The sequence below is a fragment of the Alosa pseudoharengus genome, unplaced genomic scaffold (assembly GCF_046254945.1).
Source record: "Alosa pseudoharengus isolate Yale_2024_CS ecotype anadromous, Long Island Sound unplaced genomic scaffold, YU_APseudo_1.1 YU_APseudo_1.1_scf_24, whole genome shotgun sequence".
NCBI classification, from domain to species: domain Eukaryota; kingdom Metazoa; phylum Chordata; class Actinopteri; order Clupeiformes; family Clupeidae; genus Alosa; species Alosa pseudoharengus.
This window is the reverse complement of record NW_027468689.1, coordinates 4,703,241-4,775,329: the sequence shown is the minus strand read 5'-3', so window position 1 is coordinate 4,775,329 and position 72,089 is coordinate 4,703,241. Positions and strand designations below refer to the sequence as shown.

The following is a 72,089-nucleotide window of genomic DNA, read 5'->3' as shown; positions in this document are numbered from 1 at the left end:
AAGCAGGGGATTCGGTCGATGAAATGTACGATTTGGTGGATGAAATGGAAGAGGAGCCATTGAAAGATGCTGGGGGTGCTACTGTTGATATAATTATCAACAGTATTGAGACAGGGGATTGGCTGGCAGTGGTGTATGATGATCACTGGTGGTTAGGAAAGTCCATTGATGTAGATATAGAACACCAAGATGTGAAAGTTGAGTTTTTGCATCGTCGTGGTCCTACTGCCAATTTTCACCCTAAATATGGGAGGAGGGTAACCTAGAAATCTAGATGTACCCTAGCAGCAGCAAATGAAATTTGCAGCCAGGATAGTCTAGCAACTCTCTGTTGGCTTGTGAGCTGGAAAAATCAAACTTTGATCAGGCCAATCATATTGTGTGTAGAGTCGGTGGGTGGGCTTAACATAATGATGACAGAGTTGCGACGGTTCCACGTGAATTCCCTGCTACTTGAAAACAAAAAAGATGGATGCTGTTGCTGGAAAACAGCGGTCTTTGAATCACGACTGGAGTAAAGCTTTTTTTTTTTAAGTTGGCAAAAGTTTGATCAACTAGCCAACTAGCTCCACTGGTGGGAAAGCGCATGGGACTCATGAGATGTAGGCAGTGTTGGGAAGGATACTTTCAAAAAGTATTCTGTTACAGAATACAGAATACATGCCCAAAAATGTATTTTGTAACGTATTCAATCTGAGTAACGTATTCTGAATACTTGGATTACTTCTGCATTGATTTGCAATGCAGCCATCAAATCCTGCTTACTAAACAGGCCTATTCTGGTGTGTTCTTCTGTTCCAAATGGCTAAACCCTGCTGAAAAAAACAGCTAGAAACCAGCTTATGCTGGTAGCTGGTTTTAGCTGGTCTTTGCTGGTTTTCTTCCAGCTCTTGCTGGTCTTTGCTGGTGTAGCTGGTTGGGCCACCAGCTGGATATGCTGGCATGACCATCTGAGGAAGCTGGTCATGCTGGTGTGACCAGCCTGTCTTGTGGGATACAGCTGGTGCAAGATGGTCATGCTGGTGACCAGCCCGTCAAGCTAGTCATGCTGGTTTGCTAGAATGACCAACATAAGCTGGCATGGCCAGTTAAACCAGCACTATAGACCAGCAACACCAGCTAAAATGACCAGCTTGAGGTGGTACGACAAGCAAAACCAGCTGAATTACCATCATAAGCTGGGAAAACCAGCTGAAGGTATGTTTTCGTAATAGTTTTGCTGGTCTAGTAGGTCAACCATCATAGGGTGGTCAAACAAGCTGGTCAACCAGCAAACCCCCTTTAGCTGGTCAGGCTGTTTTTTTCAGCAGGGAAGTGCCCATATAGGAGAATGTAAAGTCAACAAAGCTACCAGATACAACTATAAAATAGCAAGGTGACCAGTAAAACTACAGCAGGCAACTAGGCTAGGAGGAGGGATGTCTGTTTCTGTCCAGTGAAAGATTTTGAAACTGACAGGGACAGCTTGTTCCCTGTTCAACACCTCTTGTCCAATGTCCAAGTCCCGCAGGTTAGACAAACTATTATATATAAATATCTAATACTTGGCTCTACACCGAAGGCAGTAATGACAGATAAAACACTATATGTACTTACTTGCTGAGAGAAATTGGAGCAAATCATAGAACTTACTTGCCTGAGGTCCTGTAGAAACTCTTTGTTTGAAGTTTGATACTCTTTCCCTTGATACTGCCATGTCAAAACTAGTGAAATATCTTTAATCAGTTTGATTCTCGATTAGTTTGTCAACACCGTCAATTGTGTGTCAACACCGTCAGTTGTGTGTCAACACCATAAGATGGAGGTTTTTCATTTTTATAAAAAAATGTATATTTATTTTGTTCAATTGAGTGTGTTCATACATTAAAACACCAACTTATCTACATGCATCAGTGTCTTGTGTGCACAAAACCACTAATTGTATATATTAAAAATTAAAAAATAGTAAACTAAAATATAGCCGCAAGCGGCAATGGCGGGCCCGAGCACCTGCGGGCCGCAACCCGTGACATGTTGGAATCCAACAAAGCACCGACGTGGTGCGTTTGTGAAATGTATATATTTGATGCGTGTGCTATTTGTTTTTGTATTTTATTTTCTGCCACATTTACTCGCTTGGCCAGGTGGGGGCGTAATGCAAGGCAGGCCCATTGGGTGTCATCATAATCATAATATATATTAACCTGAGAAATTTCAGACCATTCATTTTAAGTAAAGAACATTTCTGATACACTTTTTGGTTGGCCAAATGGTGGCGCTATAATAGGCATGAAAATTACACATGTGAATATCATCACAATAATGATATCCAAAATGTTTGTAAACTTTCAGATCAATCACTTAAGGCATTGTCCATTTCTGGCAAATTTCCTGCTTGACCAGCTGGTGGCGCTATGCCAGGCAAGCCCATTGGGTGTCTGGATATCATCATAATCATAATATCTATTAACCTGAGAAGTTTCAGACCATTTATTCAAAGCATAGAGCATTTCTGGCACATTTCCTGCTTGGCCAGAAGGTGGCGCTATGTTAGGCCTGTGAATTACGCATGTGAATATCATCACAATAATGATATCCAATATTTTATAAAGTTTCAGATCAATCACTTAAGGCATTGTCCATTTCTGGCACATTTCCTGCTTGGCCAGGTGGTGGCGCAATGCCAGGCAGGCCCATTGGGTGTCTGGATATCATCATGATATCTATTAACCTGAGAAGTTTCAGACCATTCATTCAATGCACTGTGATTTATGACACATTTCTTTTTTATGTGGTGAGATATTAAAATCATATCAAATATATTACAACATTCCAAAATCCATTCACAATTTAACATCAGCGACATCTTGGCATAATGTTTGCCAAATTTCAAATGAATCTGGCAAACCGTCTAGGAGGAGTATGTTCAAATTGATCATGTGACATCAGTATAATTGTCATTCTTTCTGTTGCCAGTTGGTGGCGCTATGCCAAACATGCATTATGGGCATGTGAATATGATCATTAACATGGTCTTCAATGACCTGTGAAATTTAAAACATTTCAATCCATGCATGGTGAATTATGACACATTTATTGTTTATGTGGAAGGGTATTAAAATTAATAATTTCGCCATTTCGTCAAATTACAGCATATCAAAAAAAAACTTCACAATTTATAATCAGGAACATCTCGGCATCATGTATACCAACTTTGACATGAATCAGATCAACCGTCTAGGAGGAGTACGTTAAAAGTGATCATGCCCACAACGCACAAAATCTCAATTACCTCACTTCCTGTGGGCGTGGCTAATGGCATGTTAATACAAAAGTTGATTGTTTTTGGGAGTTACACACACCCACCAAATTTGGTGCGTGTATCTAAAACTATATGCCAACCACAAGTCACTGTGACGTAAGGGGGCGCTATGGAGTTCCTGGGCAACGCCCGGTACCAAGCTTTTATCCCTGTCTATTCACTGTACCACTTGATGTGTGTGCTAAATTTCATGCATTTTCGACTATGTTAACCACCTCAAAATATTTGCCAACCACGGGATCAGTCACCTAAGGGGGCGCTAGCGAGTCCCTGGGCCACGCCCGGGGTCAAGCTCTTGTACCTAACTGCGATGCATGACACCTGACATGTGTGCCAAATTTCAAGAGGTTTCGACCATGTTAACCACCTCAAAAACAGGAAAGCAAAAAAGTGGAATAACAATAATAATAATAATAATAATAATAATCCTTACAAAAACAATAGGGCCTTGCGCCCTTCGGTGCTCGGGCCCTAATTAAGGTAATTTAAAATGGCTTATTTCAAAACAATGTAAAATGATATTAAAAGTGTATATAATGCAATTTATCACTAAACCTTGCTAAGGCACACCATTTCTACACACTTAAAGACTTTAGAGTGTTGTTGAATTGATCAAACACACAAAAAAACATATTTTCATGTGTCTGACGGAGTTGAAAAAAAAATGACAAGTTACTAAGTCAGTAAATGTTAATTTTTATAAAAAGTGGTTAATAAAAAACCTGTTCCTTTTCAGGCATGATAGATGAGATCTATGTTTATGATGATATCCAATTAAAATTAATGTAGTATTGATTTTTTGTTTGTCACTTTTCAAAAGTACTTTTGTCCCTTATCTCAAGAATCAGTGATATATTTGCAGCTGTGCTGAGTGTCATGTAGCTATCCGTTTTGTACAGATTACTCAGGTATGCACATGTGTATATTACACAGGTATGCGCATGCATATGTCGTAAAAGATTACAAGACAGAAACAATTGAACATATTTTAATATGTATTTATAAAAAAAATACTGTGGATTAGATGGAAGTGCTAAAATTATAGTCTAATAATGGCATTATTAAATGAAGAGTACCTGATGACTTGTTCAGGACTTGAAAAGATTGGGACTTGGACTTGACTTGGCTTTGATGTGACTTGGACTTGGACTCGACTTGCCCTTTTCTGTATTTGCTTGGGACTTGACTTGGACTTGACTGCTAAGACTTGGGACTTACTTGTGACTTGCCAAACAGTGACTTGGTCCTACCTCTGGTAACATCACTTCTGTTGACATTCAAACAAAACAGAGAGCTAGCTCGCTACTCCCTCCCCCTCCCTCCTGTGCAATTGAAACTCTCCTAAATGCAACATCTCGTCGGTGATTGGCTGGAACAGTTTGTTATGTTTTTATGGTCCAGGAGGCTATTCCAAGTACGTGGTTTAGTGACAAACCTGGGTAAGTTAACTCATAGTAAGGGATAAACCTCCTAATAGAAGAGCTGTGGTTTCATTATCCTAACAAAACAATGCCATAGGGCTCTTCTATTAGGAGGTTTTACCACTTACTCTGAGTTAACTTACCCAGGTTTGTCACTAAACGTACTTGGAATACCCCCAAGCTGGAACAAGTTGTTTTTGTTGCCGCTTTTGGAGCCTGGGCTGTCCACAGAGACCATGTATTTGGAGCCTGGGCTGTCCACAGAGATCCACAGAGACCATGTATTTGGAGCCTGGGCTGTCCACAGAGACCATGTATTTGGAGCCTGGGCTGTCCACAGAGACCATGTCTTTTTTTTACAGTGTATTCGGGGCACAGGCAGCTAGCGGATGGTGATGTTTGCTGTGTGTGAAAAAAAATATTTTAGCTTAGAAACCGCATAACATCACTTAGAGCACCTTTAATAAATAAGTTGTGTATTGAATAAAGGGTCATTCCAAGTGAAAACAGCCAAAATCGGGGTATCATGTACATGGTACCTCTCAGATTTTGCTGAAAAGTGGTGAAAATATGCCTTATGTTACCAAACGAGGGAATCTGAAGTTTCAGGTCAATATGGCGTCCATTTGAATTTCGGGTGCCACGGCCGTAATTGACACATAAGAATTTTACATTTCATCTTTTGCCATTTTTGGAAGCCCATAACGTCTGTTCTAATAGTGGTAGAAGGCTGGAAACTGGTGTGGTTGTTCATTTTAGTCTGTACTACACGCAGAATCAACATTCCTTACTGTTTGGGTGAGAGGTGGGTCACCAAAGTCCTAAAAAATTTTGACGGCATGTGTGATTTTTCACTTTTTGGGTGGCCTTAGCACCACAATTAATGATTATATTTATTCTAAACAGGATTATTTGTTATATGTGGGAACCTTGCTCTTGCCAAAATGAATTTGAAGGGTATGGTACCACTGGCAGGGGTTTTATGGGGGTCCAAAAACCCTCTCCGGCAGAGGTGACTTTTGGAACCCCATATTTGGACCCCCAAATGACCATGTGGGCACTTGATGATCCTAATGGGATTTATACCAGATAAAGATACACATTTGTTCTTTCTTTTAATGAAATAACATTTTTGACTATGAAGCTCCATAATATGAATTTTATTCTTCATAATGAACCATTTTGGACATTGTTTCCAGAAGTCTGGAATGTAGATCAGGGAGAATTTAGTGATGATAAAGCATGAAAATAGTGGAAAAAACTTAGTATTATGCTCAGTGATGGCAAACAATTAAATACTGACTGTCACAGATTAACCCAAACAAACTCAACACCCTACCATCTATTGATGTCATTGTGGTTGAGATATCTGACATTTTTCTGTTAAAGATTGGCATGGAGACAATGGGACATGGTTGCCTTTGTCAGTGTCCTTATGTGAACTTGCACAGGTCAACTTGCTCATCTTTACTTGCGTACCACTTCACATCAGTGCTTCAGACCAGGGCTGATGCTTCAGCAATAGCCGTCACTGAAAAGCTGTAAGTGTTGTTGAACACAGCTGTTCACACATTAGCTGATTGCGATAAACATAAACCATTGTTGCCTAATTACCAATTATTCATTACACCTGTGTGTAGTATCTACTTTTTTTGTGTTTTTCACATTTAGTATTTTGCAGTATTTGTAAAATACAAAAATACACACCAATAAAGTATTTTGATACAAAATACAGAGCCATTTCCTTCAACCCAATAAAATACAAATGACAAAATACTATTTTGCATTTGAAACACATATTACATGTTTCAGAAATACTACCTTCGTTACTAACCTACCAGTTGATACTTTTTACATGCATCGACTCGCGATTGATTGTGCATCTAATGTAACACACGGTGGAGAGACTTCCACTTTCCAAGTTCCACTTTCACTGTCGTTGTGAGCTAAAAGGCTACTACAGCGGAGAAAATAAGTATTGAACACGTCAACATTTTTTTCAGTAAGTATACTTCCAGAGAGGCTATTTCTACAGACATTATTATTAACTTAGGTTATCCACACATATTAAAAAATCCAAACATTAATGTCCCTAAGTAGAGTTATGAGTAAAAAAGTGGAATGCCACAGGAAAAAAGTATTGAACACGCCTACTGAAATTTCTTAAATACTTTGTGGAAAACCCTTTATTTGTAATGAGAGCTTCAAGGCATTTCCTCTATGACTAAACTAATCAGTCGCAGTATTCAGATGTGATTTTGGCCCATTCTTTTAAACAGATAGTCTTTTAATATTGAAGATTCCAGGGGTCCCTCTTGTAAATCCTGATCTTTAGGTAACTTCCAAAACCGTTCAATTGGATTTAAGTCAGGGCCTGAATTTCCTTTCTCTGAAACCAATTGAGAGTTTCCTTTGCTGAATGCTTTGGATCATTGTCCTGCTAGAAGGTCTAGCCATGTCTCATCCTCATTGTTCTGGTGGATGGCAAGATTCTCCCAGAAAAAATGGCTCCATTCATCATTTCTTCAACTGTATGAAGTCTACCAGTACCATGAGATGAAAAACAGCCCCACACCGTGATGCCTCCACCTCCAAACTTCAATGTTGATATGGTATTTTTAGGGTGATGCACAGTGCCATTTCTCCTCCAAATATGTTGTGTAGTATGACATCCACAGAGTTAAATTTTGCTCTCACCTGACCAGAATACATTCTCTTAGTATTTCATAGGCTTGTCCAAATGTTGTGTAGCAAACTTTCAATGAGCTTCGACATGTTTTTCTTCAGTAATAGAGTCATGTAAGGGTGAGCGTGCATAGAGGTCATGGCGGTGGAGTGCATTACCTATGATTTTCTCTGTAACAATTGAACCTGCTGCCTCCAAGTCTTTCTGGAGTGGTCCTTGGCTCTTAGGCTACACTTCTGACTATCCTTCTGACTTCCTGGTCAGAAATCTTGTGAGGAGATCCTGTGCATGGCCGATTGATGATGCAGTGATGTTCCTTCCACTTGCAGATAATGGCTCCAATACTGCTTACTGGATGATTCTGAAGTTTTGAAATGCATCTGTAACCAGTTCCATTGATATGTGTTGCAACCAGTGTTGGGCAAGTTACTTCAAAAGCGCAATGCATTATTTATTACTTGTTACTGTCATCTCAAAGTAATTTGTTACATTACAATATTACTGTCTTTGAATTGTAAGGCTTTACACTACGTTTACATTACTTTCACCAAAATAACAGGAAATATGGATTTGGTGTTCAATAGATCTTCATGTGTTCAATGCAGCTCATTACACGGCAGGAGGTGATGTGGTATGGCATAATGACTGAGCTAGGCTTAAGGCTAACAAAAGAACAATATAATGGTTGCAGTTGGCTCATGGGACAATGTAGGCCCCAAAGGTCACTCACAACTCAATATAGTAAAATATAGCCATAGTGAAATTGTATGTTGACTAAATGGTTCTCATCATTGCTGGTTGCCTTTCCTTCCACTTACAGTGGTGTAGACTTAATGCAAATAGTTTGAGAATAATGGCTACGATCTTTGTCTGTAAAAGCAACATTGTAGTTATTCTCACTGCTTGAAATGAGAAGTATAGCCTAACCATGTTAGATCTGTTGCATGAATGGCAGAGATAACTCAAATTCCCTTTCTAGTCATCTAAACAAGGCAATCAAATTCCAGGACCAGCATAGATGACTTTTTTTAATTCTTGGATAATCTTCTCTGGTGCCAATTGAGCATTTCTCAATTTTGGATTAAAAAGCAAAGTAACTTCAGTTACTGAGAATTGTACCGAGTAAAATATTACTGAAATTGTATTGGTAATGCCTTACATTACTGCATTACAGCAAAAAGCAATGCATTACTGTAATTACATTACTTTTTTAATGCATTACTCCCAACAAGGTCTTGGAAGAGCTCTTTGCTTTTACCCATCATGACATGTTTCTTGTGTGACAACTTGGTAACGAAAAACCTTTTTATAGCTCATCAATATACTAACCCAGCTTACATTAATTTGCACAGATAGGAGGGATAATTAGTCTCTAACTATGTATAGATTCCAGCTCGTTCCTTGCCATTCCTTGCCTTTGTGTACTGTTTTTTCTTAGTGTGTTCAATACTTTTTCCCTGTGCCATTCCACTTTTTTACTCATAACTCTACTTATGAACATTAATGTTTGGATTTTATTTATATGTGTGGATTACCTAAGTTAATACTAATGTCTGGTGAAAATTTCATGCAAATAGCCTCACTGGAAGTATACTTACTGAAAAAAATGTTGACGTGTTCAATATTTATTTTCCCCGCTGTATATGGGAAATACTTTGAAGTTCCTTTTGAGTCCAAACATGAATAGGTTTTCTTTAACCTGTGCTACACTTTCCCACCAAGTTGTGCGAAAATTGTAGGTACCCGGAGTTTTTTTTTTTTATGTTGACAGACAAACCGCACTACAGTAAATGGAAGCTCTTCGTAGCGCGTGCAACTTACGTCTATAAAAACAATATATTTATGGAATAAAATTAGACAGCTCTGATTGCTGTTTACGGTTAAACTGCGATGATCTGAACACCAGCCAGCGGAGGGCACTTATATAGCCTAGGCCAGGGGTCCCCAACCTTTTATGTACCATGGACCGGTTTGTTTCCTATTTTTTTTTCACGGACCGGCGGGGGGGGGGGGGGTGTGGGGGTCGGGGGTTATATGTTCCATGTTCCATATTGTTGTGCATGCATTACTTGAAAAGAACTAGCTCCAGTTATGTATGAACAGTGAAGGTAACGATCTCTTAAACATGTGAAAAACGTGAACTTGAAGAAGTGAAAATTTAACAATATGAACTATGAATATTGAACAACTTGAAGCTACATCTATAAGTGTGAACATGCTTAACAAAATATGGGAACAAAACATGGGAACTAAACGTGCATTACGAATATAATCAGTGGGAGCCCTGTGCTTGTTTCCCTGCAAAAAGAAAGGTTCCATCTGGGGGTGATGGAAGACAGTGACACCCTCAGTGTGTTTGAAATGTCCAGTCGATTGCGCAATTTGGTCTTAGTTGCAGTCATTGCCGAAAACTCGGCCTCGCATAGATACGTGGTGGGAAATGGTAGCAACGTATTCAGTGCTTTTACGGCTATCTTGGGATATTCTGCTTTGGTTTTGATCCAAAAACCCGCCAGAGAGGTTTCCTTATACACACTCTTAAGACCATGGTCATTTGCAATTTCGATCAACTGCTCTTCCTCCTGCACTGACAAGTTAGGACTATTCGGGATATTGACAAATGGGTTGCGGACCCACTCATTGGTTTGCCGTGGATCTTTGGAGGATGGGAAGTAACGCTCAAACTCATTTGAAAGCGCAACAAGGTGATCGCGCACCAGCTGCGAGAGAAAGGGCCCTGCCTCAGTCTCTCCCAAAACCCCCACTACTGTTTGGAACATATCAAATACACTCCGGTCCACTCGTCCTCCCCACAAATCAAGCTTGGCTTTAAATGCAGCGACTTTATCTGCCAGTTTAAAGACAGTCGTCATTCTCCCCTGGAGTGAGAGGTTGAGGTCATTAAGCAACCCGAATATGTCACACAGGTAAGCGAGTTTTGACACCCAGTCCTCATCACTAAAATGTGTAAGAAATTGTGGTGGATTTCTATGACTTAACGGATGCATGAATGGTTTTTATAAACTTTGATATTACTGCAATTATTATGAGACTTCAAGGCCTGTACACATCTTAAACAGACCAGACCAGCAGTCAAGGAGAGGGGTGAAGGAGTTCACAGTGAACTAGATGGCCGAGAGCGAGAGGATGATGTAATTGGATGATGTAATGGTGGTAAGGGACCGTTCGTTATTTATAAACGGGGTCACCGGAGGGATTTTGAGTGCTTCAATCAAAAGTTGCATGACCCTCCCCAGCCTGCAAGAAAAATTTCAACGACCCTCCTGCAGTCTTTTTAAAAAAGACATGACCCTCCCCAGCCAATTGTCGATATCTTCCGCCCACGCTGTAAAGCGCAATGAAAAGACATCGACTTAAGCATCTTTCTATACTCACCCTCTGCTTTCTGATCTTACACATCACACTTCACCAAGATGGTGGCCATTTCAGTAGATTTACTCACTAACATTGTTGTGGAAACACAATAAGCATGGAAACTAAATGCACACTTCCTGCAACTGCATTAGCCTTGAAATAAGTTACTCCTCTAGTAAGTATTCACATGAAATAAAACAATAAAACATTGAGACCATTCAACAAAGCACACTGGGTAATAACAAATTCAACACATGAACTTGTTGCTATGGACTCGTCTCTAGGCTTCCTCAGTCATTGTAAAGCTGCCGAAGCTGAACATTGTCCAAAACTCAATTTCTCAGACGAGCGTCAATTTGGGAGCTTGCTACACTCCTTCCTTCTCAAATGACGTTTGCACAATTTCACAAATAATCACAGGGACCGAAAAATACCTAACATGCCAACTTTTTCCGGGTTTAGGCCTATCATTTTAACTTTTCCCCGCTGTCTTGCCGTTTTAATATTTTCCCGTAGAATATCCCATATTACTGTAATACTCTCATAACATTAGTCCTGCATTCTGGCCTGTGTGTTGTCCTGTTGTTACCCCTTGCCCTTCCAGAGAAACAGATGTATTCAAATCATCGTTTGCTTGCTTGAATGCGAACTCAGAGTTATGTTAACCTACAGTAGGCCTATTTAAGTTAACGATGTGGTTGTCGTAAGAGCACGATTCATTGGCGCTTGCAGTGTTCGGCCGTAGGCTATGTCTACGTGCGCACTTGCCAGGCTAAGAGCCAAAGAAATCCCCCTGTATATTCACTCCAAGTTGGCCTACCATAACTTACCAAATCTACACTGTAGACCATAAACTGGCTATTTATATTACCAATGTAGGCTATTTGTTCAACTGTATGAAGCAGAATTACGCACTGCTACTTGGAACGTAACACATTTTTGTTGGCAGGAGAGAGAATGACAGCGATTAACAAATTGCACTTGTTGCTGGTTACCAATAAATAGGGCCTACTATATATTTTTTTGCAAACAACAAAAACAGAAAGGATGGAGACAACAAAGCTAGAGATGGGCAGGAACAAGGTCAATAGGTAGAAATGCTTGTCAAAACGTTAGGAGCTGGATGTGTGGATGAATGAAGCAAGTATGCTTTATAAGCATGCACACTGTTTAAAGTTAGGCTAGGCTACACGGTAAACTACAAGTAAACCAAAGTTAAATTTAGCTTTTTTAGGGCTGGATAAAGTTGACCAAATGGATATAGGCTGTTAGGCGTGAATAAAGTAGGCTACTTTGTTGCTCCAACCCTTCCAACGTTAATGGGGACGGATGTTGACATTTCCCGTATTTTGCGTGAGAAACCCGGGAAATCTCCCTTATTTTCATTGTTCAATGTTGACAGAGCTATAGAGAACGTTAGGCCTATATGGCGACAGAAATCAACAATCAAACAAGTCACTTTGATTTTTTGTTGTTTTCATTAATACAAAAGATGGGTGACCCCCCCTCCTAGACAAAAAAAAGTTAGGTGACCCTCCCCTCAAAAAAGAATAAAAAGACATGACCCTCCCCTATTTTCCTCCGGTGGCCCCGTTTATAAATAACGAACGGTCCCTAACAGCAAGGCCAAGTAACAGGTGACAAGATAAGAAGCCCTGTTACAACTGGAAAAAAACAGAATCTGTGAAAAACCCAGAAGAATACAGTTTTGCATATAATTTATGCATGATGAGACAATGGGTTCCACCAATAATCGTAACCTTGTGGATGCTGATAGGCCAACAGGTGTCTTTCGAGGGAGGCGAGAAGGCCCAACTTCAAGGTTAAGGAGTATAAAAGATAGGCCGCAGCCATTTTGATTTCAGATCTCATCGGGGGCGCCAGCTGATGACATCTCACATCACCCTATTGCTTGACACCTGGTCTGGACATCGTTTAGGCTGGACTATCATTGCAATACGGTGAATAAAGATCAACAGTCTTCAGAGATCTCCTGTCTGCATTGTCTCCTTCGGACGCTTTGTTCCAGAGTGCTAATTAGGGCCCAAAAGGTAGGCAATTTTGCTTACATTAGGGGGAGCCAGGCTGTTGTGACTTGTGGGTAGCCTGGGACTGAATTGTTTACTGAATCCTCAAAAGAATAGTGGAGACATAGGAGGGAGATTGAGTTACACTTTTGGTCTTTAAAAGCGCATGCGTTTTATGATGATATGGTATTTTTGGGGGCCTAGCAGCGAAGCTGCGAAGGCACCCATTGAGTTAGTAGTTTTTCCTATTATTGGGGGCCTAGCAGCGAAGCTGCGAAGGCACCCATTGAGTTACTAGCTTTTCCTATTATACTTCTGCCATTGGAGTCTATGGCAGCCCATAGAACGCATGGCTAAAAAGTGCTGAAATTTGGCAGAAAGTTTCGGGACACTCCACTGACCACTCACGCTCATTTACGGATCTCTAAACCCAGCCGTCTAGCGCCACCAACGGGTCAAAATTTGGCCGAAAATAGAACCACTGGGTCTAAAGTTATGAAAATCGGCGCACTGATTCAGAACCGTCCCATGATCACTCTCACCAATTTCCAGAACTCTATGCCCAACACTCTAGCGCCACCAATGGGTCGAACCTGGATTGCATTCACACATGTGACCATTGAACGGTGCGTCCGATTTTGACATATCAGGCACCGTTGGAATCCCTGGACCGACCCGAGTTCCATGACTCCTATTACGTCACTTTCCGCCATATTGGACCTCCGCCATATTGGATTTAGTCCAAACTCTACGAAAAGTTTCAGCAGTCACAAATTTAATCCGATTTTCACGGACCTTGGCAGAGATGATCTTCTGCTCGAGCCGCATAAACGATACTTGTCAGATTTTTCAATTTCATTTTTGTTTGCCCGTGACAGCCAATCAAATATGGAGATTAAGCCGCTAAACAGGAAGTGGACCAACATCTCCGTGATGCTTTGAGTTAACATAACAAAACTCGATACCATTAGTCAAGACACTGTCCCAATCACTCACACCAATTTTTATGCATATACATTGAACACTCTAGCGCCACCACCAGTTTAATGCTGGACATGCGTACATGCGCGTGATCCTTGACTCTTTTGTCTGATTTTCACAATTGAGGTAGCGTCTGAATCCTTGGAGCATCCCGAGTTCATCGACCCCTATCCCGTCACTTTCCGTCATATTGGACCTCCGCCATATTGGATTTAGTCCAAACTCTACGAAAAGTTTCAGCGGTTACAAATTTCATCCGATTTTCACAGAATTTGGCGGAGATGATCTTCAGTCTGAGCAGCACAAACGATACTTGTCAGATTTTTTAATTTCAAGTTTATTTGCCAGTGACAGCCAATCACACATGGCGACGATGCCACCTAACAGGAAGTGGGCTAACATCTCGGCTATGCTTTAATGTATGAAGTCCAAACCTGGTACAGGGACTTGGTATCTGATTGTGAGGACGCACTAGGAAATTGGCATCATTTGGCCTCTATAGGGGGCGCTGCAATACAGGAAGTAAGCTTGTATCTCAGCAACGCTTTGATGTGCAAAGTCCAAACTTGGTATAACGACCTGTTACCTGATTATGATGACGCACTAGGAAATTGGCATCATTTGGCCTCTATAGGGGGCGCTGCAATACAGGAAGTGAGCTCACATCTCAGCAACTCTTTGGTGTATGAAGCCCAAACTGGGTAGAGGGACATGGTAGCTGATTGTGAGAACGCACAAGGACATTGGTGTAATTTGGCCTCTAGGGGCACTGTAGCAAAGTGAGCTTATTTCTCAGCCATTCTTTCCATTTCTGCTATAGCGCTCTGCTAGGCCCCCACATTGATGCTTGCAGCTATATTTATTATTATTATAAAACTTCTGCCATTGGAGTCTATGGCAGCCCATAGAACGCCTGGCTAAAATGTGTAGATTTTTTGCCAGAAAGTTTCGGGACACTCCACTGACCACTAACGCTAATTTACGGATCTCTAAACCCAGCCATCTAGCGCCACCAACAGGTCAAAGTTTGGCCGAAAGTTGAAAAGCTGGGTTGAAAGGTATTTGCAAGTCATTATTATTATGAAATTTAACGCCCTGATTCAGGACCGTCCCATGATCACTCTCACCAATTTACAGAACTCTATGCCGAACACTCTAGCGCCACCAATGGGTCGAATCTGGACTCACATTCACGCATGTAACAATTGAACGGTGTGTTCGATTTTCACAAATCAAGCACCGTTGGAATCCCTGGACTGACTTGAGTTGAATGACCCCTACTACGTCACTTTCCGCCATACTGGACCTCCGCCATATTGGATTTAGTCCAAACTCTACGAAAAGTTTCAGCGTTTTCCGATTTTCATGACACTTGGCTGAGATGATCATCAGACCAAGCCGCACAAAAGATACTTGCCAGATTTTTCAATTTCAAGTTTGTTTGCCCGTGACAGCCAATCAAATATGGTGACAAAGCCGCCAAACAGGAAGTGGACAAACATCTAGGTGACGCTTTGAGTTAACATAAGAAAACTCGAGACCATTAGTCAGGACACTGTCCCAATCACTCACACCAATTTTCATGCATTACATTGAACACACTAGCGCCACCACCAGTTTAATGCTGGACATGCGTTCATGCGCGTGATCCTTGACTCTTTTGTCTGATTTTCACAATTGAGGTAGCGTCTGAATCCTTGGACCATCCCGAGTTCATCGACCCCTATCCCATCACTTTCTGCCATATTGGACCTCCGCCATATTGGATTTGGTCCAAACTCTACGGAAAGTTTCAGCGGTCACAAATTTCATTTGATTTTCAGGGAACTTGGCGGAGATGATCTTCAGACCGAGCCGCACAAACGATACTTGTCAGATTTTTCAAATTCCACTTTATTGGCCCATGATAACCAATCAAATATGGGGATGAAGCCGCAAAACAGGAAGTGGGCTAACATCTCGGAGACACTTTAATGTATGAAGTCCAAACTTGGTACAGGGACTTGGTACCTGATTGTGAGGACACAGTAGGAAATTGACATAATTTGGCCTCTATAGGGGGCGCTGTAATACAGGAAGTGAGCTCGTATCTCAGCAACACTTCGGTGTATGAAGTCCAAACTTGGTACAGGGACATATTAGCTGATTGTGAGGACATGAAGGAAAGTGGTCCCATTTGGCCTCTAGGGGTGCTGTTATAAAGAAAGTGAGCTCACATCTCAGCAACACTTTGGTGTATGAAGTCCAAACTTGGTAGAGGGACATGGTAGCTGATTGTGAGAACGCACAAGGACATTGGTGTAATTTGGCCTCTTGCTGTGAGTGCTTGCTCATGCCATGGCAACGCCATTCCTGCTATAGCGCTCTGCTAGGCCCCCGCATTGCTGCTTGCAGCTATATTTCTTTATGCGATAGAGAAGTCAGAATAATGAGAGTATTCTGAAGCCTTTGAAGGTCAAAGTGAACAGACTGATCTGTAAGGTATTTTTTGTGATTTATGATATATGGTATTCCTCTATGCGATAGAGAAGTCAGAATAGGGTTATTCTGAAACCTTTGAAGGTCAAAGGGAACAGACAGTGCGACTGATCTGTAAGGTATTTTTTGTGATTTATGATATATGGTATTCCTCTATGCGATAGAGAAGTCAGAATAGGGTTATTCTGAAACCATTGAAGGTCAAAGGGAACAGACAGTGCGACTGATCTGTAAGGTTTTTGTGTTTATAATGTTTTGGTATTCCTCTATATGGTAGAGAAGTCAGAATAGGGTTATTCTGAATCCCTTTTAAAGTTGAAGGGAGCAGGCAGCACAGCTGAACTGTAAGTGTTTTTTTTGTTTTTTTTGGTGGTGTGTGAGTGTGTTTTTTCCTTCTGCTTTGTGTGTGTGATACTACTCCCTCTGCGCTGCAGAGTAGAGGGAGGATAAGAGGCAACTAGGCCGTAAATTAACCTGGCAGTAGTTAAGTTGGCTAGTGGGGAAAGGAACAATATATAATACATAATATACAATATAATAGGGATATTTTAGACAGATAGAAATATTTAAGAATAGACTGGAATGAGCTGACATCACTGGACAAAATATTAGCCAGTGATATGCAGACAGATAGAAACATTTTAGAAACAGACTGAAATGAGCTGATATCGCTGGACAAACAGATGAGCCAGAAGATATGCAGACAGATAGAAACATTTTAGAATAGAATAACATGAGCTGAATATCACTTGGGCACAAAATCCGAGCCAGTGATAATCAGACAGATAGCACCCCTCAGATCAAAGTTTTAAATTGTTTATTTGTTATGTGAAAATACTGAGTGTGTGTGAGCATGGGCCTACAATAGGTGCCGGGAGCACACAGACCTACACTTCTGATCGCCGAGGGACAGAGAGAGGGTCGGTTGAAGGAGATCGGAATAAAAGTGGATCATTACAGATAGCAATTGGGATACTGATCAAGGATTTGCACAGGATACATACGTTGGACATAAATGCTTTGATAAAAGTATTCACATGCGCCTGAGCCTCTGAGTAATGAGGAAGGCCTTTTCCCCTACAGCCCCTCTAAGTCCTCCTTACACCCAGAGAAGGACAGAGAAGAAGGTAAGGAGGCAGAGCAGAGTACAGAGGTTTTGGAAGATGAATCGGAGCTCACAGTGGGAAGTGATTGGTAGACATAGGTTTGTAAGAAATTCTCCCCCTGTAAGGAAACGTGGAAGGCTCACACTAGGTTAAAACTTAGAAGAAACATCACTATAAAATCTTACAGTGTGCCTTGCTATAATAAATGTTGTCACATATAAAACAAAATCAAAAGGTTGTGATGCACATGGCAAAATGTATACACTTTTGTAGAACAATATACTCACAACAATAAAGAAATATAGTTATAACACTGTTAGAAGATTCATGTATACACGTTAGTAGAGCAATATATTCACATCAATAAGAAAATAGTTAGAACAGTGTTAGAAGGTTTATGTATCAATAGAGCAATGCACCCACATTAATGAAGAACTAGAGAGTAACCTGTTAGAAGTTGATAACTTGTGTAAAACTGAAATAAGTAAATAAAATAAAGAAAGAGAAATAATTGTATGAAGTAATATTTGCCACAGACATTAAGCCCACAGGTGGGGGCCAGACTCAGCAGAAGACCTTGGCTCAATGCCCAGATCTGGGCTTGCTGCCCAGATCTTGGCTCACTGCCCAGACCTGGCTGACTGCCCAGAAAAGACAAGAGATAAGAAGTCTTACACACACAGGTAGGACAGAGCAACATTCTCACACACACAGGAACAACAAAAAACTAGGATTAAGTGAAATAAGTAAGAACAAAATTGTTTCTGTTAATTGTAAATTAGAAAAATAACAAACATCACCAGAGAACAGAGGATCAAGCTACTAACACAGGGTTGAGACAACAGTCAGAGTAGGGTACATCACATTGGAAGTAGATAGGTTAGGACTACTCAAGCACAGGGAAGAGAAAGGGAACAACCACATAGATTAAGATAGCAGTGGCCTATAACCGTTTCCCATATTAACACACAGAATAAGAAAAAGCCAAACATCTTATCCAACAAGCAAACTACAGGGATATATGGCACAAGGAGGACATGAAGGGATCTGGACCATAAACATTACCCAGCATAGAGAAGAGGGGTGTTATATAGACCTTGACACTGGACAACACGTGGAATTCCAAGGCAAGAGGTTGCAACTCCCAACATACTGTAGAGAGTGGTGGGGCCTTGTTGAAGTAGTAATTGATACACTTGGTGACATAGACCCTGGCACGCATTTGCAGGAGAATCAGGAGTGGCCACAAACCCGAGCAATAGCTGGAGACGCACATAATAGTGAAAAGTCAGAGGAAGAGTGGGTGGTTAAAATCACCGAACACCCAAAAGGAGGGCGTAAGCGCCACAGACAAATAGGGGGCAGCGATTCCAGGACAGAGAGTGCTGCTTCCAGCTCACTGTGAAACTTGGGGAGACTTGAGGGACGCCATACTATACACAGTCGGTGACCTACGCCCATATACATCAGAAGATAACCAGCCAGTGTGCATCATACCTAGCTTCGACGAACAAGAGGCACACCTCCGAGACTGGGAACTGGGTTGGTACCTGGAGTGGGAACAATCTAGTAATATAGAAGACCAAAACCAACGCCAGGTGCACCGGGAAGACGACGACTCGGAAGAGGATCTGTTTTATCAGAACATTCACTTGAAAGACCACAACTATTCAAAAGACTAAACCCACAGGAGGGAGAAGGGCTGTGAATAATGGCGACGGGAGAAGATGACACCATTGGAGGAAGTCTTTAAAAGAGAACAAGATTGCCAGAGATAGAATCAAGGAGGTCAGCAAGAAATGGGAAGAAAGGACACGGACGCACCACACCCCCTGGGCATACAATGGAACATTTGATTTAAGCACAATAGCCCAAATGCAGGAGAAGGTCCTGAACCATAAAAATCATGACAAGAGGCCCGCAAGACAAAAGAAAAGAGAAGAAGAACTATTGACCTTGGAAGCTTTCATGAAAATAGCCGAGCAAAAAAGGAAAGAGAAGGGTGACCGGGATAGGGTGTCGCCCCTAACAACAACCATAAAGAAAAAGCAAGAAGAGGGAAAAATGAAGACAAGTCAACAAAGGCAAGCATCCCCGAACCAGGCTCCAGATCCAAGGGCCCTGCCTATGGAGGAACTACGCCCACCTCCATATGCAGAAAGGGACAGACTGTATCCCGAGATACCATAACTGAAAGAAGATACAAAGGAAATGGGCCAACAGAAAGAAGGATCACCGGGCCCTGCAATCCAAGCGGCCCTAGTGTTGAGAGAAGTCACAATGGGAGGAGATCGCATGGAGGTGTGGGAAGAAATAAAGAAAATAATGGAGAGGCAACAGGACTCCCCGTCAAGAGCATCACCAAGACCAACAGCGCCCCTCTTCAGCCCTGGGGCCCCTGAGCTTGCCCCGAGAAGTGAAGAGACTGGAGGGGCATTGAGGGAAACGGAGATAGACCAAAGGAGTTCGGGAAGGATACAGAGGACCGAAACAGAAGTGGCCAAAAGGTGGGAAGAAGCACTTCAAAGTGAAGACGAGGTGGCAACAAACCATAGTTGTGCTCTGTAAAGGCTGCAGCATGATTGGGGAGAAGGGTTAACCCACACCAGTACTCCCAAAGGACAGGAACAGAATAAAAACACAGGGATAGAAAATAAGAGATCACGAACAAAACAGAGGGATGATCCAGGAGCATCAGAGAATGATGGAGGAAGAGCAGGTTGCAGCCATTCAAAGAGAAGCTGAGATACAACGTGAGCGCTGGAGCGAGAGGAAAGCACTTGAAGCAAAATGACTTATAGATAAACTGACAAAGACAGAAGGCAATGAGCAAGGAAAAGAACAACTGGTAGCCAGAGCTTGGGAGAAAATGGGAGAGGCTATGAAATGGATATAAGAAAGAGTAAGCATGTGGGAATCTGAAAAGCACCAGAAATACAAGGTCAACTTCTTGAAGCTCATGTAAGAACAGAGGGAGAAATTAGAAGGAGTCATAGAGGAGATGAGCCTTGAGGAGAAGCATGAAGAAGAAAGGGCGAAGGCAGAGCTTCTGGAACAAGAGAAGGAGAAGCATTGGAGGTGGACAAGAAGGGAAGAAATAGAGGAGGAAAGGTTAATTAGCCTAGCAGCTGAAAGGACTAAATTGGAAGAGCGGAAAGGGAGAACTAATGAAACTCTGGAGAAAATATATGAGTGTGTCCAAAATATTAGAAACGAAAGCCAAGAAGAGGAGTGCTTAGTAAAATTCCGCGTAGAAGAGTCCGAATCGGAGTGGGACACAAACGACAGCGAAGGGCCTAGTGAGGAGGAGGACGACCTGGATATAGAGCATGACGGAGCCCATTACATCGCAGAAATAAATCAGGAGCAAGAGATAACAATGGAGCAGGACCAGACACAGAAAACACAACCAAAACTACTGAAACGGGGGGCAATCTGTGGAGGGTGCAAAAAAAAAAAAAAAAAAACAGTTTAAAGGTACAAAAGGAGTACGATCCCACCAGGGCCGAAAGAAGGAATGCAGTGGAAAAGGAATGATGCTGCTCTCAGTAATGATCCCACCCAGTATGATCACCACAGGACTCTTGGGGATAAGCAGAGTAAAGAAAGGTGTCGTGAAAGGCCTGGAGGAAATCCGGAGAGGAATGAAAAAAGGGCTAAATGAGATTGAAAGAGAAGTAAAAAGGAGTTTGAAAGAAAACAAAAGAGAGCTGGAGAAGATAGAGAAAGAGGAGAAAAAGAAAAAAGAACGGATTAGAAAGGAACGAGAGAGAATGCAAACAGAGGCCCATGAAGATTCAGATGAAGAAACACATGTCATGGCACCAATAATAATAAAAGAGAAAAAATCATACTACCAGCCGTGGACTCACTCGGACGTGAACAGTCTCTTGGCAAGGCTCCCAGTGTTACACGAGGGAGGAGGTAGATGGATTTCAACGATAAAAAACCAGACACAAGGACGAACCTTGGCAGTAGGGGACATAAAATATGTGCTCAGTTTGCACATCTGAGACGGAAGCGGTGTTAGAGAGGGAGAAATTAGGGTATCTGATGGCAGACAGCAGCCTGGATGCAAAGGACTTTGATAGCTATCGACCCCGAATATGGAAGGCCTTGAGGGCGGCCTACCCAAACCAGTACAGCCCCACGGCCGTCTACGTAGAGAAGCTTAACCCTTAGAACCCGATTGACGCAAAGTGCGTCAAAAAACACACCCTTTCTTCTCTGTTACATTGCTCCAGAACGGTTCATCGCAGCGAGATGAAACCTTTATTGCACGACAGAGCAGAAGTGGGGCTTTCCAACGAGACTACACACTTGTCTGTACGATCAAGTATGAAAATTTAAAAAAATCATGAAATTAAATCAAATTGCATCATATTTACAGTCTATACTTCTCTGCATTCACCTGCACACACATTACTCTAGTTTGAATTACTCGCGAACCCGTGATCGCATTGATATGGCAAGCATATCAGATGAAAGAGGGGACACAGGGCTATCCATTGGTACCATGTTTATCGATCCTTCTGGCTTATAAAACCAGACGAAGTGACTGCAAAATAATAACGTCATGTACTGCACACTCATTACTCTCGTTTGAATTACTCGCGGACCCGTGATCGCATAGATATGCCACGCATGTCAGATGAAAGAGGAGACTCAGAGCTATCATTTGATACCAAGTACATCCTTCTGGGTTATAAAACAGACGAAATGACAGCAAAATAATAACTTCATATAGCTGGACTTACCCCACGTTTGTGTCTGTTCTTGTGGCAAAGCATGTTTATAATCCAATGCTATCATGTGTTTCTCTATGGCAAAGCATGTTCATATTCCGGTTTTGAGATCCTAGCAAATTCCTGCATGTCATCCAATTCAAGGCTCACATTGCATCCCAATTTGTTCAACAAATAAACACCTTTTTTGCCTTTACTTTGTTCATGGCAATCCAGTAAAGAGTTGAGAATTATTATGACTGCATACACACAGGCACGCAGGCTAACACGCAACCTCGGGTCAAGTCAGGTCAGATCAGTTCGTGTATGGAGCGCAGAAAGGTCATTTTTCATCACTAAATAAAAAATGGCATTTATTTCCGTAAATCACACAGCAAATATTTCTGTAAATTGCTCAGCCCCAGAGTATCTGAATAGATCTGAATAGCCTAAACTCTCCTGAAAAAAACAATATATAATATATGTGTGTGGCACTTACAATGACCAGAATAAATCCTTATGAATAAAGGTAGTGAAAATGCCCTAAAAACAGCTTAGGGTTCTAAGGGTTAAAGATGATGACAATCCGGCAGCTTTTGTGGAGAGGGCGGCCCAAGACTGGACAGCCAGGATGGAACAACGACCAGAGGAATCATATGCATCCACAATACAATTCAGACAGGCCGTTATGGACACCCTGCCGAGACCAGTAAAGGCACAGTTAGAAAATGACTGGCGCTTGGGTTGCATGACTAAAGATGAATTCAGACTAGCAGTGGCACACTATGTAACACTCCACAGGCAAGGAGAAGATAAAAAGGAACAACAAGAAAAGGAGGTCTTGCGAAAACTCACTCAAATGCAGTTCCAAGAGACAAAAAGCGCAAAAAAGGCCGCTACCCAAGCCCCAATGATGCTGGCCACAGACCCGGTGCTAGGGGGGCAGGCTCTTGGCCCACAGCAACAATCAACACAAATGGTACAGCAGCCTGTGGCAACACCAGTGGTACAGCAGCTGTGGCAACACCAATGGTACAGCAGCCTGCGACGGCACCAGTGATACAGCAACAGGGGATGATACAGCCACAACAAATGCCACCAGTGACATTTCAACCAGTGATGTATGGGCCTATAAAACAACAGAGACAACAATGGTACCCACATAACAAAGGCCGAGGTGGGCCCCACTGAGGGGGATTTGGGCCAGGAAGAGGAGGCTATGGAAGAGAACGACAACATACTCAACAAATCAAGGACCAGGTAGCTTCCAGTGCTAGGTGTGCGGATGAGTAGGACACATCTCCAGGGACTGCCTGACTAGAACTGGTAGACAAGGCAACCAAGGGGGACCAGCACCACCACCACAAGGGCAGATACGACAGAGTGGTCAGGCCCCTCAATATGGAGGAGCTCTGTCACAAGGCCAAGCCCAGTCTGGCAACCAGGTGACCCATTATAGGGGAGGCCCGCCGCAGGGGCAGACTAAGTCTGCCCAGGGCTCCCCCTATGAGGGAGCCTACAATTGACGAGGCCCGGAAAACCCAGGGGATGGTCAGTTCCCCGCCCTAACGAGGGGAGCTGACGTAGAACCGATGCTGCAGGTTCTAATACAGGACAGAGAGGTTAAATGTTAGTGGACACGGGAGCAACGTACACTTGTCTTCACCCAAAAGATGCCCAACACCTCCCCAGGTCTTCAGGAAAATTTATGAAGACAGTGGATTTCTCAGGAAAAATGCAGCTTATTCCAATGACAGCCCCAGTATCAATTGAAATAGAAGACAAGGAAATTAGGATACCAGTGTTAATAGCGGAACACACGCCTGTCAACCTGCTGGGGCGGGACGCGTTGTGCAATCTAAGACTCCAAATTGAATGCTCCCCGTCAGGAGTGCAGATAATGGGGTTAGCAACCCAGATGGCTATGATGATACATGGCCCCCCACAAAGCCACATCCAGCAAGTTTACTGGATCGGTCAGTTGGAACCAGACCTGGAACAAGAGCTGTACAACAAACTGCAGACCAAATAAGCAATCTCCATGGCCATCTACGAGCACCATGATGTCCCTTTCACTGCACAATTAAGTTTGACCAGACGCCAAATGAAGAAAGAGAGGAAAATGTGGAACAGAAAAGTGGGAGGCTGGAAACACATTCCGCTGGACATACACCCAGTAATAGTGGCTGAAGAAGGAGTGGCTGCTGATGTAAAGTTCATGGAAGGAGGGAATATGGGAGCATTCTTTGACATGCCTGGAACAATGCCCCACATCACTTTAAGAGTGGCAGAAGGACACAGAACAAGAGAGATGGCTCAGTGATGCTCAAGGCTCGATGTGCCAAATGGAAGGGGACAACAAATGATTGGGTCCAAATAGCCACTGAGACAGAAGCCGGTCCAATGTACAGAGTAAAGCTAAGCAACCCAATCACCGTATGGGGCGTCCCACAAATAATCGAGATCATGAATGCAGGACTCCAGGAACAGAGGGGCATACCTTATGCCAAAAGGATGCCCCTATGGAAATGCATTCGGTTATACAAGCTGTTCCCAGGAGCAGGACAACGATACTGGGACAAAACGCGACACAAACCTTTTGACAGCAATGATATGGACTGGGACACATACATGCAGCACCTGTCATGACGTTTTAAAGAGACTGATGCACCACCGACGGCACACGCCTCAGACTTAAACCCAGAAAAAGGCCAAAGTCAAGAAACAGCCCTGGAAGAAGCCCTCAATATACCGAATGTCAAACCCTGTCTATATGGCAATCCCTATTGCATGCATGGCCTGATGGAAGGAATAGGGTAGCGATGCTGGGACAAAAAGAATAATGTGTCCTTCAGCAGGTTTGACCCAGACGGGACAGATATGTGATACAATGCATGGATCGTGAAGCAGAAGAGATGCTTGTGGAGCCAAAACAAGCAGCCTGGAAAATGATGATGCTGCAGGAGGCAACGGAAATGGATGAGAAACACGTGGAAAGAATATTAACACAAGAACCATCCGTGGTGTGGTTCCAAGGAGATGGAGACATAGGACTGGTTAAGTCAGCAAGCCCCATGGAAGTAAAATTGAAACCAGGAGTAACGTTGCCATTCCAGCCACAATACCCACTCTCAGCAGAAGCAGTTGAAGGAATTAATGAAATTATTAAAGACCTTCTGCAAGCAAGAGTCCTAGAAGAAGTCCCAAGTGCAAGGTGCAACACGCCTATTTTCTCTATATGAAAGGCAGATGGAGTGAGATGGAGAATGATCCAAGATCTCAAGCCGGTAAATGCGTGCATTGAGGACTATCCGGCAGACATACCACATGCTAACGTGTTACTGACATACATCCCGTCTGACATGGTCCATGTTGATTTGATGGCCACCATGGCTGCCCTAACGTTAGTAGTTAAAGCGAATATTTGTTTTTTTAATAGTGCCACTTAGTTGATGGAGATAATTATTCTGGCGACTACCGAAGTTCCTAGCACACACTTACTTTACAGTTTTGCTTCTACGTCAAATATTTGGTGCCATGTCTTAACACACCAACATAGATAGCGTTAAAGTATCGCCATGCAAGACTAGACAACAGCATGCTAGTCATTGTGGCAACTGGCAAGATTTAAGATTAATACTGTTAAACAAAACTTACCGTGATATGTTTGTTCGGAACAAAATCCTTTCGGTTGATGTTCACAATCCACTTCTGACGAACAGCTTGGTCTTCGGCTCGCCCTGGGAATTTGTGTAGTGCTTATGTATGGTGTTACACAGGGGCAGGCTGTGTAATACCGGCGGGGGAACTTATATATTTTTGTTCCATATCTGTATTTTCCCACTGCTGTTGTAACAGCCGAACACACAACAGGTTCTTCCCGACATCGTAAGCCAATAAACGAAGGGGGAAAAAGACGATTTGTTCAACTCCACAGGTAGCTATTAGCTATCACAAACGTTAGCGCCAACGTGCCTAACCCGCAGTAATGGCACTGCCTCCGCCGGATTCGTCTCAGCGCATGCGCAGTCTTGATCTCGATCTATGTTTCTTTTCTCAACAAGTAATGCCTGTGAATGCGGCGATGACGTATTTTGACAGTTGAGTCACTTGTGCGAAGTCGTACTCATACCAAAGGAAGCCAACTGTAAAGTTTGATTTCGTACTTGTAATTTTTGAATTCATATTTTTTTTTCATCCGTATTCTGATGGATAAAATACGCACAATATATTTTATGCAGTAACATCTTCAAGTTTGCAGATGACACCACGGTTGTTGGACTCATTCACAACAATGATGATTCCGCCTACAGGGATGAAATACAAAAACTCGCCACCTGGTGATCCATCAACAACCTGTCTCTCAACACCTCTAAGACCAAAGAGGTGGTGGTAGACTTCCGGAGGATGGGGACCGACCATGCCCGGGGACACTGTGGAGAGGGTCAAGGACTTTAAATTCCTGGGGACATACATTTCACAGGACCTCACATGGGCAACCAACATCACAGCTCTTGTGAAAAAGGCACAACAGCGGCTATATTTTCGCTCAACAAAATCAACCTCCCCCAGAAACTGCTACTATCCTATTACAACTACTCCATCCAAAGCATCATCTCACATGACATTCTGGTGTGGTTTAGCAGCTGCACCACTGCTAATAGAAAAGCTCTGGACAGAGTAAGGAAATCTGCACAAAATATAATTCAAACACAGCTGCCATCACTCACAGACATATATCACACCAGATGGCTGCAACGTGCAAAAAACAATTATCAAGGACTTCACCCATCCAGGCCATGATCTGTTGACCCTTTTGCCATCTGGAAGGCGCTACAGTTCCCTCCAGTGTCGCACCTCTAGACTCTCTAAGAGTTTTTACCCAAGTGCCATTAAACACCTGAACAATTGACGGCACTGCACCCTTTGGACTGTCTTTTTTAGCTACTTATTTATTTATTACAGTGCATATATTGTCTTGCTGTCTTTTGTCTTAGGTGTAGTTCATGTTCCATGTTTCATGTGTCTTGTTATGTGTCACCACTAGGGGAAGTGCAATTGAATTTCGTTGTCACTATGTGCAATGACAATAAAGGCATTCTAATTCTAAAGGAGAAAATCACCAAACAACATGATAGCTGACCCATGCAGAAAAAAAACATGTAAACAATACAGTAGTTCAGTATGCCTCTTAGTGGAATTGTGGGATACATTTCAAATGCTTTATTTCTTCCTTCCTGTTTTTGTTAACTTATCAACCTATCCTTGTGGAATAGTGGAATATTGGTAGCCTATAATAAAAACTACATGATAGTAAGAGCTGAAATGTTGCCTTATTTATCCAATTTCCACCACCGCTAAAAAAGTGGGCCGGTCTTGGGCCTGAAACTCCCAGGCTGAAAAGTGGCCCCACTCCGGCCCTGTCTACTGCTATTGCTTACGTCACATTCACTAGAACTCCCACTGTCTTAGACGAATCAGAACACATTAGCGCTAACAGTGCAAAAGACATATGGGCACATGTGTCTCAGATAAGTTCACACTTGTATTGAGAACGGACCACTTGTGATCAGATCACTGAAGATGCATTTTAAAAACAAATGTGGGCAGGGCTGTATGAGTCACTCTATCGCACACACACACACACACACACACATACACCCAGGTAAACTTCTGCCATGTTATAGGGAGTAACCTATTGCCTGTGAAGGAGAAATTTTGGATTACTAACATTTTTTTATATTCTGTATATGCTTTCTATACATTCAATACTGTGCATCAACTTTGCTTTGTCTGTCATTTGGTCTCTCCATATCATGATTTTCTAATAAAGCTCATGCGACCCCCTTTGTCACGAGTTAAGGGTATTCTGCCTGAGGCAGTAACATTAGGAATATCTCAACAGGAACTAGACTATGGCAAGAGAATGCTGAAGGATGTATATGTATTGTATTGACCAATTATCTGACTTACTTGGAGTAGCCACATGACTTGAGTATGGCGTATGGTCACATGCTATGTCCAAGAAGTGTCCATGTATTGTTGTATTTCTGCATGTATGAGGATTTTTGGAAAAGACCATTGTACTCATGTGATTTGTATTACCAGTTTAACTAACATGCATAAGATGGGGCCTCACCCTAGAGAACTTTGAGTAGTGTTACTGGGATGTGCTGTTGCCAGTGACGTTGCTCCCGGTATCGTGAATAAACCTGCAGTGGTTCCTCACACATGAGTGTTGCCTGGATATTTTTGACCACACCTGGCAACAGATACCCAGAGGCAGAACCTTATGCAACAAACACAATACATGTCATCAGCTCACCTTTAGACCAGCACCTGTTCTTCTAATCAGCTTGATCATATATGATCATATCACTTCTGCCATGTTATTAGCAGGGGCGTAGATTTGCGTGGGGACCGAAGGACGTGTCCACACCAATGTCAAATTACGACTGAAATGTCCCCACCAATATTCAGGTTGAAATGGGGAAAAAAGCGCTCACATGCGCTACACAAAGAGTTAAATCATTTCTCACGTCAGTGCTGCGGATCATCTAGTACAGATCTTGTAATGTGCAGTAGCCTATAAGGGTAAATCGCGCAGAATTGAAGTTACCTATAATAACTACCAGTGAGGCGCAGCATGCAGCGCTTCAGCTTTACTTTACTACAAGCATGAAGTGCGTCCAAATTCACCCATTCTTCTCTGTTGAACTCCTCGAGAAGTAGGCTACTCATCACACATGTGTCACATGAAATAACCTTTTCTCAGCTTTTAAACGGTGCTAGCTAGCCACTGTTTGCTGTGATAAACAGTTCGTGAGAAAAATAACTTCAAGAGCTTTAATTATTCTCTGAGCCCATCTCCACATCCATTCGTCTCGGTGGAATATCGTAGGCCTACACACGCTTCACGCCTTAATTTTCACATAGACTTTGCAAATATTATGCAAATATTGATAACAACTGTCCCCACCAAAGCTCAGACCAAACCTACGCCCTTGGTTATTAGGGAGTATTGCCTGGCAACAGATACTCAGAGGCAGAACCTTATGGAACCTGTTCTGCAGGTGTGTTTGTATATTAGTCTGCCACACACTGAACCCTGGGCACTTTCCACTTTGAAGGCAGAGATTTCAAAACCATACACACTCTGCTTTAAAAATCGAGAGATTTCAACAGCTTTGGGAAAAGAATCAAGATGACTCAACCAAACGTCCAGGTAGGAAAACTCATTGTTTTACACAGCAACAGCATGAAATTAATCTTTACTACTTAATTATTAATAATAATGAATTACACAAGATAGCATGAGAAAATGGAAATAGAAAAAGAAATTCAAAACAAATACTTGTCTCAACAGACTACACTCAAAAGCCGACTGACTGGGACCAATTCCAGAGAATATTCTAAGGAGAATATCCACATGAGTTTAGATGATCTAAAGCAGGAACACAAGAACGACTACACCCGTAAGGAGGTGATTCAGCCCAATGAGGAGGCCACAAATTGGGGACAGGTTCCACATTACCCTCGACCTGTAGAGTTCTGTGTGTCTACAGTGGCTCATGTGACGACTGAAAGAGGTCTGGAAGGTATTATGGCCGCCAATGGGTTTAAGGGAGGGGAGAGGGGCTTCCTGTGGTGGGGGCTTGTGATTGGTCAAGAGGAGATTGCTGCAGCGGAGCAGAGGTATCTGGAAACATTAATCCCTGAATGGAGTCCAGAAGAGATAGAGAGACAAAAGGAAGAGCCTTTCCTGCACAACTTCACCACCTCTCCTGCGTTCAAGGATGAGTCTCGCTATGGCAACTTCCGGTTCACTTTCAACCTGGATGATCTTCTGCAGAAGTACAGCACAGAGATCTGTGGAGGACAGACACCCGTCCTTAAAGTTTATAAGACTTCAATTTACAAACAGGAGGTCATGTACACTGTGCTGATTCATAGCCCTGATGTTTGTGTTTATAAAGATTACCCAGAGCTCGATGATAACGATCAGGCGGTGTGTCTTTACAGGGATGGTAAGATCATCTGGCGCGCTCAAGCCATCTCAGAAACACACCATTATAAACTGACTGAAAACAAAGAAAAAAAAGAAGTGCATGCAGAAGGCAATTTAAACATAGGCTATGTTCATTATGTGTGGGATCATGTGACCCTGGCCTTTCATATGCCACGAGATACAATTCTACCCTTTTCTAGGGCGGAACTAGAGGAGGTTCTCACTCCGTGTGATAAAGACAATCCATCAGTGCCCAAACACGATAAGCTGACAAAAGACAAAGCAATGGTGGAAATTCAGAAGTATGCGCCTGAGAGAAAGACTTCAGACACAGGGTCATAGAATATCTTTGTGCTTCATCAATATTACATAATGTTCTTTTATGTAATATACTGTGTAGACACAAACACAGACATACATATTAATTTACACCACACTTCTTTCAGTAACAGATCAACATGACTGTGTGTTTTTTTACCTGCATCATAACCTCTTCTTTATCTGTGTGAAATTACTGTAACCTGTAATGTCTGTTTTGGGTACTGGGTTGATCTGCTCTACTTAGAATTTGAATTGCACACCATTATCTGTATCTGTGTCAGTTAAACCAACAAAATTATCTGCATCCGTATTTGGAAAGGAAACTGAAAGTGTGTGTTTTACCATGTGCTATGCTAAATCAGGCAAATATTGTATTCTGTACCTAAATATCAATGGAGATGCAATTGCTATTACTATCACCACCATCACCAATAAATTATTTTGGCAACAATAACCAGTCATGTGTTGTTCACATTTTCTCTCTTGTAAGGGTACACCTCCCTAACAAGGGTCAACTAAAAGAAAAAACAGTTTGGCTAAGGAAACCAAATAAAAAAATAAAAACATCTTTACAGATTAAATAATTGTTTCACACTGAAAATGAAAAAAAAAAAAAAAGATGTCCCTATCATGGTCTTTCAACACAACCTGCATCCTTAAGAAAACCCAACAGAGACTGTTCTGTTCCACTGCCCTGAAGAAGGCACTCATGCCGCTACGCGTGGGCCTTGTTTTTAATATGTCAATGTAGGACTTGTCAAATTAATAAAGACATTTTAAGTTGGAGTGCCTTAGTCAGAGAATTTATTCTCATTCTTGAACCTGGATGTACAATACCTTGGACTAAAGGGCACCCAAACCCAACAAACCAACAAACTATCTGGATAAGAGCACGCCATACTTTACAAACTTTAAACAGACTGTTCTTTCTTAGGAGACTTAAAAGCTTTGGGGTGGGTACAACATCTCTTATAAACTTTTACAGATGCACCATTGAAAGTATACTGACTGGTTGTATCACAGTGTGGTTAGGTAATCTGTCTGCCCAGGATCTCAAACTTTTAACAAGGACAATCCGGTCTGCCTCCAGAATCATTGGGGCCGAACTTCCTCTACTACAAAACATTTACCCTGTATGCTGCAGGAGTAGAGCAGAGTGTATCATCAAGGATGTCAATCATCCAGCCCATCCCCTCTTTTCATTACTCCCCTCTGGTAAACGCTACCGGAGCATTACCTCACACACAACACGTCTTAAAGACAGCTTCTTTCCCCAGGCTATCAGAATATTAAATGGACAGTGACTTGAAATCATGAACACTCTTAATATAATTGCTTGTGTCATCAATATGGTACCTTATGTATCACAGACATTTTATATATTTTTTTTATAATGCCTCAGTGCATTTCTTTTTTTTAATCATCAGGTCTGCAGGTCATTAGGGGCCTGCAGGTCAGTGTTAGGTCTATGGTCTTACATGTATGTATGTTGTCTTTTACCTGCAGTCTTTATGTATGTATGTGGTCCATATGTCTGTGGTCTATATGTATGCACAGAAGCTCTATGTAGGCTTTCTAATGGGTGCATGTCGACTGGTGTACTACTTGTGTACAGTATCTGTGTGTGTTTGGGTGTCTGTGCATGCTTAGCAGCACATATGTCTCGTTATTTGTATGGTGCCCCCCCCCCCCCCACACTATTTATTGCCTATATGGCACTATTGTGCTTCTTAGATCTCCAATTTTACCCCCTGCACCTTGTGGCACAAGCATTTAACTGTATTGCAAAGTAAATGTGACAATTAAACTTTGAACCTTAAACTTTGAGCAAGCAAAGAGCAAAGTGGTACAAAATATGACCACCACCCAGTCCTGCACATTCTCTCTGCAAAAATAAATCACACTTGTCAATTTGTCTCCATCTCCTACTCCATCCATCCGTGTGTGTGTTTGTGTGTGTGTGTGTGTGTGTGCGCATGTAGCTGATATGGCCTCCCAAACATGGAATTCCACAAAACTTGGCATGCATTCAGAGGGTGTCATAATGATCCTACACTTCAAATGTCATGCATTTTTGAACCTGTCAGCCAAAGAAACCTGGGATTACAATGTTTTGTTGCCTTTTACTTTTAACTAGGTGGCCCTATACCTTAAATGGATATGGGATGTGTTGACATGGCCCCTGGAGACCAACATACAAAAATAATTTAGTTATCCTAAGCCTTACGGTTCTCGAGATATTCACAGAAAACTGTGTCTGGCCATCTACAGGCTGATTGGTGTACAGTCACTAAATGCACACATATATTCATTTGGTAACACTTTACTTGACCGTATCGACATAAGAGTGACATGACACTGTCATGAACATATGACACTGTCAAGACACATGAACCCTAGCCCTTACCTCTAACCCTAACCCTAATCCTAATTTATTACGACAAAACCGAATGACACTTAAAGCTGCAGTTGGCAAGATTTTTTGATCATATTCACTGAAACCGACACTATGCTCCGGCAGAACAACATAAATCAGCCGGTTTTAGAAAAAAACCTGCACTTCTACCTCCACCTAGAGCCTGTTATTTGTTTTACAAAAATCCACAGCTCCCGTTTTTTCTGGTCCAATCAGAGCAGGGCTGTGTGAGATCTGACTGTCAATCACAGTCTGGTGCAGTCTGGTGCTCACTGACGAGTACAAACTCGATGAGAGGGTGCTTGGTGGTAGTGGGGGAGGGACATGAGAGTTGTAAACATTCAAAATGTTGTCCCCTCAATCTGTCAGTCTTGCCAACTACAGCTTTAATGACAGAAGTGGTATGCCATAAACAGTGTTGGGCAAGTTACTTCAAAATCGTTATTATTTATTCCTAACACTATTGTATTACTTTTAAGTTACTTTCACCAAAATATCTAGAAATATGGATTTGGATTAGGGTTAGGGTTTGGATTCTAAATGCAATTTATTATGCTCAATGCAGCTCATTGCACTTCTAATGGAGGGTGATGTGGTATAACGTAAGGACTGCGCTAGGCTTAAGGCTAACAACAGTAGAATGCAATAGGCGCAGTGATGGCTCATGATGCAATACAAGGAACAATCATAGCCAGAATTTTGTTAAAAGAAGACAAAAGGTCAAAGTCTGGTCAATTGTGATAGAAATGCTGTAACTTTAGGCTTAGGCCTAAAGTATATACCTGTATATTGTAACCCAAAACTTAAAGACATGTTAAGAAAGGCTACACAGTGCAGCTGCTGGCCATTTTTGTGCCCTAACTGGTGAAATACAGTATTAACCTAAGAATGTCATCATATGGCCAACTATAAAGATATAATCTGCCTGTTCCCAGGGATGGGTAATTTGTCTTTCAAATGCAAAATAGTATTTTGTCATTTGTATTTTATTGGGTTGAAGGAAATGGCTCTGAATTTTGTATCAAAATACTTTATTGGTATGTATTTCTGTATTTTAAAAATACTGCAAAATACTATATGTGAAAAACACACAAAAAAGTAGATACTATACACAGGTGTAATGAATAATTGGTAATTAGGCAACAATGGAGAACAGCTGTGTTCAACAACACTTACAGCTTTTCAGTGACTGCTATTGCTGAACCATCAGCTCTGGTGTGAAGCTCTGGTGTGAAGCACTGGTGTGAAGTCGTACGCAAGTAAAGACAAGCAAGTTTACCTGTGCAAGTTCACATAAGGACACTGACAAAGGCAACCATGTCCCATTGTCTCCATGCCGATCTTTAACAGAAAAATGTCAGATATCTCAACCACAATGACATCAATAGATGGTAAGGTGTTGAGTGTGTTTGAATGGTAACACTTTACTTGACGGGTGAGTTCATAACACATTCATAGCAGCTGTCATAAACTGCACATAAAGCATTCATGACTGTTTCATGAGACAAGACTCAACATTCATACCAAACCTTTTAAGAATGTGGAAGACAGAACTTGTCAAAAAGTCCAACAATCGCAAAGCAGCATTGCCGGTTTTCTCTCCAGCCTTTGTAAATATTTCATGAATATCTTATGAAGTCTACTTCAAATGTCACTTTACTATATAAGTTGTGAAGTAATCATAATCACTGAATTTAACATTATAAGGTAAACTAGCCTACATTCAGCGGACCCGTATTTGTGTAACCTGGAACGGTTGGACATTCCCAGTAGCAAGATGAGAAATCATCTGCAAAGGTATCATAAAACAAATACATTTTTATTAAACAAAAATGATTTGCTTGACCATATTCTGTCTTTTTGACGCTGCAGTAGCCCATTGACTCAGGTGTGACGTGATCAGGTAAGAGGTTTGGAACAAAAACGGCAATGCTGTTTTGCAATTGTTGGATTTTATTTTGCCTGGGGCTGCGATGCAAAATACAATGTGTAGTTAGACAATAATAGCTTCTAAGATATGTATACTATCATTTAATATAATTTAAAAATTAAAATGTGTCTGTGAATCTAATTGTCTTGGGAATGTACTTCTTCTCCTTGCATGGATCTCCATATTGAAATGTTCTATATTTTGCTCTACCAGACTGGGCTTGTAGACGGCAGCTTTCGGCTTCCTCATTCTGTGAAGGACTTTTAGTCGGAATCTCTGTTTTCAAATTATCTTCTTTCTTTTGGCATAGGATGATACCTTCATGCTCATCCCCTTGCAATGTCTTATTTTCCACTGGTATAGACAACCTCCCACCTTTGTTTGTATGTACAATGGCTGGCTTATTGTTGCATTCACCTTGTCCATGACTTGCTGTGTGAAGAGAACTGGCATTAAATGTTTTATTAATTATTTGTCTACACAACTGGGTTGTTGAAGTGTCAGATAGTTCAGCACACGTCACATGTGTTTCGGTGTCTGGTCCTTCTGATTGTGATGTGACGGCTTCAGGAGGTGAACTCGTTTCATCACTTTCTGACATCTTAGCGTGAGTTGGGATGAGTTCATTTTGAGACTGAGGTTGAGGTCTATTTGATTGGCATCCGTGTTCTACTGAGGCTGAATTGTAATTCAGGTTTTTCTGTGAGACAGACTCCTTACTCTCTAACTCTGACAGCTGTGGGTTTGTGATGAGATAATTTTGAGACTGAGTTAGGGGTCTATTGGAATCTACGGAGTCTGAATTGTGATTCAGGGTTTTCTGTGAGACAGACGCCTCACTCTGGAATTCTGATAGCTGTGCTTTTGTGATGAGATCATTTTGAGATTGAGTTAGAGGTCTATTGGAATCTACCGAGTCTGAATTGTAATTCAGGTTTTTCTGTGAGACAGAAGCCTCGCTCTGGAACCCTCTGTGTGTTCTGTGGATACGATAGAATGGCAACCCTCTGTGTGTTCTGTGGATACGATAGAATGGCAACCCTCTGTGTGTTCTGTGGTTCAACAGTGATGCACAGATTACTGTGAGGTTCAGAGCTGTTCTGTTGAACCACCTCACAGACACTATCTTCCTCCACATTGGCCCATTTCACTTGCTGAGCTGTCTGAGGTGAGATGTGCCTGCCATTATCTGAGCTTTTCTCTTGTACATCCTCACCTGAAAGTTCACTTGCAGTTACTTCTCCAGGAACCTGCTGTACAATATCTGCATGATCTGTTGCCACGGTCCACACAGCCTCTGCCATCACTAAGCCACATGTAGAGTTTTTAAGAGAGTGGTGCTCTGATTGGTTTCCATCTACATTCTTTGTTGGGCTTTGAACTCTAGCTGACTTATCTGATCCTTGACCTCTCCCTTTTGTTCTTTGACATTTGTCATTCACCTGTTCTCCTGTTACATGTTCATCAGTATCTTTGTTTTTCCGAGCTGTTACACAATCATCTCCACTGTGGACAGAACCAATGGTCTCAAACTTCTCTAAGGCAGCTAAAACCAATCTCCTGACATGTGGTCTGGCCCCATGCTGTACCATCCGCATGTTGTTGGCGTCACTCTTTTCCTTGGCTGCAAAGATGGCTGACAAGTGTTTCACGCTTCGAACACCTACTGTTTGTCGCTTCATCGAAACTCTGGAGGCTTGCCTGACAAGGCCACCAGACCGCTTGAAAGAGCAAGACCCTACTTTGCATTGTCGAGTTTGAGTTTGATCGGATTTGGGTCTCAGGAACTTGGCTCGAAGGAGCTGGAATGATGTTATATGTCTAATGTCACTGCTTTCTTGTGCTCCATCTTTGATGATATGTTTTGGTTCCGACCTTTCTTGGCTCTTCTTGTCATTCTGCAGGTTGTTTCTGTTGGATAACTCCTGGATGAGGTACTGTAGAAGGCATTCCAGAACGGCACGCACTCCTGGGAGGGTCATCCTGTCGCGAATAATTCGCCTCAGAGTTTTGGAGTCCAAGGGAGCTGTGGTTGCTGCCCACACCTTTGCCATCATCATGGGTCTGAATGAGATAAAAGGCTTCATTTTGCTTGGGAAAAGAATTACAATATACTCACACAATATCAACGCAGCCCCTAAAAGGAACATTTTTGGTGAGCACGAGAAACTATCTGGTGCGCACTTGAAACTTACAAAGAAATGTTTTCCCCATGTCCTCTTAGGGGCTTTGAGTTTCTGGTGAGCATGTGAACGTTTCTGGTGCGCAACAGAAATTAAAAGTGGGCGGCAGATTTATAAAATTGTCGGACGGCAAATGTGAAAAGCAGGTGCAGAGGGAAGTGTGCGAAAAGGGTGCAGAAGGAAGTGTCTGGAAATGGCATAATCTAGAAGCAGAATTATTTTCATTAACTAGAATCAATCAATCACAACCATGAAGCATAAATAGACGGTTGATCCTGCAGGAACAAGCAGAACGCATACTAAGTAGTTATGCAAAGTTATACACACAAATAAATCCGCACTAACAAACCACTGTGCACTTTTTTAGAACAATTACATTTTGCTGTATAAGAACAAATTAGAACTGAATTACTTTAGTTGTATTAGGTAACTTTCAATCTAATACAGCAATAACTTTCAATCATGGTTATTTATTTAGCAGATGCTTTTATCAAAAGAAAGAAGAGGGAATTAAGTAACAAGCTATGAGGTTCTCCAGTAAAGATGTAGCGAGACTTGACCATCTGTCCTTACCATGACACATGAGACATTTTGAAAACTAGACTAAACTTAACTTTAAAGGACAAAGTTAAAAAGAACACCTACAAACTGGTATAAGTCTATGTTTACATGTACCTAATGAGCAAAAGCTTTTTTAAAAAAAATTGACACTCGCAGACTAAATCTCTCCTCTCTAAAATGAGTAGAGCATGAATCCCTTGTAGCCCCTTTTCCATCAGAGTTTCAAGCGAACTAACTCTTATATCCATTTAATTTTGAGCGACATAAGAAGCATCAAAACGGTTTTCCATTAACAGCACGATTCTAGGGAATTAAAATAATGTCATAAAGCCCCATGTTAAAGCCTTTTTTTCTGACACGCTAGTTGGTTTTCCGTCACCAGTGTAGCGAATTAGAACATAGGGAATGAAACACTTTTGTTGTTTCCCAAAGTCGCGCATGCTTCCCTGATAGAATATTTCCTTGTGAGTCTGGTTCTACGAAGATGTGGCTGGAGTCCCTAGCATTTTCGGACTCTGCTTTGGAACAGACTAGCTTGTGGACGTGCACATCACCGCGGTTCTGCCTGAGCACTTCCAGTTTTAACTGCACGCTTCCGTTTTGACAATGGTGCTGCTCCAATGCATGTCAACGCAGAGAATTTTGGGTATTTATGTTCACCTGAGGATCCACAGATGCATCCTTGAAAATTCTCAGAAAGAAGGGCGTGAATTTCGGAGTATTCCGAGGGGCACAGCAAAACATGAGAAAATAGCTCAGACTCAGTTTAATTTATAAAACAACAGGAGGAACACGGAAATAATGTGTCATTAATCCTTTAATGTTGGTGGTGCACTGCTGCTGAATAACATAAGTCTATAATAGCCATTCAATTCACTAGTCTGCCAAAGATACAATAACAGAGTTAACTTAGCGTCTTTACTAGGGCAATCTTGATAGACTTCACCCGTCATAGGCTACATCACAGTATTGCTGTTAACGGGGTAACACCCCAAACCACAAGTCTTAAATGTGTAACCGAATGTGTACACTCCCTGAACAGAAACAAACAGAGCTAAACAGAGATGATGAGTGCAAATAACGAGCGATTAGCACCTGTTTATCTGGCCATGCAGTCTGATCCATCATAAGCCATGCGGGTGCAAGTGAAGATCAGCTGTCTAATGTGAGTAATAAGCCCATGAAAGGAAAGGGTGACTATCACAGACGCGTTTAAATGTTAGTCACCTCATAACAATGGTGATATTTAAACGCATGTGGGGATTATTTTAAGGGTGTCTGCAGTCTGTGCAGTTTACACAAGTTTGCTGAAGAGGGGATGGTATTGATGGGGATTGTGAATAGTATATGCTGAAAGAAGCAATCCACTTGAAGAATTTGATCACAAAAACTCGATAAACAATTTCCTGTAGTAGAATTTTCATAATTCCACATAATCAGGCAGGTCACAGAAGCAATCATATTTCATTACAATCCAAAGAATGTTTTTGCCATCTTCTGTAACCTGCTTAAATTGATGTTTTAAAATTTATACAATGTACAGTATATATGATGAAACTACATCTCTAAAGTGAGATTACTTAATTTTCCTTCAACCTGTACTCACCCAATATGGCGTACGTGAACGACCCTGAAAACACAGACAAATGAATGAGGGCTTATACAGCAGGTCATTCATTTTGAACACTGACTGCGTTTACAAGTCTCCTGGTTAAGAGGCTTATCCCAGTTTTGATCATATCCGGAATATGCACAGAGGAATATGCACAGATAAACCTATATACATGATGAATACTAGTATCCCGGTTACCAACAATTATGCATGCAGCCAGCCACATGTCCAGAATAAGGTGTAAACATGGAACAGTATCCCAGTTCCTTTAGAGTATCCCAGCTAGCAAAACCGGATTTCTCAAAACCAGGATATGGGCTTATCCGGGGGTTCTGAACTCGGGATATGATGTTTCCATGCGCAACACACAACCACTCAAAATCCGGATCATAGCCGGGATACCAAAGTGCAGATAAACGCAGTCACTGATCATCATGCAATTAGCCAAGTTAGTTAGTTATAGCCAACTCAATAGGTGTTCATCTTGGTATATGAAATTCCAGTAAAAATCATTCAATTATTTATCTCCTAAAAACATTCAAGTGATGTGAGTACGATTTCAAAAAAATATCAGTTTCGAAAATATATCAGTTATTTAGTAAACACTCAAAGATGGCTGTAACAACACAGGCCGGTAAAGACTTAGTTCCAACAGCAAAACACTTCTACACATCTCTATTATTATAAGAACCATTCTTTTACAAACAGTATTTACTGTTATGCAAGATGCCCCTTATCCAATACTACAACAACAAAAAACAGATTTAATAATATCTGTGAAAATTAAGATATCAATATCTTCGATTGTTGAATAACAAAGCAAACATAAATTTAGCAAAACGAAAAGAAAAGAAACTAGGGAAAGACGGGGAGATGTGAGGACACGCTGAGCTGTGGTTTTCCACTATTTCTCTGAGTACTTCTCTTTCGCTGCTGCATGGAAGAGCTTCCCTCCTAGTTCCTCCAGCTGCTCGCGTTTGTCCACAGTCTGGTACAGTCCAGCCGGTACTTTTGACAGTCCGTGCAAAAGCCCATAAAGACATCCTGCTATTAGACCTGTTGCACTGCTCTCTCCTACAGGACACAAACACACACAAACACACACTGCATGTCATTAGCTCACCTTTAGACCAGCACCTGTTCTTCTAATCAGCTTGATCATATGATCATATGGTGGCCTATACATTGCACGTGTTTACATTTGTTTAGAATGTGCCTTGTGTGATCCGATCATAAGTAGTCAGACAAGACACACCGTGGTTTACACATGTATTCAGAGATGTTGCTGACCACCTGTGTTTATACTCTACTGCCAGGCCCGGAGTGGGTAATCGGGAGAATCGGGAGAATTCCCGGTGGGCCGCTTCACTTCTGGGCCGGTTGAGGGAAAAATATTGACATTTGCCACGTTAATCTATCTTCTCTTAAAGTTGGCTACACACGTTCGCATTGCCTAATGGGTTGTTCTCCCCTCCCAAGAAGAGTTAACTGGTTGGGTCCATATAGCCCGTTTTTTCTAAACACAATTCTCAGTTACCAGCCGGGCCCGGCCCTAAGCTTCAGGGAGGATGGGTAGGGAGGTGGTAGAAAGAGGCCATGAGGGACTGAAAAGGCCAGGTAAAAAATATGAAAAGTATTGGAGGAAAATGCTGCCAAATATACCAAGCTTCCAGCTTTTGTTTTGAAGAAGAAGACATAAGTGGCAACTGTTAAAGAGAGATAGCCTTATATTATAGCGGCATAATTATTGGGCTAATAGGCCTATGGACGTTGTAGCGTTGTCAACCTATTCGCAAGCAACATATTAAATTAATTAAATTATTAGCCTTTTTATATCATCCAATATGGCGATTAATAGACTTTGCAAATATTATGCAAATATTGATAACAAAACTCAAACTTGATCTGTGTGCAGTAGCCTAGGCAAAAACAAAAGTAGCCTCTGAGCAGCATATCAGCCAGTCCCCCGCTGAAAATGATGAGCCCGAAATCCCACTCCTGCTTTCTCTCCCATTTGCTTTCTGTCACTCTCCACTGTCACTATCATTAAAGGCATAAAATATACTTAACATTTTTAAAAAAAAACCCATATGAATTAAAGTTATTTTATGTAAGAACAGTAGGCTATGACAGCAGTAGGCTACATGATCAACCTATATGCCTTGTTTGCTCAGAAGTGGGTGTAATAAACTACACCCTATACACTCACGACTGCACCCCAGTTCATGACAGTAACATCTTCAAGTTTGCAGATGACACCACGGTTGTTGGACTCATTCACAACAATGATGAGTCCGCCTACAGGGATGAAATACAAAAACTCGCCACCTGGTGATCCATCAACAACCTGTCTCTCAACACCTCTAAGACCAAAGAGGTGGTGGTAGACTTCCGGAGGATGGGGACCGACCATGCCCCTATCTACATCAACGGGGACACTGTGGAGAGGGTCAAGGACTTTAAATTCCTGGGGACATACATTTCACAGGACCTCACATGGGCAACCAACATCACAGCTCTTGTGAAAAAGGCACAACAGCGGCTATATTTTCGCTCAACAAAATCAACCTCCCCCAGAAACTGCTACTATCCTTTTACAACTACTCCATCCAAAGCATCATCTCACATGACATTCTGGTGTGGTTTAGCAGCTGCACCACTGCTAATAGAAAAGCTCTGGACAGAGTAAGGAAATCTGCACAAAATATAATTCAAACACAGCTGCCATCACTCACAGACATATATCACACCAGATGCCTGCAACGTGCAAAAAACAATTATCAAGGACTTCACCCATCCAGGCCATGATCTGTTCACCCTTTTGCCATCTGGAAGGCGCTACAGTTCCCTCCAGTGTCGCACCTCTAGACTCTCTAAGAGTTTTTACCCAAGTGCCATTAAACACCTGAACAATTGACGGCACTGCACCCTTTGGACTGTCTTTTTTAGCTACTTATTTATTTATTACAGTGCATATATTGTCTTGCTGTCTTTTGTCTTAGGTGTAGTTCATGTTCCATGTTTCATGTGTCTTGTTATGTGTCACCACTAGGGGAAGTGCAATTGAATTTCGTTGTCACTATGTGCAATGACAATAAAGGCATTCTAATTCTAAAGGAGCAAATCACCCAACAACATGATAGCTGACCCATGCAGAAAAAAAACATGTAAACAATACAGTAGTTCAGTATGCCTCTTAGTGGAAATGTGGGATACATTTCAAATGCTTTATTTCTTCCTTCCTGTTTTTGTTAACTTATCAACCTATCCTTGTGGAATAGTGGAATAGTGGAATATTGGTAGCCTATAATAAAAACTACATGATAGTAAGAGCTGAAATGTTGCCTTATTTATCCAATTTCCACCACCGCTAAAAAAGTGGGCCGGTCTTGGGCCTGAAACTCCCAGGCTGAAAAGTGGTCCCACTCCGGCCCTGTCTACTGCTATTGCTTACGTCACATTCACTAGAACTCCCACTGTCTTAGACGAATCAGAACACATTAGCGCTAACACTGCAAAAGACATATGGGCACATGTGTCTCAGATAAGTTCACACTTGTATTGAGAACGGACCACTTGTGATCAGATCACTGAAGATGCATTTTAAAAACAAATGTGGGCAGGGCTGTATGAGTCACTCTATCGCACACACACACACACACACACACACACATACACCCAGGTAAACTTCTGCCATGTTATAGGGAGTAACCTATTGCCTGTGAAGGAGAAATTTTGGATTACTAACATTTTTTTATATTCTGTATATGCTTTCTATACATTCAATACAGTGCATCAACTTTGCTTTGTCTGTCATTTGGTCTCTCCATATCATGATTTTCTAATAAAGCTCATGCGACCCCCTTTGTCACGAGTTAAGGGTATTCTGCCTGAGGCAGTAACATTAGGAATATCTCAACAGGAACTAGACTATGGCAAGAGAATGCTGAAGGATGTATATGTATTGTATTGACCAATTATCTGACTTACTTGGAGTAGCCACATGACTTGAGTATGGCGTATGGTCACATGCTATGTCCAAGAAGTGTCCATGTATTGTTGTATTTCTGCATGTATGAGGATTTTTGGAAAAGACCATTGTACTCATGTGATTTGTATTACCAGTGTAACTAACGTGCATTAGATGGGGCCTCGCCCTAGAGAACTTTGAGTAGTGTTACTGGGATGTGCTGTTGCCAGTGACGTTGCTCCCGGTATCGTGAATAAACCTGCAGTGGTTCCTCACACATGAGTGTTCCTTGGATATTTTTGACCACACCTGGCAACAGATACCCAGAGGCAGAACCTTATGCAACCTGTTCTGCAGTGTGTTTGTATATTAGGGTGCCACACACTGAACCCTGGGCACATTCTACTTTGAAGACAAAGACTTCACGCCATACACACTCTGCTTTAAAAATCGAGAGATTTCAACAGCTTTGGGAAAATAATCAAGATGACAACTCAACCAGACGTCAAGGTAGGAAAACTCATTGTATTACACAGCAATAGGATGAAATTAATCTTTATTAGGCTACATCATTAATAATAACAATGAATTACACAAGATAGCATGAGAAAATGGAATTAGAAAAAGAAATTCAAAACAAATACTTGTCTCAACAGACTACACTCCAAAGCCGACCGACTGGGACCGATTCCAAAGAATACTTTGTGGAGAAGATCCACATGAGTTTAGATAATCTAAAGCAGGAACACAAGAACAAATGCACCCGTAAGGAGGTGGCTCAGCCCAATGAGGAGGTCACAGTTTGGGAAAAAGTTCCACATTACCCTCGACCTGTAGAGTTCTGTGTGTCTAGAGTGGCTCATGTGACGACTAAAAGAGGTCTGGAAGGTATTATGGCCGACAGAGGGTTTAAGGGAGGGGAGAGGGGCTTCCTGTGGTGGGGGCTTGTGATTGGTCAAGAGGAGATTGCTGCAGCGGAGCAGAGGTATCTGGAAACATTAATCCCTGAATGGAGTCCAGAAGAGATAGAGAGACAAAAGGAAAAGCCTTTCCTGCACAACTTCACCACCTCTCCTGCGTTCAAGGATGAGTCTCGCTATGGACAATTCCGGTTCACTTTCAACCTGGATGATGTTCTGGAGAAGTACAGAACACAGTTCTGTGGAGGAAAGAAACCTGTCCTTAAAGTTTATAAGACTTCAATCTACAAACAGGAGGTCATGTACACTGTGCTGATTCATAGCCCTGATGATTGTGTTTGTGCTGGTGTTTGTATTTGTGATTACCCAGAGCTGGATGATAACGATCAGGAGGTGTGTGCCTACAGGGATGGTAAGATCATCTGGCGCGCTCAAGCCATCTCTGGAACACACCATTTTAAACTGAATGAAAAGGAGAAACAACTGCATGCAGAAGGCGATTTAACAGTAGGACATGTTTATTATGTGTGGGATCATGTGACCCTGGCCTTTTATTTGCCAGGAGATACAATTCTGTCCATTCCTCATGAGGAACTAGTGGAGGTTCTCACTTCGTGTGGTAAAGGTTATCCCCCAGTGAAAAAAGACTATAATCCTGTGACAAATGACGAAGCAAAGGAGATAGTTCAGGAGTATAAGGCTTTATAGCCTGCAAGAGAAAGACTTCAGACACATAATACATACATAAGACTTCAGTCATAGAATATCTTTGTGCTTCATCAATGGTACATAATGTTCTTTTATGTAACATACTGTGTAGACACAAACACAGACATGCATATTAATTTACACCACACTTCTTTCAATAACAGATCAACATGACTGTGTGTTTTTTTACCTGCATCATAACCTCTTCTTTATCTGTGTGAAATTACTGTAACCTGTAATGTCTGTTTTGGGTACTGGGTTGATCTGCTCTACTTAGAATTTTAATTGCACACCATTATCTGTATCTGTGTCAGTTCAACCAACAAAATTATCTGTATCTGTATTTGGATAGGAAACTGAAAGTGTGTGTTTTACCATGTGTTATGCTAAATCAGGCAAATATTGTATTATGTACCTAAATATCAATGGAGATGCAATTGCTATTACTATCACCACCATCACCAATAAATTATTTTGGCAACAATAACCAGTCATGTGTTGTTCACATTTTCTCTCTTGTAAGGGTACACCTCCCTAACAAGGGTCAACTAAAAGAAAAAAACAGTTTGGGTAAGGAAACAAAATAAAAAATAAAAACATCTTTACAGATTAAATAATTGTTTCACACTGAAAATGAAAAAAAAAATTGATGTCCCTATCATGGTCTTTCAACACAACTAAACCTGCATCCTTAAGAAAACCCAACAGAGACTGTTCTTTCTTAGGAGACTTAAAAGCTGCACCATTGAAAGCATACTGACTGGTTGTATCACAGTGTGGTTAGGTAATCTGTCTGCCCAGGATCTCAAACTTTTAACAAGGACAATCCGGTCTGCCTCCAGAATCATTGGGGCCGACCTTCCTCTACTACAAAACATTTACCCTGTATGCTGCAGGAGTAGAGCAGAGTCTATCATCAAGGATGTCAATCATCCAGCCCATCCCCTCTTTTCATTACTCCCCTCTGGTAAACGCTACCGGAGCATTACCTCACACACAACACGTCTTAAAGACAGCTTCTTTCCCCAGGCTATCAGAATATTAAATGGACAGTGACTTGAAATCATGAACACTCTTAATATAATTGCTTGTGTCATCAATATGGTACCTTATGTATCACAGACATTTTATATATATTTTTTTTTATAATGCCTCAGTGCATTTCTTTTTTTTAATCATCAGGTCTGCAGGTCATTAGGGGCCTGCAGGTCAGTGTAGGTCTATGGTCTTACATGTATGTATGTTGTCTTTTACCTGCAGTCTTTATGTATGTATGTGGTCCATATGTCTGTGGTCTATACGTATGCACAGAAGCTCTATGTAGGCTTTCTAATGGGTGCATGTCGACAGGTGTACTACTTGTGTACAGTATCTGTGTGTGTTTGGGTGTCTGTGCATGCTTAGCAGCACATATGTCTCGTTATTTGTATGGTGCCCCCCCCCACCCCCTATACTATTTATTGCCTATATGGCACTATTGTGCTTCTTAGATCTCCAATTTTACCCCCTGCACCTTGTGGCACAAGCATTTAACTGTATTGCAAAGTATATGTGACAATTAAACTTTGAACCTTGAACTTTGAGCAAGCAAAGAGCAAAGTGGTACAAAATATGACCACCAACCAGTCCTGCACATTCTCTCTGCAAAAATAAATCACACTTGTCAATTTGTCTCCATCTCCTACTCCATCCATCCGTGTGTGTGTTTGTGTGTGTGTGTGTGTGTGTGCGCATGTAGCTGATATGGCCTCCCAAACATGGAATTCCACAAAACTTGGCATGCATTCAGAGGGTGTCATAATGATCCTACACTTCAAATGTCATGCATTTTTGAACCTGTCAGCCAAAGAAACCTGGGATTACAATGTTTTGTTGCCTTTTACTTTTAACTAGGTGGCCCTATACCTTAAATGGATATGGGATGTGTTGACATGGCCCCTGGAGACCAACATACACAAATAATTTAGTTATCCTAAGCCCTACGGTTCTCGAGATATTCACAGAAAACTGTGTCTGGCCATCTACAGGCTGATTGGTGTACAGTCACTAAATGCACACATATATTCATTTGGTAACACTTTACTTGACCGTATCGACATAAGAGTGACATGACACTGTCATGAACATATGACACTGTCAAGACACATGAACCCTAACCCTTACCTCTAACCCTAACCCTAATCCTAATTTATAACGACAAAACCGAATGACACTTAAAGCTGCAGTTGGCAAGATTTTTTGATCATATTCACTGAAACCGACACTATGCTCCGACAGAACAACATAAATCAGCCGGTTTTAGAAAAAAACCCGTACTTCTACCTCCACCTAGAGCCTGTTATTTGTTTTGCAAAAATCCACAGCTCCCGTTTTTTCTGGTCCAATCAGTGCAGGGCTGTGTGAGATCTGACTGTCAATCACAGTCTGGTGCAGTCTGGTGCTCACTGACGAGCACAAACTCGATGAGAGGGTGCTTGGTGGTAGTGGGGGAGGGGCATGAGAGTTGTAAACATTCAAAATGTTGTCCCCTCAATCTGTCAGTCTTGCCAACTACAGCTTTAATGACAGAAGTGGTATGCCATAAACAGTGTTGGGCAAGTTACTTCAAAATCGTTATTATGTATTCCTTATTACTGTCATTTCAAAATTCATTACATTATAATATTACTGTCTCTGAATTGTAAGGCATTACACTATTGTATTACTTTTAAGTTACTTTCACCAAAATATCTAGAAATATGGATTTGGATTAGGGTTAGGGTTTGGATTCTAAATGCAATTTATTATGCTCAATGCAGCTCATTGCACTTCTAATGGAGGGTGATGTGGTATAACGTAAGGACTGCGCTAGGCTTAAGGCTAACAACAGTAGAATGCAATAGGCGCAGTGATGGCTCATGATGCAATACAAGGAACAATCATAGCCAGAATTTTGTTAAAAGAAGACAAAAGGTCAAAGTCTGGTCAATTGTGATAGAAATGCTGTAACTTTAGGCTTAGGCCTAAAGTATATACCTGTATATTGTAACCCAAAACTTAAAGACATGTTAAGAAAGGCTACACAGTGCAGCTGCTGGCCATTTTTTTGCCCTAACTGGTGAAATATAGTATTAACCTAAGAACGTCATCATATGGCCAACTATAAAGATATAATCTGCCTGTTCCCAGGGATGGGTAATTTGTCTTTCAAATGCAAAATAGTATTTTGTCATTTGTATTTTATTGGGTTGAAGGAAATGCCTCTGAATTTTGTATCAAAATACTTTATTGGTGTGTATTTTTGTATTTTAAAAATACTGCAAAATACTATATGTGAAAAACATACAAAAAGTATAGATACTATACACAGGTGTAATGAATAATTGGTAATTAGGCAACAATGAAGAACAGCTGTGTTCAACAACACTTACAGCTTTTCAGTGACGGCTATTGCTGAAGCATCAGCTCTGGTCTGAAGCACTGATGTGAAGTCGTACGCAAGTAAAGACAAGCAAGTTTACCTGTGCAAGTTCACATAAGGACACTAACAAAGGCAACCATGTCCCATTGTCTCCATGCCGATCTTTAACAGAAAAATGTCAGATATCTCAACCACAATGACATCAATAGATGGTAAGGTGTTGAGTGTGTTTGAATGGTAACACTTTACTTGACGGATGAGTTCATAACACATTCATAGCAGCTGTCATAAACTGCACATAAAGCATTCATGACTGTTTCATGAGACATGACTCAACATTCATACCAAACCTTTTAAGAATGTGGAAGACAGAATGGCGACAACTTGTCAAAAAGTCAAACAATCGCAAAGCAGCATTGCCGTTTTTCTCTCCAGCCTTTGTAAATATTTCATGAATATCTTATGAAGTCTACTTCAAATGTCACTTTACTATATAAGTTGTGAAGTAATCATAATCACTGAATTTAACATTGGGAGGTAAACTAGCCTACATTCAGCGGACCCGTATTTGTGTAACCTGGAACGGTTGGACATTCCCAGTAGCAAGATGAGAAATCATCTGCAAAGGTATCATAAAACAAATACATTTTTATGAAACAAAAATTATTTGCTTGACCATGTTCTGTCTTTTTGGCGCTGCAGTAGCCCATTGACTCAGGTGTGACGTGATCAGGTAAGAGGTTTGGAACAAAAACGGCAATGCTGTTTTGCAATTGTTGGATTTTATTTTGCCTGGGGCTGCGATGCAAAATACAATGTGTAGTTATACAATAATAGCTTCTAAGATATGTATACTATCATTAAATATAATTTAAAAATTAAAATGTGTCTGTGAATCTAATTGTCTTGGGAATGTACTTCTTCTCCTTGCATGGATCTCCATATTGAAATGTTCTATATTTTGCTCTACCAGACTGGGCTTGTAGACGGCAGCTTTCGGCTTCCTCATTCTGTGAAGGACTTTTAGTCGGAATCTCTGTTTTCAAATGATCCTCTTTCTTTTGGCATAGGATGATACCTTCATGCTCATCCTCTTGCAATGTCTTATTTTCCACTGGTATAGACAACCTCCCACCTCCGTTTGTATGTACAATGGCTGGCTTATTGTTGCATTCACCTTGTCCATGACTTGCTGTGTGAGGAGAACTGGCATTAAATGTTTTATTAATTATCTGTCTACACAACTGGGTTGTTGAAGTGTCAGATAGTTCAGCACACGTCAAATGTATTTCGGTGTCTGGTCCTTCTGATTGTGATGTGACGGCTTCAGGAGGTGAACTCGTTTCATCACTTTCTGACATCTTAGCGTGAGATGGGATGAGTTCATTTTGAGACTGAGGTTGAGGTCTATTTGATTGGCATCCGTGTTCTACTGAGGCTGAATTGTTATTCAGGTTTTTCTGTGAGACAGACTCCTTATTCTCTAACTCTGACAGCTGTGGGTTTGTGATGAGATCATTTTGAGACTGAGTTAGGGGTCTATTGGAATCTACGGAGTCTGAATTGTGATTCAGGTTTTTCTGTGAGACAGAAGCCTCGCTCTGGAATTCTGATTCCTGGGGCTGTAAATCTGGTTGAGGGTGGAAGGAACCACCTGGAACAGACGGACACTCATATATGAATTCCTGTGGATCTGACTCACAGAGTTGTGGTTGTTCACAGAGGTCCTGGCAAGGTTTGGAGTCATGTGACTCTGCTGCATGTAAACATTTAGTGACTTGCTTTCCATCAGCCTCCCCAGTAAGATCTGTGGATTGGGTTTCCAAAAAATCTAAAACTAATGATGATGGGTTAGTGCAATGTTGTGTATCTATACTCAGCGGTGTCACTAATGGCAATTCAGTAGTGGGAAACCACCAGACCTGGCGATACGATAGAATGGCAACCCTCTGTGTGTTCTGTGGATACGATAGAATGGCAACCCTCTGTGTGTTCTGTGGTTCAACAGTGATGCACAGATTACTGTGAGGTTCAGAGCTGTTCTGTTGAACCACCTCACAGACACTATCTTCCTCCACATTGGCCCATTTCACTTGCTGAGCTGTCTGAGGTGAGATGTGCCTGCCATTATCTGAGCTTTTCTCTTGTACATCCTCACCTGAAAGTTCACTTGCAGTTACTTCTCCAGGAACCTGCTGTACAATATCTGCATGATCTGTTGCCACGGTCCACACAGCCTCTGCCATCACTAAGCCACATGTAGAGTTTTTAAGAGAGTGGTGCTCTGATTGGTTTCCATCTACATTCTTTGTTGGGCTTTGAACTCTAGCTGACTTATCTGATCCTTGACCTCTCCCTTTTGTTCTTTGACATTTGTCATTCACCTGTTCATCAGTATCTTTGTTTTTCCGAGCTGTTACACAATCATCTCCACTATGGACAGAACCAATGGTCTCAAACTTCTCTAAGGCAGCTAAAACCGATCTCCTGACATGTGGTCTGGCCCCATGCTGTACCATCCGCATGTTGTTGGCGTCGCTCTTTTCCTTGGCTGCAAAGATGGCTGACAAGTGTTTCACACTTCGAACACCTACTGTTTGTCGCTTCATCGAATCTCTGGAGGCTTGCCTGACAAGGCCACCAGACCGCTTGAAAGAGCAAGACCCTACTTTGCATTGTCGAGTTTGAGTTTGATCGGATTTGGGTCTCAGGAACTTGGCTCGAAGGAGCTGGAATGATGTTATATGTCTAATGTCACTGCTTTCTTGTGCTCCATTTTTGATGATGTGTTTTGGTTCCGACCTTTCTTGGCTCTTCTTGTCATTCTGCAGGTTGTTTCTGTTGGATAACTCCTGGATGAGGTACTGTAGAAGGCATTCCAGAACGGCACGCACTCCTGGGAGGGTCATCCTGTCGCGAATAATTCGCCTCAGAGTTTTGGAGTCCAAGGGAGCTGTGGTTGCTGCCCACACCTTTGCCATCATCATGGGTCTGAATGAGATAAAAGGCTTCATTTTGCTCGGGAAAAGAATTACAATATACTCACACAATATCAACGCAGCCCCTAAAAGGAACATTTTTGGTGAGCACGAGAAACTATCTGGTGCGCACTTGAAACTTACAAAGAAATTTTTTCCCCATGTCCTCTTAGGGGCTTTGAGTTTCTGGTGAGCATGTGAAAGTTTCTGGTGCGCAACAGAAATAAAAATAAAGTTTGCGTGGTGGAATTTGGCTTGCAGTGGGCGGCAGATTTATAAAATTGTCGGACGGCAAATGTGAAAAGCAGGTGCAGAGGGAAGTGTGCGAAAAGGGTGCAGAAGGAAGTGTCTGGAAATGGCATAATCTAGAAGCATAATTATTTTCATTAACTAGAATCAATCAATCACAACCATGAAGCATAAATAGACGGTTGATCCTGCAGGCACAAGCAGAACGCATACTAAGTAGTTATGCAAAGTTATACACACAAATAAATCCGCACTAACAAACCACTGTGCACTTTTTTAGAACAATTACATTTTGCTGTATAAGAACAATTTAGAACTGAATTACTTTAGTTGTATTAGGTAACTTTCAATCTAATACAGCAATAACTTTCAATCATGGTTATTTATTTAGCAGATGCTTTTATCAAAAGAAAGAAGAGGGAATTAAGTAACAAGCTATGAGGTTCTCCAGTAAAGATGTAGCGAGACTTGACCATCTGTCCTTACCATGACACATGAGACATTTTGAAAACTAGACTAAACTTAACTTTGAAGGACAAAGTTAAAAAGAACACCTACAAACTGGTATAAGTCTATGTTTACATGTACCTAATGAGCAAAAGCTTTTTAAAAAAAATTGACACACGCAGACTAAATCTCTCCTCTCTAAAATGAGTGGAGCATGAATCCCTTGTAGCCCCTTTTCCATCAGAGTTTCAAGTGAACTAACTCTTATATCCATTTAATTTTGAGCGACATAAGAAGCATCAAAACGGTTTTCCATTAACAGCACGATTCTAGGGAATTAAAATAATGTCATAAAGCCCCATGTTAAAGCCTTTTTTTCTGACACGCTAGTTGGTTTTCCGTCACCAGTGTAGCGAATTAGAACGTAGGGAATTAAACACTTTTGCTGTTTCCCAAAGTCGCGCATGCTTCCCTGATAGAATATTTCCTTGCGAGTCTGGTTCTACGAAGATGTGGCTGGAGTCCCTAGCATTTTCAGACTCTGCTTTGGAACAGACTAGCTTGTGGACGTGCACATCACCGCGGTTCTGCCTGAGCACTTCCGCTTTTAACTGAACGCTTCCGTTTTGACAATGGTGCTGCTCCAATGCATGTCAACGCAGAGAATTGTGGGTATTTATGTTCACCTGAGTATTCCGAGGGGCACAGCAAAACATGAGAAAATAGCTCAGACTCAGTTTAATCTATAAAACAACAGGAGGAACACGGAAATAATGTGTCATTAATCCTTTAATGTTGGTGGTGCACTGCTCCTGAATAACATAAGTCTATAATAGACATTCAATTCACTAGTCTGCCAAAGATACAATAACAGAGTTAACTTAGTGTCTTTACTAGGGCAATCTTGATAGACTTCACCCGTCATAGGCTACATCACAGTATTGCTATTAACGGGGTAACACCCCAAACCACAAGTCTTAAATGTGTAACCGAATGTGTACACTCCCTGAACAGAAACAAACAGAGCTAAACAGAGATGATGAGTGCAAATAACGAGCGATTAGCACCTGTTTATCTGGCCATGCAGTCTGATCCATCATAAGCCATGCGGGTGCAAGTGAAGATCAGCTGTCTAATGTGAGTAATAAACCCATGAAAGGAAAGGGTGACTATCACAGACGCGTTTAAATGTTAGTCACCTCCGCTTAAATAACAATGGTAATATTTAAACCTGTGGGGATTATTTTAAGGGTGTCTGCAGTCTGTGCAGTTTACACAAGTTTGCTGAAGAGGGGATGGTATTGATGGGGATTGTGAATAGTATATGCTGAAAGAAGCAATCCGCTTGAAAAATTTGATCACAAAAACATTCTAACTCGATAAACAATTTCCTGTAGTAGAATTTTCATAATTCCACATAATCAGGCAGGCCACAGAAGCAATCATATTCCATTACAATCCAAAGAATGTTTTTGCCATCTTCTGTAACCTGCTTAAATTGATGTTTTAAAATTTATACAATGTACAGTATATATGATGAAACTACATCTCTAAAGTGAGATTACTAAATTTTCCTTCAACCTGTACTCACCCAATATGGCGTATGTGAACGACCCTGAAAGCACAGACAAATTAATGAGGGCTTATACAGCAGGTCATTCATTTTGAACACTGACTGCGTTTACAAGTCTCCTGGTTAAGAGGCTTATCCCAGTTTTGATCATATTCGGAATATGCACAGAGGAATATGCACAGAGAAACCCATATACATGATGAATACTAGTATCCCGGTTACCAACAATTATGCATGCAGCCAGCCACATGTCCAGAATAAGGTGTAAACATGGAACAGTATCCCAGTTCCTTTAGAGTATCCCAGCTAGCAAAACCGGATTTCTCAAAACCAGGATATGGGCTTATCCGGGGATTCTGAACTCGGGATATGATGTTTCCATGCGCAACACACAACCACTCAAAATCCGGATCATAGCCGGGATACCAAAGTGCAGATAAACGCAGTCACTGACCATCATGCAATTAGCCAAGTTAGTTAGTTATAGCCAACTCAATAGGTGTCCATCTTGGTATTTGAAATTCCAGTAAAAATCATTAAATTATTTATCTCCTAAAAACATTCAGGTGATGTGAGTACGATTTCAAAAAAATATCAGTTTCGAAAATATATCAGTTATTTAGTAAACACTCAAAGATGGCTGTAACAACACAGGCCGGTAAAGACTTAGTTCCAACAGCAAAACACTTCTACACATCTCTATTATTATAAGAACCATTCTTTTACAAACAGTATTTACTGTTATGCAAGATGCCCCTTATCCAATACTACAACAACAAAAAACAGATTTAATAATATCTGTGAAAATTAAGATATCAATATCTTCGATTGTTGAATAACAAAGCAAACATAAATTTAGCAAAACGAAAAAAAAAAACTAGGGAAAGACGGGGAGATGTGAGGACACGCTGAGCTGTGGTTTTCCACTATTTCTCTGTGTACTTCTCTTTCGCTGCTGCATGGAAGAGCTTCCCTCCTAGTTCCTCCAGCTGCTCGCGTTTGTCCACAGTCTGGTACAGTCCAGCCGGTACTTTTGACAGTCCGTGCAAAAGCCCATAAAGACATCCTGCTATTAGACCTGTTGCACTGCTCTCTCCTACAGGACACAAACACACACAAACACACACTGCATGTCATCAGCACACCTTTAGACCAGCACCTGTTCTTCTAATCAGCTTGATCATATGATCATATGGTGGCCTATACATTGCACGTGTTTACATTTGTTTAGAATGTGCCTTGTGTGATCCGATCATAAGTAGTCAGACAAGACACACCGTGGTTTACACATGTATTCAGAGATGTTGCTGACCACCTGTCTTTAGACTCTGGACATATAGGCACATGCGTCTCAGACAAGTTCACACTTGTATTGAGAACTGACCACTTGTGATCAGATCACTGAAGATGGATTTGTGGGTTCAATTCCTGGCTTCCACCGTTGCGCCCTTGAGCAAGGCACTTATCCCCAAGTTGCTCCGGGGACAATGTAATCCCGTGTGATATAACTGACATATGTAAATAACTTTGGACAAAAAGTGTCTGCTAAATGTAAATGTAATGCATACACATGTCATGATACTGTACCTCCATGGAACATTGCTCTTTTGCATAGCTCTGTCCAGTCAGACCCTGCAGCCAGTAGAGCATCATATGCGACCATGGGAGCGTCATGCCCTCTTCTCCCTGGCCGTCCTTCAGAGCTCCAGTGCTTATACATCTTGGCATAAAGGAACATAAAGTTACTGTACTGATGGATACAATATACATCCATATTAATTTACTGCATAGAACAGATGTTTTGCATTATGTGTGTGTGTGTGCGTGTGTGCGTGCGTCTGTGTGCGTGCGTCCGTCCGTCTGTCTGTGTGCGTGTGTGTGTTTAATCACCTTGTCTGTCTCAGCAGCATCATTGTTCCCAGGAAAGATGGGCTTGTCTTGTCCTTCCTCTATGATCCCTCTTTCCTCCAGGTAAAACTGCCACTTGGCTTCAAAATAAAACCATCTCTCCAGGTACTCTGGGGAGTAAGCATGTAGGCTACACAAACCATAGAGGGAGATGTGCAAGTGCTAACAGGCTAATATGTCAAATACAATTTTGACAATATGTGACATATTGCCTTTGTGAGATAACGCTCTTGTTTTACAAGTCAAGTCAAGTTTATATAGCACATTTTAAGCACAGGGGTCATTCAATGTGCTTTACATAAACAAAAGCAAAGAGTAATAGCAAAAAAGCATAAAAGGGTAATAATTAAAAAAATAGCTTAAAAAGTAAAATACATAATAATTAAAAAGAAATCAATGAAAGATCAAAGAAATCTCAAATGATTTAAGTTAGAATGATTTAAGTATAGATCTTAAACAATACATACATATACAATTTAAACATGAAATAAACAATGTAATCAATAAATAAATATACACATGTTCTCTCTCTTTTTTCTTCTACCTGCCAAGTGACGAATGGTTTTTCTGCAGTATTCCTCAGCTTTAGGAATGACTTTCAGAAGGTCACGACCCCAGCTGACCACTGGCTTGCCCTGTAGGGCATAAGAGGCAAACAGCGCTGTGCAGAGCGAGCCCAGGAAACCTGTAGGATCAGAGGCTACTGGTTAAGCGGGGTTCACATTACACGTGCAAATGGCAGCACTGGCGTGCTTGCGCAAGAACTGGTGTGACGCTGCTGCGCTGAGCAAAGTGTGGCATAAGCAGCTTTTTGCCGCTTTGCTGCTCTTTTTGTGTGCCACTAAGTATTTTGTGCTAAGCCAGGCAGCAAGCACGACAACATTTTTGGGACAATACCCAGGGATGGGCAGTATTTCTAATACATGTATTTAAAATACGTATTTCAAATACAAAATACTATTTTGTAATTTGTATTTTATTGAGATGATGAAAATGCCTTCGTATTTTGTATCAAAATACTTCAGTGTTGTGTATTTTTGTATTTTCAAAATACTGTAAAATACTTTCTGTGAAACACTGTGATGACATCTATCTAACTATCTATAAAGCAGAAAATCTCTGTCTCTATCTGTCTGTGGCACCCTTGCATGGTCAAGCCCCTCTGCTCCAGTAGAGTGTTTATTTTCCTTTGCTGGACTGATTAACAGGCCCCACAGGCGTCGTCTGAATGCAACACTGTTTGAGAAGTTAGGCATCAACTGAGGAGACACCACTAGCTAAGGTTACACACACTCCTTTGCTCACACAAGGACAGCACAAGGACTTCGCAAGCTTAGATTACAACACTTGAGTTTGCTATTTTCCTTTCTTTTCTCTGTTTTACAGTTTTTTTTTTTACCTGTGAAATATTTCAGTGCTATGGTGACTTGATAATTTCCTACCTCAAACAAGGACATTTCCAACCTCTTGCACATTTTGAATAAGAAATTATTGATAATGTCATAATTATTGGCTTCTAATTGGCTTAACTGATTGGATGTGACAACCTGATTTTTATTTTTTATTTTTACCTTTTTTTTTGTATTTACATTGGAAGAGGTTGTGCACAAAATTATTCAACTGTGATGAAACTCACCATACAGTATGTGTGGTAGTGATGGTGTTAAATAACTAGGTTAAAATGCTACCTTGTTTAAATTTCTAAATAAATCATCCATTTGGATAGCCTGACGAGCCAGACCCACATCAAGATGTAGGGTCTGGGAACTCACCATTGGCAGTGCTCAATCTGAGGGGCGGGATAACCGGTTGTCTTTCAAATTCCCTCTGCACGCAATAGGATAGCGCTACAACTCATGAGCCCCATGTGTTTTGCCACCAGCGAAGCTAGTTGGCTAGTTGATCAAACTTTTGGCAACTTAAAAAAAAGCTTAACTCTAGTTGTGCTGTTCGTCAGCAGCAGCATTCATCTTTGTTTTCAAGTAGCAGGAAATTCACGCGGAACCGTGAATTTTGTAGTTTATTTTGATACATTTTTAAGGTGGGTATTTGGTATTTTATTTGAAAATACATTTTGATGTATTTGTGCCCATCCCTGACAATACCTCAACCAAAAGCAAGTTAGCGGCGAGTGCATGCTGCGTATAATGTGAATTCCCCCTTTACACTTACTGTAGCTCAGACATTTCTTTTTTCAAATCACCTTATTCAGCCCCGCCCATTTTTTTAAATTCCACGTTGTCTTTAAACTTCCGGTCGGCTAGCTACGTCTAGTTAGCTTCATTGGGATAACACGGCAGAAGAGGATAGAGAGGCTAACAGCCGCTCCAAAGTCAGTTTTTTCCTAACTTCAGATAGGAAAGCTGTATAACAGAAATGTTTTAAGTCACCAAAATCCTAAATAAACGTTCCTAACTTTAGGATGACCCATAATATATAATGCCAGTCATCTTGATAGAGCTCTGCTATCTCAATGTATCGCAATGGATGTACTGCTCAATCGGAAGTTCGGAGACAATGTGGGCAAAGCTAGCGCCCCCATGTTTGCGCGCGGAATAAGGTGAATACACATTGCTATAGGAAGGGGATTTTACACAACAGTCTATCAACAACCAAGCCTATTTAAGGTCAGAAACAAAATCACTAACAAAGCAACCTTTGTGTCACCAACAGAACGGTCTTTGAGATAATTTCACTAGTGTTATCAAGCAGGCACCTTCCTTCATCTATGTCTCAGTGGATTAGGCCCACAGCACCTCCAGAAGGCTCAACATTCATGATAGATTTTCTCCCAACAAATACCAACATATTATTCAGTCACTCCTCTTTGCTGCTGTGCGTATGATCCCATCAGTAACATAGCCAGACAAACTGCAACCCCTTGATGCGGGCCGCCACAAATATCAACAAATGTACAAGTAATCTACTCGGTTTTAAATTGAGATTGAAGCAGTCACTTTAAGGTAAAATAACTACATAGTATTGTTTTAATATGTGATTACCATGAAATCATGTCTGATTGCCCTTGTGGATGTACACAATTCTAGAATGTTCAGGAGTCGAGCTCGCAAACACGCTTAAAGCCCAGGCTGCTAGCTCTCTTGCTTAAGCACTTAAGGCTCTAGGAGGGAGGTTTACCAACGTACATATTGCACAGCAATACGTCTTGAGCAGTGATTAGGAAGAACATTACCTGTGGGATGATTGTGAGTCATACGACCTGTCTCAATGCTCACTTCGATAAGGCTGTCGAGTCTCTCTGGTTGCCAGTATCGCATTCCTACACACATGGCTTTTGTTGCAGCACCAAAACCTGAACCTGACACCAACACACACACACACAGATTTTATATACACAGATACACACATACACATTTAAAAATGTCCAATCCCCAAGAACCAATCAAAACCATCAAACACAATAGTTTTTGTTTGCAAATAATAATTTGTCTGAAGGGTACTCAAAAGTAAAAGAAAAGCAGTCATGCAGAAATAAATTTTAGTTTGGAATATACAGAAAAATAGCTTTTGTATATTCCAAAGGTACACCTTCAATTTCTGTGATACAAACAATGTACTTAACTTTTTATACAATTAGACATTGATATAAAAGCTTGTCTGGTCATATGTTTAACAATGTTACTCATATAGTTGGCCTCAAGCCTGTGACCTCTGACCTTTGTCATTGAAGGGGGTGTGCCAGGCCAGTAGGAAGTTGTCGGGCTTAAGATAGGCACAGCCCTCCACGGTACTGGGATCAGGGGGGCGACCCTGCAGCAACACCATGGCCTCCACATACTGCTTCACTAGCTCACGATATAAGTCCTCCAAGCACCAATAATCTGTGATTAAAGTGATTACACACACACACACACACACACTGCACATCACAGAGTAGCAGCAGATGTTTGGTGTTTGACAAGATACTTTAGATGCAAAAAATCAAACAAATTTCAACTCATACTTTTGTAAATTAAAAATGAGTTTTGCTGTGAGAGGACCGCCAACACATTATTGCATTGTTTGAGCTTCAAGGACACCAAACCAGACGCTATCACTCACACAGACGTGTGGTGATAGCCTCCTTAGGCTCCTGAATGTTTGGCATGCTTGTCTGATGAGTGGTTGCTGTGCTGTGCTATGTTTAGCTATGATTAGCTTCTGCCTGGACTTAGCGACACTTTCCGTGCATTAGGTGGTCTGGGGGGGATCCAACCATAGAGTCCCTCTGAGCCTCTCTCGTCTATTGTTTCACAGATCTGAGCTCTGTGTTTGGGAATATAGATGAATGTCCAGATATAGACAAAAGGGGTCTTAACATTCTGTGTTTCACACACTATGTTAGTGTTTGTAAAAGAGTATGTATACAATGAACCTTATTCTGCCATTTCAGATTACATGTTATCTGTCGTTGTTAGAAGAGTCTAGATTGTGTCAAGGACATTATAACTACAAAACCATTCGTTTCTTAAAACTCTTTTGTTGAATCGTGTCATCCGGTTAGTTATATTGTGCATATATGTTCTATAAGGTGCCAGTTACAAACTGTGACCTATTTTATAATTTATCATTGATATCCCCCCCCCACTGGCATCATAGAAACTGTAGAAGCAGCACAATTACACAACAAAGCAGCAAACCCAGCCAATCAAAAGAACACAGCCTGTCAACATCAGACCATCACTCTGTGTCATTGCTTGCTGTGATAAAAAAAAAGTGTCAACATCTTGCCATGTCATAATTTTATACATAGACACATTGTATTTATAACTTTTAATTTTCAAAAGCCAGCTGTGTGTGTATGCATGTATTTATGTATGTATGTATGTATGTATGTATGTATGTATGTATGTATGTATGTAAGTATGTATGCATGACCTCAAATGGGGACATTTGATTATAATTTCACTGCTTTGGAATTGAAATTGAAGAAGCAGTCAAACTCTGTTGACATATTTAATGCTTCTGAAAGTATTTAGTGTGCTAATGGGCAGGCAGGAAAAAAACCCAGATGGATCTGTTGTCGCTATTCCTGTCTCTCTCTCTCTCTCTCTCACTCTCTCTTTTTACAAAAGATGAGTGATGATATACGTCAACATAACAAAGAGGCATCATCGGGTTATGATGATGACGACGATGTTAAAAACAGACTCAATATGACACCATCATATTGGCATATTGCACAGCATACAACAGCACAACGTGGTGACTAAGAAATGTCAGAGTAAAGCATACGTGTGCTATGTATGCTCCGTATCTAGAAGTCTTCTATGTCAGTGTTTCTCAAAGTGTGGTCCGCAAGCTATCCCAAGTGGTCCGCGAGCAGACGTGGTAAAATATGATGTAGATGAGTTGTTTGCAATACTGAACCAACTTGTATGTAAATCCAAACAGTTCTGCAACACTGTCTATGTAAGCTACGCCAATTTAAATCATATGAATCCTCTGACACAATAAGCAAAGTGCAAAGACAATAAGCAAGTGAGTAGGCCTACTGTGTAGGCTAATATACTGTTGAAGTAGGTCTAGCCTTTTTTTAGGTGGTCTGTGCATTTCTTTTTTATTGGTTAAGTGGTCCTTCGTTTAAAAAAGTTTGAGAAACACTGTTCTATGTGGTCAAATCCTCACCTGTGACCAGTGCCTCGGCTGTAGTTATAAGCATCAGGGCTCCATCACTTAATGGCCAATTTTCAGAGTCCAGTTTCAGGGCCGCCAGACCCCCGAGAGTCGCAAGCTCTTCCTGGATTTTAGCTCCAGATGTACACCCTTCCCAGTGTCCTTTGTAGTATCCTAGAGCATCTCCTACCCCACCTAGCACCATACCAGCCTTGAATCTCTCTACAAAAGGGTCCATCACCTGCCTGAAACCAGCCGCACGGCTCCTATAGGTTGGTAAAGAATTCTTGCACTGGTTTACGAAAAAAGCACAGTTCTGTTACCCCACTCTTTCCAATATAACAACTAATCTTTCGGCTGACAAGAGGCTCTAAAGACAGAAAACGAAGACAAAAACACGCTGCTGTTGTCTTTGCAATGGCTCTTATTTTCTTGTGTCTCCATACAGGCCCTGTCTCACATCCTCCTCGCGCTCCTCTCCAACCCCCAGGCCACACACCCTCGGCTCTTTATAAGCTCTTTGTGAGGCTGGCTTAGCTTGCGATCAGGTGTCTCCTAAAAAGGCAATTCCCATGATATCAGTGACTGGAGACCAGCATGCCAGCTGGTCCGCAGATTAGAATTTAAGTTGTCTCATTCTCAAATGCACACACACACGTGTCACCCCCCCTCCCCCTACCCCTACCGAATGGATGTTACCATTTGTCTGACTTGAACAAAAGATCACTCTGTTTATTTCCCTATCAAATAAATAAGTCTTGCAAAACGACCAGCCAAATTCTATTCCATATTCATATTGACTGACAGACTAGCATCTTAAAATTCTTCAGTATAATCTGTTTATGCATCAGTGATCCCTCTGTGGGGTAACCTTTTTTTATCCCACACCAGGCCTACGATGGCCAGCCTCCACCTATCCTGTTTGTGTTCTTGTTGTTAAAGGGAGGCCTGCCATGAAAGGTTTGGGAACCACTATACCCAAGCAGTTTATGGCAATGTGCCTATTGCTATTGCAAACTCTAAAGTATTGACAGATGCAGTGGTAATTCCTAGCTAAGGTCTCCTCTGCACTGTAGCTTAAATGTTATTTTATTGCTGTAAGCTGCCTTGGTTAAAAGGGTCTGCCAAATAAATAAATGTAATGTAATGGTCATCCCGCATAAAAAATATATTCCTTTCCTCATGTGACAACTTGCACTTATAGGTTGCACACTTTGGCAAGTCAATAAACAACAAACGGCACACAAAAGAACAAATAAGATGTTTTCCCAAAGCCTGCAAGCCAACGTCTTCATGACATTTTAAGAGGGAAATTTCATATACTGAGAAAATAATCATGCTAGAGCACCTTTTCACTTGCAGAAATTGACATTAATGTATTACAATATTTACAATAAAGCCTAGTCCACACAAACATAATCCACACAAAATGTTCCTTTTTTTGTGATAAGTTTCACTGAAAACAGAGCTTTTGAACTCCAGACTTCAGAATATTCCCAGGTGAAGATTTTGGAAAACCCCACACAGTAAGCTCCAGTGCTTTGTATGATGCCTTTGTTTATGGCGCACACATTATGCCAATTTTTCCTGGCAAGTGGGATGTTGAGCCTCCAGCCTGCTGACAACAGCTGAAATGATGAGTCGAAGGTTGGGGTGGGGGATAAGGTCATAGACCTAGGTTACCCTTTTGGATGTATGGGTACGTTCATCAAAAGTAAGTCGTAAGGCCTTGAAATATCATCATTTGTGTTTTTTTTTTGTTGTTGTTTGTGCAATCTACATTTATTGAAAGATAAAACATTTAAAAAAACACGGATTCACCATGGGCACTATCAGTCAGTCCTGGAAACATGGACTCCTGTATATCCTGTCACTCATGCCATTGATATATTCTATCAGTCCAGTCGTTTCACTTTGATCATACATGATTCCAAATGTAAAACCCAATACACCAAGAATACACCAAATCTATGGAATGGATTTTAAAAAATACAAATATGATATATAACTTATATGATATACCTAAAGTACTGTATGTGCATATATTATAGTAGTGACCTGCTGCCTCTGAGGTTTGAGGCAGAGCTGTTATTGGTAGAATTATCTATCTACTGCTGCCATGCTGGCAATCATCAACACGAGCGCGTCTTATCACTTCAAGGCTGCCAGAGGTTGTCAGTCACGTCAAAAGAAACGCAGCCTCAAAGCCAACAAATCAGACGCATGCACACATGCACGCATGCACGCGCACACACAGCAGTTATGTCTAAAGGAATGCAGCCTCAAAGCCAACAGATCCCAGACACACACACACAAGTCATGTCAATGTCATGTCAGAAGGAACTCGGACAAAAAAAGCCAACAGATCCAGCATGTGATTCTCCACACTGCAGATACGCTTCATCAGGGAAGGAGATGAGGCGAGGACAACCATCTCCCAGAGGGAGTGATAAATACTTCAGTGATAAATACAGTTTTACAGTTGCTTACAAATCCATTACTTACAAAGCTCTAAATGGCTGAGTCACCTGGTCCAAGCAAAAAAAAAAAGGACGCTCAGGGGACTGGCGGACGACGCAGAGAAACGGAGCTTCTGGCTATGGCTCAAACGAAGAGACCCCAGTAGGGGAGCGAAGGATCTTAGGGCCAGCCAGAGGGAGTGGGAGGTAGTGGTGTGCCATACTGTAAAATTTGGTTTCGATCCGATACCAATTAATAATAGGGCCAGTATTGCCGATACCAATACCATACTATATACTGATATTTGTAACTAAAAGCAGTTTATATACTTTTATTTAGGGGAGAACAGTGTGTCTGTTGATTTATGACGTGAATAAAACATCAGTATGCTAAATTTGAATACATTTCCATGACCACTAATAATTTTCTGATTTCCACTGTTAATAGTTTACAAACATTTCAGCAACGAAACATTGCAGAGCGGGCATGCAAAATGTGAAAGAAATGGTGTTTGCATGACTGTAGGCTAGCCCTTGGTGAAACAGGAACAATGCATTTTGAACAAACTAAGAGATATTGGAAGTGAGGTAAAATTAAAGTATCGATCCCATAATGGTGATTCGATACCAATACCAATGTTGGTATTGATACTATCGATATTTGGATCGATATGCCCACCCCTAGTGGGAGGGAGACGTCTGCTATGGAAGAAACTGTAATCCATGCTGTTATGTGAATAAACCGACACGACACACAGAGCTGTAGTCGGAGCTTAGGCTACTCCATTTATTCGAACAACACACGATTCTAACTTCCTACTCACGTGCCAACATAAAACCCAATCAACACGCAGCGTTGTCATAGCAATGACAAACATAACACATGCATTTCCACAGAATTATTTTTGGAATCTGATCCCTTATCATACCTGATCATTCTTATTCGCCGCTCGACTTATCGTGACCAAATTCAAAATGGCTGCAAACGCTCGTTTTAAATGTCAGGGCCTTCGGAAGTCTACCAATGAAGTGTGGAGATATGTTGAGCCTCGTAAATGGTGTAAACAGTGATTTTTTTGCATGGCTAGGCCGATGCCCGAGGCACCCCAATTGAAAAAGTTGTTGGTAGCATCAGCTAACTAGCGCCAGATTTCGGAGTGCAGGGGACAAGTAGAAATCGGCTATGAGACATATGTTCAAACTCGGTATCATGTTTCAACACACTTTAGGTCAATATCACACCGGAATTCTCCTTTAAAGGGGCAAAACATCTGTGAAGGGTGAATCCCAGCTGATGACGGCGGAGGTGTGTCAGACAGAAATGCCTTGCAGGCAATGGATACCTGTGCTGTCAACCCATAAGGAAAATAACAATGACAGTAACACCCATGACAATTTAAAGAGAGAGAGAGAGAGAGAAAACAATTTTAATTAAATGGCTATGTGTCAGACCACATGTCATCAGAAACATACAGTAAAAATCACTTATTATGTATAATCTTTATGTTAACAAGTTTACTCCCACAGTAACCAGTAATGAGTTACAAAATGATGTAGGACTAATAACACATTTTGATCAAATCATGACATTTCAAACAAATGGTAAAACATTTTACAAACGAATGCCTTTCTCCTCTGCAACTCTTCCTCTGACCTCTAGTTTGTGCAATATTTCAAAATAAAAGTGTTTTGTGTAGGTTAATAAAAGTGTAGCCTTTGACCTAATTTTGGGTGACAAATATATAAGCCTACATATTTTTTACCATTTCAGTGCTTTATTTACTTACTGTAATGTTAAAAGTAGCCTAGCATAAATAAATGAGATTTGAGATACATTTATAGATATAGGCTATATTTCAAAATGAAAAGTAGCCTACACAACTCAGCTTCGTATGATTAAGGGACATGCATGCAGGGCAATTTCAAATAAATTGTTACAATGAAATTTAATTTAATTTTAATTTATTGTGCTTATAGAGCGCCAAAACATGTACATGTATCATGGCGCTTAGAATGTAGGCAATCAGAGAAAGAAGGGAAGAAAGGAAGAAAAGAAAAGCAAGAGAGAGGCCCATGGGTAACAGGGGCGAGGAAAAACTCCCTAGAATTGGAGATATATATAGGAAGAAACCTCGAGCAGATCCACGACTCAAGGGCCTGACCCATCTGCCTAGGGTCAGTACATGACAGTAAGGTCTGTATACATGACAAATGCATATGATAGTCGGGTGTAGAGAATAAGACATGGTGTTAAAAGCACGAGCTGAAAGTTACAAGAGGTGGGATGATTACGTATCCGTTATGGTAATTTATTATTCCTGATTTAGTGACGGGGTTGTACGACGTGACACATGAAAAGTCCATGACAGCACTATGCTATAGCAGCATAACTAAGGCATGGTGAGGGGTAGTCGACACCAGCGCAGGTATGGTCAGTGACCACCATCGCACGCGCAACTGGGGTGCCAGTCACACGAGGACTCAGCAGGGTGGTCCATTCCAAAAAACCCTGAGGTGGGTGAATTTCCACGCACCATACCTAACTATGGGAGGCAGTAAAGAGGTATGTTTTAAGTCTACTTAAAAATAGGGAGGGTGTCTGCTAGTCGAATTGAGGTAGGAAGATTATTCCAGAGGAGGGGTGCGCGATAGCTGAAAGCTCTGCCTCCTACTGTAGTTTTTGAGATTCTTGGAATTACAAGAAGGCCAGTATTCTGTGATCGTAGCGGTTTGGGTGGGTTATATGGGACTAGGAGATCTTTAATATTCTGGTGCCATTAATGGCTTTGTATGTTAGAAGTAATATTTTGAAGTCAATGCGACTTCTAACAGGCAGCCAGTGTAGAGATGCCAGGATAGGGGAAATATGTTCATATTTTTTAGTTCTAGTGAGTGTGCGAGCAGCTGCATTTTGTATAAGTTGTAAGCTCTTTAGACAGGTGTTATTGCAGCCAACGTATAGAGCATTGCAATAATCAATCCTTGAGGTGACAAAAGCATGGATTAATTTCTCAGCGTCTGGTAGGGATAAAGACTTCCTTATCTTTGAAATGTTCCTTAAATGATAAAATGAAGCTTTGGTAATCTGTTTTATGTGATTACTTAGTGATAGGTCTTGGTCAATTGTAACTCCTAGATTTTTAACACATGTGGATGAGGATAGTCGGAGATCAGTAAATGTAGCTTGTGATGAGGATAGGATATCCCTCATCTTTTTAGGACCTAAAACCATGACTTCTGTTTTATCGGAGTTCAAAAGCAGGAAATTGTTCGTCATCCATGTCTTTATGTCTCGTATACATGTGTCAAGTTTGGCTAACGGAGTCAATTCGTCAGGTTTTATGGAAAGGTATAGTTGTGTATCGTCTGCATAAGAATGAAATTTAATGCCATGTTTCCTAATTTCTGAGCCTAGAGGAAGCATAGAGAGAAAATAACAGGGGCCCTAGTACTGAGCCTTGAGGCACCCCATATTTTACCATAGTCTGGGTAGATGGTTCATTGTGAACCTGTACAAATTGTCTGCGGTTAGAAAGGTATGATCTAAACCAAGTGAGTGCTGAGTCTTTAATGCCTATCGAATGTTCAAGCCTGTGGAGTAGTATGTTGTGGTCTATGGTGTCAAAGGCAGCACTGAGGTCCAGGAGGACCAATATTGATATATGTCCATTATCGGCAGCGATGAGGAGGTCATTAAAAACTTTAACTAAGGCTGATTCAGTACTGTGGTGAGCTCTGAAACCAGACTGATATACCGTATTTCCCGTATGTAGAAGCACGTAATAGGCTATAATAATTTGACTTTAGCGGTGACAAATCCTGCTGAGAGAGAGAGAGAGCAAAGAGAGAGAGGCACCCCCAAAGTGGTCCTGCGCGCGCGTGTGTGTGTCTCTGCATGGGGTTCAATTGAAGTCAGAGTTGGTCCGCTTTCAGGCCGCTCCATTAGCCTATTAGATTAACGTCAGACAGCGCTGTAAAATGTGTGGGAATTTCTCGCATTATGATGGCTAGCGTTGCGGGACTTTTATTAGTATGCTCAATACTTAGTAATAATTTATGCGCAATCCCGCGCTGAAATGTAGGCCCTGGTTTTAAATGCACATCTTTTTTTCTCTCGCTCTCTCGGCGAGCATTTGTTCTGCTGCCAGCTTGTGTCAATACACTATATCGTCCAAAATGCTTGATTGCATTGCATTCTCCACATTTTTAGCTAAAATTTCATGTAGGCTACCACATCAGCATTTTTGTTCAGTGAATCTTTTGTAAATTGCTTTACAATAGCGTCGGGCACTTGTCAGCAGCCTTCGGCTTGCCTCTTGCCACTATTCACCCCTTCAACTTCAGGATTCCCTGTAGAATTCTCAATATTTTTGGCCTCAATGTGTTCAGTTACATAGTCTGTCTGTTCTTAGTCTTGGATTTTGTGAAATACATTTCTAAATATCACCTGCTTGCTGCAGCTTCGGTCTGCACGTCCTTTTAAAACAGCATTTTTCTCTCTCTCTCGAGCATTTAATCTGCTGCCGGGTTGTCTCTCCACATCGTCCAAAATGCTTGATTGCATTGCATTCTCCACATTTTTAGCTAAATTTTCATGTACCATATAAGCATTTTTGTTCAGTGAATCTTTTGTAAATTGCTTTACAATTACCGTTGGGCCTATATGCCTATTGCCTGGATTGCCTCAGCTTCGGTCACGTCCTTTTAAAACCGTCTTTTTCTCTATCGTGAGCATTAAATCTGCTGCCAGCTTGTGACTCCACATCGCCCAAAATGCTTGATTGCATTGCATTCTCCACATTTTTAGCAGAATTTTCATGTATCATATCAGCATTTTTGTTCAGTGAATCTTTTGTAAATTGCTTTACAATTACCGTCGGGCCTATAGGCCTATATGGCCTTGCTTGCCTCAGCTTCGGTCACGTCCTTTTAAAACTGCATCTTTTTCTCTCTTGTGAGCATTTAATCTGCTGCCAGCCTGTGACTCCACATCGCCCAAAATGCTTGATTGCATTGTATTCTCCACATTTTAGATACATTTTGGTGTACCACATGGTATTTTCTTTCAGTGAATCTTTTGCTTTGCAATGACCTTCCTGCCCTCCTCCTGGCTGCCTTCACTCCTTCATCTTCATTAACATTAATCTTTTTGGCCTCAATAATCCAGTTACATAGTCTCTGTTTTTGGTTTTGGATTTTGTGAAATACATTTCTAAATAAATGAGACTTATAGTCCGGTGCGACCTATATATGTTTTTTTCCTGTTCATGACGCATTTTTTGACTAATGCGACTTATACTCAGGAGCGACTTATAGTCCGGAAAATATGGTAATTCTTGGATTTTATTCATATGCAAGAAGGTACCAATTTGTTTCGACACTATTTTTTCTAGTATTTTTGACAAAAAAGGGAGATTAGATATAGGCCTATAGTTGCAGGTTGTTAGGGTCAAGGGTAGGCTTTTTGAGGGATGGCTTAATGACAGATAACTTAAACGACTGTGGTGGCCTAATAGCAGTGAGTTATTTATAATCTGGAGCAAAGCATTATCCAAGAAAGGGAGAGCAGTCTTCAGAAGATGAGTAGGAATAGGATCTAGTAGACTAGTTGTAGATTTTGATGAAGAGATTGTGGAAGTGAGGTCTAATATGTCAATAGGTGTAAATGAATTCAACGTTGTTCGTCTCATCTGTGAGTCAATTCTGTTTTCGCTACCGTTCAGCAATGGAGTATGAATATTTGGTGAGACTGACTGGATATTAATCTTATCTCTAATTGCTTCAATTTTGTCATTGAAAAAGTTCATGAAGTCATTACTGTTTAGGCAAATAGGGATAGATTCGGTTAGGCCTACTTCGGTGTGGCTCTTCGTCAGGCGGGAGATTGTGGTAAAGAGAAATTTTGTATTGTTTTTGTTTTCTTCGATCAGCGAGGAGTAGTAAGTTCACTTGGCCTCGTTGAGTGCTTTTTTGTAAGTGATAAGGCTTTCCATGCTTGGCGAAAAACTTCCAATTTAGTGGTAGGCTACGCCATTTTTGTTCAAGTTTACGCGCTGTTTGTTTGAGTGTTTTTGTCTGTGTGGTAGGCTATACCATGGAGCACGCCTTACTTGTTTTCTCATTCTCTTTTTAAGTGGTGCTACTGAATCAAGGGTTGAGCGTAATGAGTTCATCACATTATCAGTTAACAAGTCGACCTCGGCTGGATTAAGGAATGGGCCTTCTGATAGGCCTACCACATGAGTCCGGAATGGGGCAAGCGTAAGCGAAATTCTTTCTAGAAAGTCTGCATTAGTTTTTTCAGATAAGCCGCGGCTGTATAGTATTCAGCTAAATTAGGTAGGCCTAGGCCTACTGCATGTTGTAATGTCATTGTAAAAGTAATTAGATGGTGGTCAGTTAAGGTCGGGTGTTGTGGCATTGTTAACTGCTCTATGTTTATGCCGTATGACAAGACTAGATCAATAGTATGGTTATGTCGGTGCGTGGGTGAATTAACATTTTGGCAGAACCCGACATGGTCAATTAGGGATTGAAATGCAATTGTGAGACAATCGTGCACATTATGAATATTAAAATCACCCAATATAAGTATTTTTTCTGTTTGGATAGTTAAAATGGAAAGGAAATCAGAAAATTCCTCTAAGAATTCAGTGTAGGGGCCAGGGGGTCTGTACAATGTGACCACAGTTACAGGCTGATCAGTTTTCCAGTCTGGCGGTAAAAAATTGAGGACTAGAACTTCAAAAGATTTAAACTTGTGTGTGAGCTTGGGAGATGTGAGAAGACTAGATTGATAGATTGTAGCTACTCCACCTCCCCTGCCAGTGTGGCGTGGTAGGCTACATGATCATTCAAATGGCAGGGAGGTGTAGACTCATTTAATGGAAGGCAGGGGCGTCACTAGACCTTATTCACTGGGGCACGTGCCTTAGTAAAAGTCTCCAGTGCCCCAGTAAAATTCTAGCGCGGCTCTCGCTGGAAACGGCATTCATGAGCGCATCTCCGTGCATGCTTTAGTCATGACTCGAGCCTGTCACTTACCAGCCAATAAAAAAAAAACAAGGAATAAAGAAAGGGGCCATAATAGCCAATCAGGAAATAGCACCTCCGTAGCTGGGTAAGATTGAACGCAACAACCAATGAAAATCGTTCACATGATTCTTCCGAGTGTTTCGTTGTACTGCACACACATACACTGTGGAATCCGCTGGAGCGCGTTACATCACTTTGAGCAGAGTAAGTCTTCCCCTGTTTAATGTTACAACAAATTCACAACTTGTTTGCTGTTAGAGAGTGTTGCCCACATAACTAGCATCTGTTTTTCAATGCTTAGCGTCATTGTAGCCTAAATTTAGCAACAGTTTACCTACCAGCTTGTGCTCTATCCCTCACACACACACACCATGCTACAGTAGGCTGCATGCACACATGCGGACAATTAATAATGATTTATACGTATACTGTAGAGAGTCCTGTAAAAGTAGCCTATACTGTTTGTGAAGCTGTCCTACTGTAAAACTAAACATAGCCTTCTGATAAACTATTCAGAGATGGACATCAGAAAATTCTTCCTGAGCAGAGGGAGAGGAACAGTGAGGAGGATGAGGAAGGTATGACAATTTTGCCCACATTAACGGTAACATTAACATTTATGCTGGTAATGGCCAGTGCTGTGATTTGATTAATTGTTTAATGGCAAACTTAAATAAGTTTACTGCATTTGCAAATGTAGCCTAAGAATCAGAATAGACATCTGTGTAGATTATTATAGGCTACATTTGCTAATTATCACCAAAAGTCAGTATGAAGGCTTTAGTAGGCTATTTAAGCTACAAAGAACTGCTTTATTGCCAGGATGTCTATAGGACCCTTGCCTGGGAGGGAAGTATCTCAATTTTGACTAAAAATAAGCTTCCCTTGTGTTAGTAGGAAAGCCTATTAAATTCATGCAGTGAGTATAGGCCTACTTATGCCTATGTGTTTGGATGTTGCTGGATAGTGGCTGCTACAACAATTGAGGGAGAGAGTGCTGGAGGAGGAGAAGGTCGAAGAGAGGGAGAAGAGAGGGGAGAGAGAGCACAGGCTGGGCAGTCCAGTACCAGGCAGGGGGAGGAGGAGGAGGAGAGAGACAGGCAAGAAACGGATGAGAACATGATGGGGGCTAGACGTAAAACTATTCATGGGTATGAGTAGAGTATGGAGGAGGATGTCTGTGACCTAGGGGAGATATGTGATGGTCCAAATCAGGCTAGCCATTTATTTCATATTGCGCGCACAGTTAATTTTTTTGTTTTTTAATGTATTGGGAGTTGGGGGCCTGTGCCCCAGCAAAGCTCTAGGTCTAGAATCGCCCCTGATGGAAGGTATTCATCTGGTTTAAGCCAGGTTTCAGTAAGACACATAACATCTAGGCCTATATGATTGTCAGTAATAATTTCATTAACCAAGGCAGTTTTACTTGACAGTGATCGAATATTAAAGCAAGTGTAAGTTGCGTTTTTGGAGGAATTTGCTTCACCGGAGAAGTTTTTATCGTAATAAGATTGCTACGAATAATTCCCCTAGTGGGTCGAGTAAGAGTTGACAGTCTTGGTACAGACACCCTCTCTATTTGGCCTTGTATGCCCTGTATACCTGGGTGACTGTTAGGACGGCAGAGATCTGTGTAAGACCTTATCTCTGCTTCCTGGATCTCTGGTTCGTCAGGAACTAGCCTCGGTTAAGTGAC

At 41.3% G+C, this 72,089-nt stretch overlaps 3 protein-coding genes across 5 annotated transcripts; 1 reads left to right on the top strand and 2 right to left on the bottom strand.

Moving 5' to 3' along the window:
• The first annotated feature begins 29,221 nt into the window (after positions 1 to 29,221).
• On the top strand, positions 29,222 to 43,886 carry LOC143142159 (uncharacterized). Of its 2 annotated transcripts, none has more exons than XM_076302889.1 (2): positions 29,222 to 29,324; positions 29,466 to 30,533. In XM_076302889.1, the coding sequence occupies exons 1-2, from the start codon at positions 29,304 to 29,306 to the stop codon at positions 30,447 to 30,449; spliced, it is 1,005 nt and encodes a 334-aa protein (XP_076159004.1). In that variant the 5' UTR covers positions 29,222 to 29,303; the 3' UTR covers positions 30,450 to 30,533. The 2 variants fall into 2 exon arrangements, 1 of the variants encoding a protein (XP_076159004.1); XR_012990904.1 differs by lacking the exon at positions 29,466 to 30,533 and adding an exon at positions 43,757 to 43,886 and having other exon boundaries at positions 29,228 to 29,324.
• On the bottom strand, positions 35,674 to 40,210 carry LOC143142715 (uncharacterized). Its single transcript, XM_076303790.1, has 2 exons — positions 40,051 to 40,210; positions 35,674 to 36,838 (listed from the first exon to the last, which is right to left on the bottom strand). Exon 2 carries the CDS (start codon positions 36,832 to 36,834, stop codon positions 35,674 to 35,676), a length of 1,161 nt encoding a protein of 386 aa, XP_076159905.1. The 5' UTR covers positions 36,835 to 36,838; positions 40,051 to 40,210.
• Positions 43,887 to 49,002: 5,116 nt separating the features above from the next.
• On the bottom strand, positions 49,003 to 61,371 carry LOC143142158 (uncharacterized). 2 transcript variants are annotated; one of them, XM_076302887.1, is made up of 9 exons: positions 60,912 to 61,371; positions 58,961 to 59,125; positions 58,477 to 58,602; positions 55,828 to 55,968; positions 55,266 to 55,393; positions 54,963 to 55,095; positions 54,318 to 54,471; positions 53,394 to 53,417; positions 49,003 to 51,119 (listed from the first exon to the last, which is right to left on the bottom strand). In XM_076302887.1, the coding sequence occupies exons 1-9, from the start codon at positions 61,135 to 61,137 to the stop codon at positions 49,007 to 49,009; spliced, it is 3,210 nt and encodes a 1,069-aa protein (XP_076159002.1). In that variant the 5' UTR covers positions 61,138 to 61,371; the 3' UTR covers positions 49,003 to 49,006. The 2 variants fall into 2 exon arrangements, with proteins under 2 accessions (XP_076159002.1, XP_076159003.1); XM_076302888.1 differs by lacking the exon at positions 53,394 to 53,417.
• Between the last annotated feature and the right edge of the window lie 10,718 nt (positions 61,372 to 72,089).

Coding starts and splice junctions, on each gene's coding strand:
- LOC143142159 (XM_076302889.1), top strand. CDS start 29,304: ATGACTCAACCAAACGTCCAG. Junction 29,325..29,465: donor TGACTCAACCAAACGTCCAG/GTAGGAAAACTC, acceptor TTGTCTCAACAG/ACTACACTCAAAAGCCGACT.
- LOC143142715 (XM_076303790.1), bottom strand. CDS start 36,834: ATGATGATGGCAAAGGTGTGGGCAGCAACCACAGCTCCCTTGGACTCC.
- LOC143142158 (XM_076302887.1), bottom strand. CDS start 61,137: ATGGACCCTTTTGTAGAGAGATTCAAGGCTGGTATGGTGCTAGGTGGG. Junction 59,126..60,911: donor AGCCGAGGCACTGGTCACAG/GTGAGGATTTGA, acceptor CTTTAATCACAG/ATTATTGGTGCTTGGAGGAC. Junction 54,472..54,962: donor AAGAGCAATGTTCCATGGAG/GTACAGTATCAT, acceptor TGTGTCCTGTAG/GAGAGAGCAGTGCAACAGGT.